Source organism: Liolophura sinensis, chromosome 2, assembly GCF_032854445.1.
Source record: "Liolophura sinensis isolate JHLJ2023 chromosome 2, CUHK_Ljap_v2, whole genome shotgun sequence".
In the NCBI taxonomy this organism is placed as follows: Eukaryota; Metazoa; Mollusca; class Polyplacophora; order Chitonida; family Chitonidae; genus Liolophura; species Liolophura sinensis.
The window spans coordinates 26,935,482-27,003,179 of NC_088296.1; the positions used below are offsets into that span (position 1 = coordinate 26,935,482).

A 67,698-nucleotide genomic window follows, 5' to 3' on the forward strand; every position below is an offset into this window, starting at 1 on the left:
CCTACTAATGATAATTTAAAACAGATCCGCCTTATTAAACCTAAAAGCTTGCCGATTACCAGGGGACAATCTTACTGACAGAACGTTGTTTCAGACATGACGTTAAACGGTCTGGAACATGGTCATCACATAGAATACACAAGGACAATATTAAAGGCTTTCGATATTAAGGGATCTGATTTTTTTACTAACATTATATCGATCTTTGGTGAAGTCTAAACTGGGAGCCACCGTCTATTTCGTGATATGTTTGTTGTAAACATTGTCACTCCAGGCAATTGGCAGCGAAATCGGAGGTTTAGCCTAGCACACGGACGACATAGGCTTCGTGTCACAGACTCGAATCTCGTCAGATTCCTCCTCCAGGCTGAGTTGACTTTAAACATAAATGAAACTTGTGTTGTGTTCGTATCACGAAACTGTGTAAAATTTGTGTGAGAGACATTTATTGATGAGAGCCGTACATGCTGCTGTTGAAATCGAAATTGACTGTGTTCTAGTCTAATTTGTTATTTGGTTTTCTCCGTAATATGCACCAGTTTACCTAAATAACGTTTTAAGGCGTGTGTAATTGTAATCTGTATACATCTGATCATGATATATCAGGGTATTTTGCTAAGTTAGATAAAAATCGCATGAGTTCCATAAACACTTGTTTCGTCATCCACCTTCCTTAATTATTACCTCCGCCGGCACGCGGTAATACACTACTGTCCAGCTATTGTTAGCAGGCGGCTACATGACTGGAGGATACAAAGTTGTCCGCCATTTCATGTCAACGATAATTTTGTTAATTCTTAATGCTGTTAAAATTGATCAAACTTCGAATGTGATAATTTTCACGAGCTATTTTGATGTGTTTTTATACACATACATCTACCGCCAGGCGCGATATATTTATTTGACGTCATGCTTTAATTCTTAATATCTTGATGCATGACTTCTAAATGTGTAACATAAATACTTATCGAGCTTTCTTCTTGCTAATTTTGTAGCCGTTACGTCAACATCTCGCGCTCATCATGTGGCTTCACAGCTTCATTCCAGCAATAAATCATATCATCATTCACAAGGCACAAGGCGCGGCTAAACTACACAAGAAGCTGATAGGGTGACCAGGAATTAGACAGAGAAAAAGTACACCCGAGAAGATACAACCCATGTGACATGAGGGCCCGGAATCAGAAAGAAACAAAACTGTCAACACCTGAGGAAATACAAATCAGGTTGCCTAACATCTTGACCAGGTGTCAGACAGAGAGGAAACGCACCATAGCACAGAAGATGGACACATGTGTCATGTAATGTGTGAATCAGGTGTCAGAGGAAACCCAGCACACATGTGAGGACCCAGTATTACATGTAGAAAGAGAGGAAAATCATCTCTTCTGAGAAGTTACACATCAGGTAATGTGTGGACCCGGTATTAGAGAGAGAGGAAAACCAGCCCTCTCGAGAAGTTGCGCATCATGTAATGTGTGGACCCCGTATAATAGCGAAAAGGGAAACCAGCTCTCCTGAAAAGTTACACATTATGTATTAAGTGTGGATCCCGTATTAGACAGAGGGGAAAACCAGCTCTCCTGAGAAGTTACTCATCAGGTACTGTCTGGAACCGGTATTAGAGAGAGAGGAAAACTATCTCTTCTGAGAAGTTACACATCATGTAATGTGTGGACCCAGTATAAAAGAGAGGGGAAAACCAGCCCTCCTGAGAAGTTACACATCATGTAATGTGTAGACTCGGTATTAGAGATATTGGAAGACATGCCCTCCTGAGAAGTTATACATCAGGTAATGTGTATTAGAGAGAGGGGAAAACCAGCTCTCCTAAGAAGTTACACATCATGTTATGTTATTAGAGAGAGAGGAAAACCAGCTCTTCTGAGAAGTTACACATTATGTATAAGGCGTGGACCCGTTATTAGAGAGGAAAACCAGCTCTTCTGAGAAGTTACACATCATGTATAATGTGTGCACCCTTTTTACAGAGAGAGGAAAACCAGCTATCCTGGGAAGTTACACATCAGGTAATGTGTGGACCCGTTATTCGAGAGAGAGGAAACCAGGACTCCTGAGAAGATACACATCAGGTAACGTGTGGACCCGTTATTCGGGAGAGAGGAAACCAAGCACTAATGAGAGGAAACCAGGACTCCCGAGAAGATACGCATCAGGTAATGTGTGGACCCGTTATTAGAGACAAAACCCAGCACTAATGAGAGGAAACCAGCCCTCCTGAGAAGATACACATCAGGTAATGTGTGGACCCGTTATTAGAGACGAAACCCAGCACTAATGATAGGAAACCAGTCCTCCTGAGAAGATACACATCAGGTAACGTGTGGACCCGTTATTAGAGAGAGAGGAAAACCAGCTCTCATGAGAAGTTACACATCAGGTAATGTGTGGACCCGTTATTAGAGAGAGAGGAAACCAGCCCTCCTGAGAAGATACACCTCAGGTAACGTGTGGACCCCATATTAGAGACGAAACCCAGCACTAATGAGAGGAAACCAGCACTACTGATAAGATACACATCAGGTAACTTGAGAATGTTGAACATGAAGTTCGTATACGTAAAAATTGTGTAACCTTACTACATATGGTTCATAATTTTAAGTGTGTATTCCTACATTTCAGTAGCTCAATCATTCAAACTAGAATTACATAATTCACTATCATTCATTTTTATTTCCAATATTTCTCAGTATTTGAAACACAAAGGACAGACAATGCCAAAATATCACTAAATCATACATATAGATGAATATAAATACAACTGACATCAAAATAACAGCACGCAGTTGAAATGGCACAATGCGCTAATAGATGACCTCATAATCTTGCCCACAGGTTGTCATAGCCACAGTACTAGTGATGACGGCGCTTCTTAAAGTACATCAGGTACAATATAATTAAAAGACGGACAGCACAGAGAGTGAAAAGCAGAGCAGCGACAACCGTGTGATGGCTGGCAAATGGTCACAGGTAACTGGCCAAATACGGCCTCTGGTCAATTCACCTCCTTCGGGGTTTTATTCTAACTCTTCATGTAAATGCATAAACAGTAGCAATTTACACATCCCCTAGCACCATGGCCTTAGCAATTTACGTGAAAAAAAAAAATCCAGTGATGTTAACTGCAATTCATTAGACGTCACTGGTCTAGAATAACTCAAAGTCAGACTTTCACATTTGGAAATCAAAGATGATTTTCCAGCTGATTTTAGATGGACACTTTGTTGTGTGTTTAAACATACATGTATGGAGATTTTGAAGCAAAAACAATCTGACAAAGTCACACCTGGCAACATATTAAGCGGTTGGATACATGAGCTACACATCAAGTTGGAGACGAATCGTAGTCTTTGAGGTTAAACTTAAAATGTAACTATCTACCCATTCTGTAGAACACACATAGTGATAAGTGGCATTACAAGCTGGCTGTGAGTCTCTTACATACAGATAATGTCAGGGTGTATGTTATACATGTCAATTTACTTTAAGCACATGTAGGCCTACAGATCTGGGTGAAGTTAATTTAACATAAGAAAAAGACAACCCATGTTGTTCTTATTCATACATGTATGCAATAAAAGAGAATTAGCGCTCAGCTGATGTACAACTAAAACTGATCAGGTTTTTGAAAGAAAAATTGTGGACAGGATTGTTTACATCAAATTTGAAAAAGAAAATCAAAGAGAAACGGTGCAACAGCTATACACCTATGAGTTCACTGGACTAAGCACATCCAAGCCAAACACTATCTATATTCTGAACAAAATCCATGAACAACTGACACACACCATACATATAATCAAGGTATACACGTGTATTAAGACAACCATATAATACAGCCAAAACATAGGATTTCCACAGGGTGAAATTATCACAATGTCATCATATATAATCACCAGATATGGTGTAATACGTACAGGATAGGGATCTACCTGGACAGTGAATACAATGTCCAGTAATGCATATTATTTAACATCACAGCAATTACATGGAAATCTCGTTTAAAGGAAACGACGTAGCACCTCAGCCACTTTTTTAAAGTTTTAAAAAAAGAGATCAGATTCAGCCATTTAACTTCAAACAAAATGATGACTACAAAATAACAAATGTTTTGTCCCACAAAAATGTTTACAAAATAAATATAAGCCTTTGTCTCACCCAGTACACACTTGCATAAAGAGAAGCACTAAATTTTGTTCAAGCACCTCATGTAAATGTAAATCACTTTTGTTGTTGTAAATCAGCTGCAAATTACAGATACTGTAAACAAAGAACTACATGCACTTACAAACTTACAACTTAACTTTATCTATAATTTATACAGCCATTTGCTTAGTGTTTTGAGATTGTTTTCTGCTAAAATAAAAATGAAAACAGTGTGCTAAATGTTACACTCAGGTACATCCACCTTGCCAATAGCATATACCTGAGCTATACCTCCACCTATACCTCAGATACACCTCAGGCATCATCTTTTTACCAACCACAGTACCTCAGATTCACCTTCAATAAACCTCATATACATGTAGGCCTACATCCCCAAGTACATGTATACCTCAGACACACCATCAGATATATGCTACACCGCAGATGTACCTCAAGTATACCTCCAGGACACCTTATTGGTTACACATGCCCGATACGGGCAATTGGGTCCAAGATTTCTTCCGAACTGAAGTGTAAATGAGCACTCAAAAACACTGGATAAAGCTACCACAAAGACACACTATAAATTTCTGCCCTGCTATTCTGGACCCAGTTAAAGTATGTCAGAGTTTTATTTGTTTTGCATAGAACTAAAAACCTTCTACCCAGTATTAGTACCTACCCCATGAAGGTTACTGAGGTAACAACATGTTATGACTTCACTTCCAGCAACCACAGCTCAAACAAATGGCTGTAATGCTAGGTTGATTTTTTCATATGTTGTAGAGAAAAGTGCAAACTGCATATACAGGTATGGTATGGTACCAAATGAAAGTTTAGTAGGAGATTTTAATTTTTGAGGTTGAATCTGACAAATTTCCTGCATAAATAGTAAAGGAAAATCAAAGAAAAAAAATCAAAAAACCCAATTTTGCCTCATCACCTTTATTGTGATAAGGTCAAGTTGTGAGTGTCTTAACTTAACTGGACTACATTTTGGGTATTTTCCATGGGTTATGCCCAACCCTTACAACCCCAAACCTGTTTACATGTACGTACCTCACACCCTATCCCCCTTCCTGCTATTTAAGCAAAATTTCTCCCTCACACTTATAAGGCTTGTATTTCCAAATTTCTCTTACACAGGTGAGTGTAAGATTGCATTTATTTGACCAGAACTGTTTCAGCATGAATATATTTAGATGTAGCAAATTATTTTCATCACATATTCTGAAACACCTACATACATGTATGACACTTAGTATAGCAATGCACAATTATGTATTACAATTTTGTTGTATGCAAAGTGACTTTACAACATTAAATATGCTAATGTTGTGTTTCAAAATAGGTCTGAAAGTTGATATGCTTCTTATTATTGATGAAATCTGGTTAAATGTGCTGTCGGTGCAACAATAATTATAAAAATTTGTTTAGTTTTGTAACTCATTTTTACAGGTACAAGTGGGGATAGGCTTAGCAATTTTTACAGAACTTCTGCACAGCCAAGAAAAAGTGGTAAAATTTTAGTATCTAAAGACAGTAAGTGTTGCATTTTAAGGAAATACAGGGTAAATGTTCATTTCTGCACATTTTCTTTATGGAACAGAAATTTAAACCCAATTCCCCACAAAACATCCTATCCCAAACACTTACATGTAGAGTATCAACCCAGGTGGGCCACTTCCCACAGCCCTGAATTCATATAAAGATATCACTAACAAGAAATCTTAAAACTTTGTCCTGTTTATAGGTTAAACATGCGCAATTTAGGAAATTGTGTCGAAGATTTTACTCCAAACTGAAGTGGGACTGAATGGAGAAACCTGACACAGACGCATTTAAGTTGTATTTAAGTCTACTTTGCAGCTAACATGTCTAAACAAAATACATCAGAATTTTATTTGTTTTGGATAGAACTGAAAACTTTCTCCCCATTGGTAGTACTCACCTCTCTAGAGGTTACCAAGGTAAGAAAATGTTTTGACTTCAGTTTCAATCACAGCAGCGAAAAAAAAAATTGTAGGTTAGACTGTTGTAAACAAAAGTGCAAGTTGCATGTGGAGATATGACAAATTACCAGGCGAAAGTTAGGGTATATATATTTTTCACGTTGAAGATTTACTACATAGATATTAAGGAAAATCAATGCTCTGGCCTAACCTAAAATATTTTATATAAAGATACTTCTCCCATTTAGTTTTTTTCTTAGGACCTAAAGTTACATAACACAACAAGAGTTACTCCATGCACCATGTTGACTATATCATGTATTGTCATGTATAAACTGTGACCTGTTTTGCTCAGTGACACTCTTGATTATGTTGATTTACAAGTCTCCATTACTAAAAATAAAACTACCCAGTCATTATCTACATGTATTTTGTCTGAAAGAAAACTGACATTGATGTTCAGGACAAGTCAGACAGACTGTGTATAACTACACCAAGTTGTAAGCTTGTGACAGATCACTGACCACTTTGCAGAAGAAGCTATACATACTGAATTAGCCACACTGCTGACATTAACTAAAACATCTACAAACTGGTCATTTATTTTTTTAAAAAAGAGTCTATTCAACAACATGTAATACTATGGAAAAGATGTACTGAATAATTACCCGATGGTCAGGAAGTGCTTATCATATCACGGAGAACTTGAGGCAGAGTTGCACAGTCACCCGTTACCAGACGAGCAGACACAGATCCAGACGCGACACCAAACTCAACCCATGGCACGAGAGGCTCTGTGACGATAACACCACTGACTGTGCCTATTACCTGGTTGTTGTCACAGCCCAGGACTGTCAGTGTGTGTTCATCACAGTCCAGGTACACACCCAGGTGATGAGGTCGTGTGTAACGTCTGCACTGTCGATAGCCAGGTTTGATCTCACCACCACTGTGACTATAACACTCGACCTCATCACCACGGTACATCATCCCAATGTACCAGGTGTTACGGCCACCGTCTGTCTCCTCACTCACACCACGGCTCTCCTGTGTCACTCCTACACCACAGTAACAGTCATGTGAACAGGTGATGTGTATCTCCCAGTAGTACCTGCCCGTGTGGTGACGCCCGTCTGTCACAGCTCTCCACCACCACTCGGACAAGCCCTTACCCTTTATCACACAGCCGCTGTCAGTGATTCTCAGCTTCCTGTCGTCTGTCTCTGTGAATCTCAGCGTCGGCTCTGCAAAAACACAACAGAAGCAGCATGAACAACAGAAAATCATCAACACACGCTGTGAGACTGAGGTGTAAATACCTGTACACATACCGTAGTTTTACCTTCTCAACACAATCTCTTGGACTAAAATGACACATATCGCTGGTATGAATGTAATTTATACACGGATCTCTGTCATTTTCAGCCAGTTTAAGAGTTGAGTTTCGACAAGAACTGGATCCATCACTAAATGACGGGTACGACACAGACCAAGTACTGGGTTAAAATACAGACTTTTAACGCTCTAATTTGTTTGAAGCTTATCACTTACAACAAGAACAATACCTTCCTCTATCCGACACAGGGTTTTAGTTGTCAGTTATAGCACATATGAGCACACAATTCACTATGAAGCTGTAGTAGGCCTGTTGGTGTAACGAGCTACCGAAGCCGTCCGTGTAGTAGGGGAGGTAACTCGCCACACATAACCTCCCAAGTAACATTGCCCCAAAGACTATTTAATCCATCAGAATAATTAGTAGTAAAAAAGTATTGCATTCAGTTTTCGTCAATAGATTTTTTAAAAGAGAGTTAATATATTTAAATATTAAAAACAAACTTTTATCAAGCGAGGAAATACATCTAGGTCAACAATTTTTTCTATATACATAATGGAATCTTTTACCCTTTATTATTGATAATGAAACAAATATGAGGGTTGTTTTCTCTCTGAAATAAGTGTTTGACTACATTTGAATCTAGCAAATAATGGTGAGTTTTTACTTGGATACTTGTTTAATAATTAAGAGACATGACATATATTCTGTTATCAGATATATGTGTTAAATATTCCAGGTCTAGACACTGAGGGATTGGTTACAATACGTTATCTGTTCTGTACACCTGGTAGTTTGTCCATATGGTTTAAATATCACTCAGACACTCAGGGGTACAATATGTTACCTGTTCTGTTCTAACAGTACATCTACTGGTTTGTCCACATAGGGTAAATATCACTCAGACACTCAGGGGTACAATATGTTACCTGTTCTGTTCTAACAGTACATCTACTGGTTTGTCTACATGGGGTAAATATCACTCAGACACTCAGGGGTACAGTATCTTATTTATTCTGTCCTAACAGTACACCTGCTGGTTTGTACACCTGGAAGGCATGCTGGCTTCCTCTCCGGCCGTAAGTAGGAAGGTTATCTTTCTTGCCAACCATTTGCTTGCCTGACATTAGTTTGTATCTTTCTTGCTCATCATTTGCATGCCTGACATTAGTTTGTATCTGCTTTTGCCCACACTATTGCATGCCTCACATTAGTTTGTATCTTTCTTGCCCTCCATTTGCATGCCTCACATTAGTTTGTATCTTTCTTGCCTATCATTTGCATGCCTCACATTAGTTTGTATCTGTTTTTGCCCACACTAATGCATGCCTCACATTAGTTTGTATCTGTTTTTGGCAAACACTATTGCATGCCTCACATTAGTTTGTATCTGTTTTTGCCAACACTAATGCATGCCTCACATTAGTTTGTATCTGTTTTTGCCCACACTATTGCATGCCTCACATTAGTTTGTATCTGTTTTTGCCCACACTATTGCATGCCTCACATTAGTTTGTATCTGTTTTTGCCCACACTATTGCATGCCTCACATTAGTTTGTATCTGTTTTGCCCACATTATTGCATGCCTCACATTAGTTTGTATCTGTTTTTGCCCACACTATTGCATGCCTCACATTAGTTTGTGTCTTTCTTACCCTCCATTTGCATGCCTCACATTAGTTTGTATCTTTCTTGCCCTCCATTTGCATGCCTCACATTAGGTTGTATCTTTTTTGGCCACCTTATTGCATGCCTCACATTAGTTTGTGTCTTCCTTGCCCAATATTTGCATGCCTCACATTAGTTTGTATCTTTTTCACCACACTATTACATGTCACACATTAGTTTGTATATTTGTTGCCCACCCTATTGCATGCCTCACATTAGTTTGTATCTGTTTTGCCCACCTTATTGCTTGCATCACATTAGTTTGTATCATTTTTGCCCACACTATTGCATGCCTCACATTAGTTTGTATCTGTTTTGCCCACCTTATTGCTTGCATCACATTAGTTTGTATCTGTTTTGCCCACCTTATTGCTTGCATCACATTAGTTTGTATCATTTTTGCACACGCTATTGCATGCATCACATTAGTTTGTATCTGTTTTTGCCCACCCTGTTGCATGCCTCACACTAGTTTGTATCATTTTGCCCACGCTACTGCATGTCTCTCATGAGTTAGTATCTGTTTTGCCCACCTTATTGCATGCCTCACATTAGTTTGTATCGGGTTTGCCCACCTCATTGCATGCCTCACATTAGTTTGTATCGGGTTTGCCCACCTCATTGCATGCCTCACATTAGTTTGTATCGGGTTTGCCCACCTCATTGCATGCCTCACATTAGTTTGTGTCTGTCTTGCCTGATATTTGCATGCCTCACATTAATTTGTATGATTTTGCCCACACTATCGCATGCCACACATTAGTTTGTATCTGTTTTGCCCACCCTTTTGCATGCCTCACATTAGTTTATATCTATTTTTGCCTACCCTATTGCATGCCACACCTTAGTTTGTATCTGTTTTGCTCACGCTGTTGCATGCCTCACATTAGTTTGTATCTGTTTTGCCCACTCTATTGCATGCCTCACAGTAGTTTGTATCTGTTTTGCCCACCCTTTTGCACGCCTCACATTTTAGTTTATATCTGTTTTTGCCCACCTTATTGCATGCTACACGTTAGTTTGTATCTGTTTTGCCCACCATTTTGCATACCTCACATTATTTTGTATCTGTTTTGCCCACCCTATTGCATGCCTCACATTAGTTTGTATCTTTTTTTGCCCACCTTATTGCATGCCACACGTTAGTGTGCACTTTTTTTCCCTACCCTAATGCATGATTCATATCATTTTGTATCTTTTGTGAACACCCTAATACATGCCTCATCTTAGTTTGTATCTGTTGTGGACACCTCAATGGATGACTGACATCAGTTTATATTTTGTACACACTCTAATACATGCCTCATCTTAGTTTGTATCTGTTGTGGACACCTCAATGGATGACTGACATCAGTTTATATTTTGTACACACTCTAATACATGCCTTACCTTAGTTTGTGTGTTCTGTGCACACCCTACAGTATAACTCAAATTTGTTTGTGTCTTCTAGGCACATCCTACTGTATACCTCACATGAGTTCGTGTCTTCTGGTCACTGTGAGATATACAGTAGGGTGCACTGTACACCTTGTATTACCCTGTGTCTTTTGCTTCTCTTCTCACTTTCGTGTCTCTTTGAATACTGTTCATTTTCTTGGTGCACCCTGCTGTATTACAGCTCATATGGGTTTGTTTCCTTAACACAATGTATCGTGTGTTTTTCGCACACACACAGCTGTGCGCCTTGTCCATTTTATGTTTGTGTCTTTGATGAACATACTAATGTAAACCCTACAGTCGTTTATGTCCTCTGAGCACACTCTACTGTATACCTTTTATACATATAAGAACCTACTTGTGACACGTAGGCGTGACATTTGTCCACCGACTGCTGCTTTTAAGTCCTGACTTCCTTGCATTGTCTCTTTGACTGTCACGTGTCTAGGGAAGACAATGTCACGTTGTACAAAATCTAGAAGTTTCTGTTGGTTGACTTCATGTTTCTCCAGATCAGCTCTTATCTCATTCAGCTGGTCATCGATTCTGTCAGAAGAGGAGAGAAAACAAGAAGACTCAGTCGTGTGGTAATCTTGTGTACCACGCAGTTATGAGAATGTCATGATGTACTCTTCCCAGTAGATTAGATCTGATTTGCCTGGACAAACGTATGTTTGAAAATGATATATATTTTAAACTTGGATCATGTTTTGGACAACTACAGTGCTGGTAGTGAGTGTTACAGAAACATATCTGCCGGCAATGGTCACGTGCACATGTATAACAAACCTAGCGAGATACAACTCATATATACATACGTTTTGGTGAAGCCCGTAGAACCCTGTCAAAAAACAGAATTGAAAACACATATACAATGATGTAGAGATGATTACCGAAACGGAGATACTGTAACCATACTTTGACCTCAACACGTAACAATAACACGGTTGGAACTGAAATGTCTTACCTGTCAAAGTACACAGGTACCTCAACTTGAGGCTTTTACCTCAAACATTTAGACCATTCCCTGATCTATTACACAGTCCACATCAGCTCTCAATTCCGCTTAATAAATTCCATGGTGTTTCATACAAAGCAATTTTTCCGCAAAGATCTGTTTACATACAAACCTTGTTAATGAAAAACATTATAGTTTGACATTACATACAACTACTTTACTGCTTTAATGGGACAGTGACTCTGTTGTGGGTAGAAAAGTGGACAGCAGCCGGAGGGTAACACTGAGAAAAATAAAGCTTTAATAGATCTGGCAGCATGAAATCCATTTGAACACATGATAACAGTATCTAAAGGTGACTGGATCATCTGGAGTTGAGGCAGCTGAACCAGTACTAGAGATTGTGCAGGTCTGACTTACCTTTAAAAACTCGACGTCCATTGACGCTAATAAATCTTTGGAATCTTGTACCATCCTCTCAATTTCCTGGGCCTGTAGCTGGAAATGTTTGAGTATAGCACTACACTCCACACTCCACTGTGAATAGCGGGTTTTTATGCCATCTAAAGAGTGCTGTCTCCAGGCTTGTAAAGATTCCAAGGCTGCACAATAAGCCTTTTCTACCGCCTGAGTGTGAAGTTCCTGGTTTTCCTGCCAGACAGAAATTCGTTTATTCCAACATCCGGACCTTCTTGTGTTCAATAAGTTATATATGTAAGCGTGACAGGGTGAAGTATAAGCGCTACTCAACTGTGTCTACAATGCACCTCCGGGATAGAGGGGATTTCCCTTTAGACCAGTGATGTACATGCAAGTGTCGAATCAAAACCCAAAGGTACGTGGTTCAATCGTGCGATCACAACTGATGCTCCGAGCAGGGCGAGATGGTGAAGCCTTAGATCCTTCGGACAGTATCTCAGATACCTGGGACTGGTTCAAACCCGGAGGTTGTTGCCCCACTACATCTATATATATTATAGATTTTATTATGACAGTGTATGATAGGCGATGATATATCAAATGCAGCCTTTGGTCTTAGGTGGGCATATCGCGTGTGTGGGCATATCGCGTGTGTGTCAATGAGAAGAAAGTCATATTAATAATACGGTAGTCTGATTGGATAAACCAGAAATGGGTAAAATAGACTCGTCCTTCACGCAAATAAATCCCCGCCTCAGTCCATGCATTACCCTGTTCACGTCCTTATAAAAAGTCGTAACGGTTATGGTTTAACTCTTTGATTGTAATTGACATATATATCATATGACAGAAGACAGCTTTATCAAGATGATTGACAGCTGTATGTTACCTAGATTTGTGAATGATAGCAATACTCTACATAGTCCAAATTTATTCACCAGGGTGTGCGGTACAATGCAGGCTGAAGAAGTGCCCTGAAAAATACTAACCTGTATCTTCTTGCGCAGCCTCATAACTCCTGACAGTGATTCTTTAGATTCTTGTAAGACTTTCTCCAGTTCACTAGTCTTGTGTAAAACAGCTGACTGTAATGGGAAAAACGCTACAGTAACAAATCCGCCTTTCAAACGACAAACTAGAGTGCAGGACAAAAACTCCATTCTTCTCTAAATATCACAAACTTTGGGTGAATATATAGTTCCAAATCATGCCATACCTATTTTGAGTATCGACATATATACTAGCATGGTACACGATTTAGACAGTGGTTTAAGTTATTCTACTGGAACATTCCTTGCGTCTTTTTAACATCATTGAAAACTGTTTACTACTTTTCTTAGCATAGTTCCAAAGTAATTTTGAACTGACGCAGTTTCTTAATTTTTTTCCGTGGTTCGTGTTAATCGTTGCTTTGGGAATTGACGTTGCAGTTATTGACTCTGAACATCTATTTTGGTTGATGGCTGATATACGAATGTCTTTTTCCCCATTACCTTGTCATTCGCAACTGCAGATGGTATATCCCGCATAGCATGTTCCGGGTGGTCAACCACACACCCCATACAGATCACCATCCGACACGGTACACAGTACAAGCCGAAAGGCTGACCGTGCCTAACACAGGACGGCTGCTGAGTTGATTGGTGGTCCCTGCTAACTTGACCCTGTGAGGTTTCCTGGGAGAGGTATTTCAGGGAGGAAATCAGCCGATGCCGTTTTAGAGGACCCCTCGTTGGATGGTAATTTGTAAGACATTCCTGACAGTACAACACATTGCAGTTGGTACAAAACTTGACAGCTTTAGCATGGTTGTCCTCACACATAGAACAATACGGGATGTCATCCTTAGCCTTTACAGCAGAGAACTTCTCCACAATTTCCGCCAGGTGAAAGTTGGGAGGCAGACCAGCCACACCTTTTCTCCCCAGACTAGTCGGTGCCCGACACACAGGGCATGCTATCTGCTGATCAACGTTCTCATTCCCCGTGCTGCCGGAGGTCTTATCTGTCTGTACAGGTTTGGACTTGTCAACATACAAACCAATGCATTCTCTACAAAAACTGTGCTGACAGGGTAGCATTACTGGTTCCCGGAATGTTGCCATACATATCGAACATGTGAGAACATCATCTCGATTCTGCTTGCTTTCGGCCATTATTCTCTTGGGGTATTTTTTCTGAAATCAAAACGGCAAATCGCTCAGACTGGCAGCTATGAGGTTGTCCCTACTTACAAAAGTATTAACGTTCAAGACAGCACACTGCCTCCGTCTGTTCTCGTGGTCCAACAACATATTGGGTACGGTAGTGTTAGTCGTTATTTCCCAATTCTCATTTAAGAAGCATTAAAGCGCATATACATGTTCGAGGAGGGTATGTGCATGTCGCTTTCCCGGAAAGGAATTCATTCTGGTCAGTTAGAAAATTAGCTATTCTACCTTTCATTACGCACGAGAGACTTTTTTTACAAAGGTATGGTCAAGACGGTTTGGGCAGATGTGTTCGATAGTATATAGCTTCCACCCAGAATTAGCAGATTTGTGTGGTTACGAAGGTAACTTGACCCTAAATACTGTACGATAATAGGCCCAAACCTTTGGAACATCTCTATCTGCCGAATTTTAGAAATATAATAAATATCACATTACTAATAGTGACCAGTAACACGAACATTTCTTACTGAGATTTAAACGTATATAAATTTAGGTCAAAGTCTTCCAGCTCCCAGTGTTTTATTATGTTATTGTCAGAAACCACAAAAGTACAGACTACAACAGAGCTGCTATACCCTCCAATCAACACTGATCAAACAAAATGTTTAAAGCGTAAATGCTGACTTCGCTCCACCCTAAAAGTGTGAAGTATATGTCCAATTAGATACAGTATTATGACAGGGACAGTTTAAAGGGAACCCAAAAGCCTGGATTGAAGATATGTAACCTCAGGTAGACTGCAGAAGTAGGTCAGCGTCTGTTATATCTCCATACACTGTGTCAGGCTACACACCCCATTATTGGTGATCAGCGGGCTAGGTTGTTATGTCTGCTGAGTTAATAATGCATGTACCCTTTTAGTTCTGTAACGCGGAAAATCCTGCGTGCAATTCAGTACATAATTTTAAGAATCGATTTACTTATACAGTGTAATACGTTCCTTATGTTGGAGTCCGCATCGAAGTCGGGAGACCAGAGATCAAACTCGAGTCGGGTCAAACCAAAAACTTTCTAAATGGTGTTTGTTTCTGCCTCGCTTGATATATGAGAACATCCATATGCTAACTAAACAATTTTTGACTATGACAGTTTTTATATGTGGAGCAGAGCGGCGAACAATGTAAGTAAACAAACGGCGATCCTTACATGCCGGTTGTTCTGGTTGTTTACGTGTATTTAGGCCTAATCCCACACAACACGTCACCGGCAACCAACAACCTTCAGCAAAACCATACATTATGCCTTTCAAGGTCAAAGCTTCAGACAAATACATTAATAACGTACTATCGTCCTGGATATAGTGAGAAGATCGACATAATTAGACAGTGTGAACTTCACCCCAATTAAACCAGTCGTTTTTGTTGAGACGAACATATTCCGTCTGTTTATAGACAGTGTCAGAGGCTCACACACAAACTGAGAGCGGATTCTATACAAAGAGACACCCCCACTCGTACGTCCACTTCGTGTCCATTTAAGGACGACCAGACCAATTAAGTACTGTCTGAGAGTCGGTCACACGACCCCGAAGTGAAGACAACTCACACTTTAATATTTGGACCACATGGGCGAACGTTGTAAGTAAACAAAAATAGGCAAGATATTCGGACTTTGTGTGCCATAGGCGGCACGTCACCGTCGGTAATCGACCTTCAGCATAACTGCATAATGCCTTTCAAGGTCAAAGCTTCAGGACCTCGCATTAATAACGTACTATCGCCCTGTATGTATAATGACAAGATTGACATAGTTAAACAGTATGAACTTGAACAAAAATCAGTCGTTTTCCTTAATACGCAAATATCTACTGTTAGAGGTTCACACACAGGCTGACATGGCAAAGGTTAAAGTTTCTAGAAGGTAACGCCCCATTCGTACATCTACGTTGTTTCGATTTGAGGACGACCAGACCAATTAAGCTGTGTCTGACAGTCAGTGATACGATCAAGTAAAGACAACTCCTTAATCTGAGTGATCGTTTTCCAGCCAAACTACATATAACCATCTTACAGTACTTACCTGTCGACACAAAGCCCACTTCTCAACTTGGTGAAACTTAGCAGAGTGAAATAGAACATGCGTAGTTCAGAGAAATGCACGTGATCTGTGCAGGGGAGGTAAATCCCTCAGTATGCTTGTACACATTTATACTCTGTGTCATCTCAACAATGGTTTCCGCAGTTTGCTATAGCGCGTTTAGGCTATAACTACAATAGGTGAAAAGAATAGAATGTCAGTCTACTTGGCAAGCTTATCGTACCCTAGAGCTCTGCCGTGTGCCCTCGGTTAAACATAATGGACTCACATCTCCGATATTTGTATGAGAGGCCGTAGAGAAGTAGGTCTATTTGTGTTTGCCCTGGTTTGCGACCCTTCATTAAAGAGAACGGTCTTTTTGAGATGTTCAAGCCCAACACCACACTTCAGCTCTTACTTATTTAGAGACTAAATATCGGATTGGCCCAGTTTGACCAATCGGTTGGAGCAGATATGCTCCGAACTAAAATCGCAAGGAGTTGTAAATGTAAAGCGATTCACAACATAAAAGTGACAGTGACAGCAAACTCAATACGTACTTATCGACATTTAATAACCTCTCGTTTCCTCAGTCGATCTCAATTTGCCGGTATTGTGACCAAGTAGACCTATACATATCTAATCCGTCCAGGTGCTTTACATGCCAAAAGTCGGGCATGGTTATGCCCAAGGTAGAAATAAATTGTTTCGCGTCCGATGTGCAGGAGAAGTCCACGGGGGTTTGCTTCAACCTAGACAATGATGTTAAAATTGCGACGGAGCCTTCACCTGGAAAGCTGAGAGCCATACAACTTTTCCAGAAGCACATTGCCTCTCCTCGAGCACTGTCCTGAAAACTTCATTCACCAATGTAGTCAAGAGAGTATCAACATTTAATGACACTCAAATATCACTGACCTGTCGATGACTGGTGACGGTAAACCTAAAACAATATCTGTGAAGGAATTAACTAACCTGTCAATAAAGCTACGTTTTCATCTGGCTCGGCGCTGATTGAAGGCATCACTGGACCTAAGTTTCTTAACATCTCGGGGCGTCCGTGGCCGAGGTGTTAATGTGCCAGCACGACGCAATATCACAATGCGGTTTCTGTGAATTCAAGTCCAGCCCATGCTGTCTTCCTCTTGTACGTAGGGAGGTCTTCCAGCAGTCTGCGGATGGTCATGGGTTCTCCGGGCTTTGCCTGGTTTCCTTTCACTACAATGTTGTCCGCCCTCGTATAAATCAAATATCCTTCTGTACGGTGTCAAAACGCTGATCAAATAAATAAATACATTAAATCAACAGATTTGCCTAGAGCAATAGCATTGTTTTGCTGCAGGACGTCCTGAATCTTTAGTTGTCAGCACTAAAAATGGTGATCTGTGGTCTTAACAACTTACAGTACTTGTAGTCATAGTAACATTTTTTGTAAGTTTCTCATCACATTTGTCATCTGAGCCGCTGGAGACTCTCTTAGGCTTGTTTAATCATGATATTTAGATTACTGGTCATTTTTCCATCGTCGTGGAGGGAGGTGTGTATTATCCTGGTTCCAAAACCGGGCAAAGATCATTCTGATCCACTAATTATCGTCACATAGCTCTTACCAACGTTGTCAAGAGTGTGGAACGAAAAAAAAATGATAGACTTGTTTGGTATTTAGAAACCAATAATTTACTGTCTAATATTAAATGTGGTTTTTCTCAAAGTTGATTTAATGTTTGTCGTATTGAAACTTTTATTCGTAATGATATAATAAATAATGAACATGTGGTGTCAATATTGTTCGACCTTGAAAAGTCCACGGACCTACGACACCGCATGCAAATACGGTGTTTTAAAAGACCTCTCAGATATGGGACTTATCGCTTATCGTTATTTATGCATGTAGCAGAACTTTTATCTGATCGTCAGTTTAGGGTACGAGTAGAGACAATCTTTCTGACTCTTATGCGCAAAAGTGAGTGTACTCCAGGGCAGTATACTATCACAAACACTGTTTAGCTTCAAACTTAATAGCTTGTCAAAAACTGAAACGTCTGGTACAGAGGGTTTTTCATATGTTGATGATTTCCTAATAGACTACCGTGCTAAAATGTGAATAACATCGAAAGGCAGCTGCGGTTTTGTCCCAGTAAGACCAAGAAATTGGCAGTTGAAAATGGTTTTACATTTTCTTCATCTAAAACGATACATATTTTGTTGTAAAGGGAACTTCATCTCCACACTAAGTTTTATGGTGAAGCAGTAAGAATTGAGAACTGAAAACAGATTTTCAGGAGTCACACTTAATAGCAAATTACGCTTTTTGACCCGTGTTAAGAATCTTAAAGCTAAATGTACAAATTTTGGCGTCCAAACAGACATTCGTATACCAGCCGTCAACTAAGATGGACGTTCGAGGTCAACAATTGCAATGCCAATTCCCAAAACGACGCTTAAGTAAGGATCTCGATATAATAAAGATCGTATATAGCACAGCCCAGCACTGACTCGGGATCGGAGCGGTCAATTTTATTCAGTTTATATATCGATCTTCTGTCAGGTGTGAATTGGACCTCGGGTTCATCAGTTACAATTCCGCCAGGAAACCCTATCTAAACATGGTTTGTCCTGCCTACGATTTGAGGCTCAGCCTTGATGCCTTTAGAACTTCGCCTGTGGGGAGTTTATGCGTTGTGGCTAACCAATCTTTAGTGTACAACAGGTGTATATCGCATACAGTCAATATGCTACTAAGCTTAAAGCACATGCAACATGGCTTGCCTACGACTGTGATGTGTAAGATATATGTAGAGAGATGGTTTGATATTCGTGTTCAGTAATTTATTTTGGAGCTAACGTCAAACAAGAGGTCATGGCTCGTGTGTATTTTTTTACGGAGTTTCCTCTCTAGCTTCTTCCAGATCCTAAATATGTATGTGTTTCTCTTCGAGTTATACTTATTCTAGGCAGTTTGGTGATAAATTTCATGAGAAAATGTGAAATGATTCATCCACGAAACTTCAGTATCTTTTAGGAATGTATCTGAAGTTAAGCCTTTTGGCTTTTGGTGACATTTGGTGGCCATAAAGGATTTATGCCAAGCTAAACAAATCTTCTTCTCCAGAGCTGCTGATGCGATTGAGCTAAAAAAAGAAAACTACATTTGCACAAAGCCTAGTACATTAATGGTGATAACGAAAACTTTCTACTTTGAAACGTGTACAAACTCGCTATTGAGTGAAAATGTCATATGACCCAAAAACCAAAGAGAACGCAAACTGAATCAGACGTTCAGGAAACCCACAAAGATCTCAAAAATATATTAGATGTATGCACAAGAAACTAACAGCGAACACAAAATACATCCGACACATATGTACAAGAAACTCAACGGCAATATAAGATGAATGCCATTGTTTCTTGTTTTACTGCTTACTAATATTGTAACAAACAAAAGAGGCACATAGTCAGTTGTGTTGAAGTGATCATGATATATCTGTAACAACTTAAGAGCTTTACTTGTTCAGTAACTCTCTTTCTCCAGAACAGGTTTCAACCCGTCGTCGTAATTTAGTACTCAGTATTATGAGGTAATCACCAAAAGTCCTCAAATATGAAGTAGCAATCACTGGCTAACCAGAAAAGATGTATTCCTTTCTAAAGTTCATGTGTTTTGTTCACCCATATAATGCACGATTCGTGTGATGTTAGTTTGTAGGCCTAGGAGGTTAAATATAAAATCATTAACTCTCAGTTACTTAATGACATTTTCCAAATTATGCATGTTCTACCAACGACATACATTCTTTAGCAATCCGTTAAAGGTAGTGCCAATTTTTCAAAGTGAGTTATCTACCAATTTTCCAACCATAGATGGGGGGTAACATATAATACTTGTCACTATTGCAATTTTCATTCAAAAAGCATTGTAAGACCTATATCTTTATGTGCGCCTCGCTTGCCTTGGAGGTCATCTCTTCTGCTCAGTTAGAAATATGGCCAGTCTCGGATATAAAAGTGTCGAAGGTGAGAGGGGGGGATGATGAGGAGTGGCGGCGTCCAGAAGCAGTGTTGGAACTTGGCCATTTTGATAATAGAGTCAAACATATGGTCTATAGAGTTGTTACGGTGACATTTTAAAGACACCCCAAAATCCTGCTTTGAGATGTATAACCTCAGGTAGGCTGTAGAACTAGGTCAGCGTTCGTTATATCTTCACAAAGATAACCCTAGGTAATCTATAAGCAAGCCTACATGGAGATATTTGGCTGCTCTGATTGGCTGAGCTGTGTCAGCAGACATTATCACCTGACCCAGTGCTCACGGATAATGGAGGGTGTAGCAGGTTGGACAGTCAGGACGACAGTATACATACATGTAGGCCTTCCTATAGATGAGCTAGAGTTGTCTGTGTGAAGAGTGGGGAGCTAATAATACATGTAGCCTCTTAGTTGTGGATACATATACATCTGAGTCTTAAAATTGTAAAACAGACAGCCTAACCGGGACGGTATCTGTATACATTATAGTAAAATAGCTGATCTGTGCAAATATGTACATACTTTTAAGATTCGATTTACTTTTAGCACCATTTACGTATACAAACATTTCTTAGCTTTGACGTCATGAGCAATTGATATAGGCTATCATATAACACATGGGCTGGCGTACATGGAAAAGGGGAACTGTATACCCTAATCATCAATGTTTGACTACCACAGATTTATATTTGGAGCGGACAGCCGAGCGTTGTTAATACAATAAACAGCGATACATGATCAAGGCAATACGTGCGGGCTTTGTGCACCACCGGTGACAGGTCAGCGCTAGTAATAGACCTTTAGCATACCTCTGCATAAGGCCTTTCAAGTTCAAAGCTTCAGACGCTCAATAACGTAGAGGTCTCCCATCGCCCTGTATACATACATGTAGTGACAAGATCGGCATAGTTAAACAGCATGAACCTGAACCCAATCCAGGCGTTTTCTTTGACGTAAATATTCAGACTGGTTATAGACAGTGTTACACGTTTACACACAGGCTGAAGGTAGCCTATACAAAGACATGTCCCAATCGTCAATCTGCAAGTAACATCACTGACCTTTTTAGCTAATTCTGTTTAAACCATGGCGCTAGGGGGCGTGTGAGTTGCTACTACACGCGCATTCACATGAACAGTTAGAAGGAAACCTTGACTGAGGTAAATGGACAGGGTGTGGTATTTCACAGGTTACCTGTGACCACTTGTCAGCTATCACACTGTCCTCGCTGTTCTATTTTGTTTCTCTCTATAGTGTACGTCTTATTTATATCATGAAGATGTAAGGACGACTCGACCAACTAAGCAGTACCTGACAGTGGATAACGCGATCAAGTAAAGACAACTCCCTATCTTGACAAATATTTTCACATCAGATACACTAACTCCGACTTAAATGACTTAACTGTCGACACAAATACCACCGTGCTTCACACGTTGATAAAACTGATCAGATTGAAATAGAAAATACTTAGTTCTGAGAACTGGACGTGATCTATGCAGGGGAGGTAAATCACTCATGGAGTTTGTACACATTTATCCTTTGTGACAGCTCAACAGTGGCTTGCACAGCTGGTCTTCAACATTATATGCGAATGTCAAATTTCAACAAACAATCAATTTTCTACACATTTACCTCAGCAGATGTTATCACTTTCGGTTCCAAACACAATATGTTGAAAATATAGATGAGAACTGTCGAATGGATTTTCTGAAAGCAGTATAATGATATTAGGCCACAGCTAAAACACTTGCTCGTGGAATTCAAGCGGCATTACTCCCGTGGAGTCTCCGGGGTAAAATGAGGCCCCTGGACAACCATGTCGTACAAGGCGACTAACCTAGATCTCAACCTATTGCTCAACCCGCGACAGACCATTCGAACATATCAATCATATGACCTGTCGAAAAACACCGTAGCCCGTATCAGTCAATGGGCGATCAAAGCGAGAAGAATGGCCTAAAGTATTTTTCCTAACTGGAAGGCGAGCACAAATTTCCATTGGGCGAAGCAGAGGCGTGGTCTTCATTAATATTCACATAGCTTACACAGAGGCAGCGTGTCAGCTATACGGAGTCTCGCATTCCCAACCAAATACAAACTATACCTGAGCGACATACCGGCGGCACCGATCGCTCAGAAGTGAGCCATAAATAGTCTCCATACATAAAACCCAATCTCCATCAACGATTTTGATCATATTTGGCGGTTGATCATATTAACCACCCTGCTTCGTTTAAATCACAGTATTTATTTATTTGAATGGTGTTTTACGCCGTATTTAGATTACTTCACTTATACCACAGCGGCCAGCATTATGGTGCCTGGGAGAAAAGCGAGCAGAGGCAGGGGGAAATCCACGAACTTGAACTCACAGCGATCGCATTGACAAAAGGCTCCTGGGTAATTCCACTGCGCTAGTACAGTAATCAGCCGGCCACACAGGCTCTGCTTAGTTACAGTAGGCCAAACTTTTTTCAACAATATGTTACGGCTTACAATGATAGGGTCGTTTACACGGGTCATTCTCGATTATGTAAATGAACCATTATCTGTATTAGATTTCTGAACTCTGTCAACAGAGACACGTGTATAGTACTAGTGACCTCTGCTTGAGGGCAGTATCTATAACTGTAAGCCGGCTACACATACACGCCTTACACTCTTTATTCTCAGATTTTTAAATAGAGCTATGGAGATAAACAGTAATAAGTACAATTTAACACTTAACAGTTGTTCAGTGATATAACGACGAGGACTCAAACACTAACATGAAACAAAATATAAACAAACGGATGATACCAAGTTTTACGTTTGAATGTCATCGTTCTGCAGTGATACAACAGTAACGTCCTACTCCGAACTGGGAAGTTTGTCTTCACCGCGAGACATGTCTGGGAAAAGGCCTGGCTTATACTGGCCGGGATTTCCAGGCAGAGCTGTTTACGCTTCATACGTTCATGTTGGGTTTATCATCCCAAAACGGGGGAGAACATTTAATAGGCCAAGATTTCTACATAGCTGAATTACCCTTACCAGATCATATACGTGAGCACAGTCATCCTACCCCCTACACCCCCCCCCCCCCCACACACACACAGTTAGTTTCAGTTTCTTTTGAAATCACTCATGCGTTCGCCTAGCAATCTAACAGTCGTTTAACTTATGCGTTAGCCTGCCCGTCTAACAGTTGTTTAACGAAACCAAGAATTCGAATCAGGCACTTGCTTCCATTCTTGCAGTTTAAAAAGCAAAGCAAACGCTAAAACGAACTAAATATCAGATTGAAGACCACTAAAAACTGTCCTAGCTTTTAGTTCGTATTCCAATTTATTGGAATTTTTCAACCGGGTAAAGTGGTTTAAAAACATTAGAATCTTCGGTGGTTAGAAGCGAACAAGAAGGTGACGTCACACCCATGTTTTTTGCTTCAAATAGCTCGTTTCAATGTCTTTTCGGCAAATGTAATCATAAATATACACGTGTATGGATTATTACTGTTGGAATCTAGAAGTCTGTGTTTGTGGCAAAATCCTGACGTGACATCAACTGGTCCCAATACTGTCAGAAAAGCCCAGCGTAGAATCTTAACTTTCAAATGTTTTGAGACAATTCTAAAAAAAAAAAGAGGAAAAAAAAAATTCAAAGTATTTTGGTGCACATTGTGTACTGGTCCTTCATTTGGTAGATAGTTCACGTTAGTCTTTGCCTTTAATTTAGGAGTTTTGTCAGATATATGTACCTGGCTACTTTCCTCTATCACCTTTGTAAATGACCATCAAGTGTGGAAAGTGCTGCTTAGTGCGCAGTGAAACACCAACACACCCAGGTGATCACATGTTCACGTTGGTTACTTCCCTTTCAATAGAATCGCCCACACGCGCCCTATATTATATTATATGTTGATATTAAGTAAGAAGGTTCGAACAGTCAGGGGCTGTTTTTTCTTCTTTTTGGGTTTGTTTTTTTTTTTTTTTTCGTTTTTTCTCCGCCACGTATCACGGCATCATATAAATGGAAAATGGTATTTAATACACCAATCAAATAAACAAATCATTACAGAAATTACATTAATATTATAGCTAAGAATCACACTGGCTCATTCGTTTGAATCACTACCCATCAGCTAGAAGTCGCCAGGTCGAATCAAGCTGATGCAGGTTCTGTTATCTATGAAAGCTGGATGAGGACATCTCGACCCGCGGCCTGCGAGTCGCAGCCACCGACTCTTGGACGGCGCAAATCGCCTGCCGTTCGCGGGCGATTTGCTCCGTTCTCATGACGCTTCCACAGTTATGTCTTAAGTCATGCGATTTGTCAACGAACTCGTTAAAGAAGGTGCCTATCCCGAGCACTGTTTATCTACTTGTATCCACCAATGTAGGTCCACGACACACTCACAAACCTGTAAAGGGAAACAGGGGAATTTTGAGTTTAGTCGTTAAGGTGAAAAACAGCCATAAGGCATGATGTGACTTGTGAAAAACGTCAGTCAACCCCTGTTGACGTTAAGTGATCACATTTCTCGCCGTGTTCCAGAGGTACAAAGGATATCTCTTTCCTCAAGGAATTTCTCAAGTTCACAAACGTTCAGCTTCTCGATTTTCTCCATCGTTCGTCTACTTTACATTAGCCCTTGTTAAACCTTTTTCACATCCCTATGTGATCAGAAATAGTTCCGTAACATTTTTGACACGTAACATGATACATTACAGGAATTAAGCGATACGCATGCTCGAACTCGAAACTACCCTAATAAAAAATCGTCAAGTACAAATCGTCAAATAGCAGTACGAAGCTGATAAGTAAATACATTAATGTTACCATGTATGTGCACGTATACACAGGAGCTGGCCATGGTCTTGCCTTTTCATTGGCCCTGTCACACGAAATGGGTGACCTTATGCCCAATCTTACGTTACACTTTGACCATTTTTCCTCATACCAAAATGGTGTGCATATGTGTGCCTCTAAAGTTGGAATGATTGTGAGGTATTTCGGGTACACTCGTTCTCTCCGCCCATTGTACTGTTTGCTATCATATAACTCAATGTTCCTGTGTTTGGTTTTAAACAATAATAACATTTACTTATTTGACTGGTGTTTTACGCCGTACTCAAGAATATTTCACTTATTAGTATACGGCGGCGGCCAGCATTATGGTGGGGGGAATAATAAAATAAATAGCAAAGATTGGTAAAGTGTGTGTCTTTGCGTAATATCGACCTCCTGCCGTGTTTCGGTACTAACGTTCTGGTCGGAACACGGAAGTGATTTTATTTCCCCACCAAGAAATCCCTGTTTTACTGCCGGGATTTCCATGCTGCGCTGACCTACATAGCTCGCATATGATACGGCAATGTTTGCTTTACTGACTCTGAACAATCCCAGAACAATATTAGGCCCCATAATATGTTTGTCTACATTGTAGAACTATATAAGCCAGCAAACTGTTTACATGCTGATAATTTGGATAGCCTGGTAGATAACTTCCTGTTTCCCACACACGACATTTCATTCTGTTTTAAGTGAACATTTTGTCGGGATTTTACTTCGGTGAGAACAGTTACCATCTGCTCTCAGTATGTGGAAACTCGCGTACAACATATGAAACGCCAAACTCGTATTTTGTCTTGGCGAGTAAGTGGCAAAGAAAGGCATTTAACATCAAGCTAAAGCCGTTACACAAACGTTTGGAAGGCATGAGTATGGAAATGAAAATCTTACCACCAGACTTACGTGTACATGTACACGTACCTAATCAGTTGTGGACTTTTTCGAACCAAAAAAGACCATTTGTAATTCGTTCATTTCCACCTGAGTAACCTTTGCACTGCTGTCAGAACGTTTTAACACATGGGAAAACCATTTCGCCCTGTTGAGAATTGTTTCTACGTGGGTGAGAAAAGTTTACAAAGAGAAAGGAATGAAAAATAATCAAACTTTAAAGAGCTACGTTAAAATGCGGAGCGATGATGACCCAGAAGCCTCACGCCATAGTGGTTCCTGTAAGTTAAGTCCAGCTCATGCTGGCTTCCTATGCGTACATTGGAAAGGTTTTGCAGCAACTTGAAGATGGTCGTGAGTTCCCGCCGGGATCTGTCCGGTTTCCTCGCACCATAATGCTGGCCGTCGTCGTATAAATGAAATACTCTTAAATACAGAGTAAAACACCAACCAAATAAATAAATAAACAAATAAACTTCGGTTCCAGTTGAGTTACGTCGTTATTTCTGGTACACAAGGACTTATAACCCAAAACAGCGATCAGGTCAAGTGGAATTCCGTCTTAAGTTCCTGTGTATACCACTCTTAAAGGTGATCATGACCTTACAAAACGACGCTACCGCCGGATTGTGATTAGTTTTGTCTTAATATCTCGTGTACCAGCTCATGCTGGCTTCCTCTTCGGTCGTCAGTAGGAAGGTCTTTCAGCAACCTGCGGATGGTCGTGGGTTTCCCCCGGGCTCTGCCCGGTTTCCTCCCGCCATAATGCTGGCCGTCGTTGTATAAGTGAAATATTCTTGAGTACGGCGTCAAACACCAATCAAATAAATAAATAAATAAGGAAATAAGTAATACCTCGTGTAATACCGCGATCAACGAGAAAACTTATCCCTATGTTAAGTCACCATTCTCATTTGTGACTGGTCTCTTGAACTGATCAAAACTGCAATTTGCATGCATTGCTGCCAGCTCTAATCATATATCAAGTAGGGTATAACACAAGATTGCAGGTATTAGTAATTTAGAGAACTTTTGTGGTCTTCAAAAGGTAAAGGGGACTAACATTTCCGTCTGCATGAGAATAATTGTTTGAGTTATCTCCCTTGATATTTAGGCCGTGCATCTTTGTTGACATCACCATGGAGTTGTTCATTTCGGCTTTTTACACGTTACACGGGCGTTTTGGTTTCACTTACTATTTATGCTGTAAATTTGTCAACTTCATCCTCAGAAATATACGCCCCTATCTTTCGCCTGGTACAATATACGCACACGCTGCTTACACGTTTGCCCACAACACATCAAAAAATCAAGTTGAACCTAGCATGACCACTATTTTTTGAGCTGTGGTTGCTGGAAGTGAAGTCATAGCATTTTGTTACCTTGGTAACCTTCAGGCGGGAGCACTGTCAAAAGTTTTTCAGCCCTATCCAGAACAAACGAAATTCTAATATATTTTAACTAGGTGCAAACTAACAGTGTAGAAATTTATCAACAACATAAAATGTCGCCAAGTGTCAGTATCAACCAATCAGTGGTCCTTCCCTCCTCGGTCTGGAGGCAATTCGTCCACCCAATTTCCTCAATGGTGCGTATGTAACCTATAGTGGCTACATGTCGTGACAGGATACCGCTGTTTGATAACGGTGTATGCTCATTTGGCTCACTGTTATAACTGTTCACCCAGAGTTCAAATCCCGATGCGTCCTCTTCCATTCCGAGCTATCTTAACACTTTGCGAAACAGCGCTGTACAAATCTTCACATCCACAATTCCGTTTTTCAGCGTCTCATTTACATACGTGTTATTTTGGATGTGTTACGCAAGGTCTTGGTATCATAAAGGGGATATAGTGCAACGACTGGTTGACCCTCATCAGTACAATTGCTCGGGGAAGGGAGGGGGCGTGGTTGTTACTTAGCCATCTCAGTGAAGCAGCACTAGATGAAACAGCGTTTGAAATCCGTCCTGCAACAAGGAGGCACACCACACGTACATGTGCTCTAAGGACTCCTTTGTCGTCATATGGCTTAAAGTTGTTAAGTACGATGTTAATCCCCAAGCACTCACTCACTCAATCACTCACTCATAAGCTCTTGGTACACAAACATTATGTGGAATCCTATCAGGAAATGTATACAAAATCACAAAAGAAAAATAAACTTAAGAGTTTAACTTTTATAAAATTTTATTGATACAAAAAATCTCTAAAACAGAATATTCAATTTTAAAATCGTATCGAAAACATTTAAGTCTATATTAAAAAGAAGCAAAACGTTAATAATAAATATCATCTCATGAAGGTACGGTAACAGGATTTCGCTTGGATAAACATTAATATCAATATTTGTGGACAAGTTCCAAAATATTTGTGTTTATGGTCAAGCTCTGCACATATCAGCACTCTAAAACTGATGTGTTCAATTCAGCCTAATGACCTGTTTTCTGAGTGATACTATAATAGGTCATGTTACTGTAACATCATATTGTAAATGTCATGGGAAACACAACACCCTGTAACACGAACTGAAGTTTTCTGTTGGAATAACTGGGGACGAACTGAAGTTTTCTGTTGGAATAACAGGGGACGAACTGAAGTTTTCTGTTGGAATAACTGGGGACGAACTGAAGTTTTCTGTTGGAATAACTGGGGACGAACTGAAGTTTTCTGTTGGAATAAAAGTTGACGAACTGAAGATTTCTGTTGGAGCAACAGGGGACGAACTGAAGTTTTCTGTTGGAATAACAGGGGACGAACTGAAGTTTTCTGTTGGAATAACAATGGACGAACTGAAGCTTTCTGTGTAGTAACTGGAGACGAACTGAAGTTTTCTGTTAGAATAACAGGGGACGAACTGAAGTTTTCTGTTTGAATAACAGTACAAAACAAGTCCTACAGAACATATGGGTGTGTCGCAGTAAGAGAATCTATTCGCTATCCCTCAGAAAATATACGAAGTAGTTTTAAATCAGTTTAAGGGATTAGTACATCTACAGTGAAGTTTCCAAAATAGAAATAGAAAGCTGGCATAGCTTCATTACAAACAAGGGGTGTTTAACAGTAAACTTCTGTAAAATACATACATACATGCATATATGTATACAAGATCGGTTAATAAGCTGACTTGGACTCCGGACAAATGATCAAATTACTCGATAACGCCCCCCCGATTCCCTGATTTGCACCTTCCTTCACGTTAGTCCTCGTCAGTCACTCGTCTGGTAATTCCAATACCAGGCATATGACGCAGCCATTAACATGGACACAGAAGGGAGCAATGATATAAAAGTATAATGTATAAATTTACACATATGTGTTATTTAGTTGAATATGTAACATAGTATAATACAATGTAGAAATATAAATATAGAACATAAATATATAATGGTAGCTACCAACCCAACACCCAGATATATCAGTGGATCCTAAAAACAGGAATTGTGAACACGACCGAAAACACCCGCTTTTTCTCCTGATCATCAGAAGTCGGAGATTCTACAAAATGAAGCACCGACGACAGCAGAAAATAACCCAAAGACCGAATAAATTGTCATACTTTTCACATATTCAAAGTCTGGATGTGTAAGGCCGTTAATTAACACTGGACTGAGAAAGGAAATTTGTTTTTGTCAATAGTAGAGTCAATATTACTGTCAATTTTAGTTTCAATGATACAAGAAATGCTTTGATTTTAATTATATGGGCCATTCATGAGTGACTAAAACTTTCAAAACGTCCGATTGTCTCCATGGTGCAATGCACAAAAACTTCCAAATTTAAAAAGATCACACGGCTCTTGTATATACTAATATTTGGGGTACAAAAATAATATATCTCAGACGGACAAAAACAATGTGGATCAAACAATATACATTTTTTTTCTTTTCTTTTTATATAGTCGTGTGTCAGCATTCTTGTGATGGAGGTAAAATGCTGTTTGTAGTAATAAACAAATAAGGGTAAAGTCACGTGAATCACGTGGCCGACGTGTTCAGACAGCCCAAAACTATAATTGTTTTTCCAAAACGAGGCTGCATGTTAAATGGTGGCTCTTACCACATGCTCACGGTGGTCAAGAGCTTAGATGTACACAAACACAGTAAGGCTAACTTAGACAGGTACACGTTTATGTTATGTAAACGTATGTTCCGCTCATAGTTTTTGATGCCATCAACAAAATGGTGACGCCTTAAAATTTTAGCCACCACAACCTCCACCGCAACCACCGCCACCTCCACAACCACCGCCACCTCCGCAACCACCGCCACCTCCACAACCACCGCCACCTCCGCAACCACCGCCACCTCCACCATCTCCACCGCCTCCAACGCATCCACCTCCCCCACCTGCATCTCCACCGCCCCCACAACCTCCTGTGCCTCCCGATCCGCCACATCCTCCACCACCACAACCGCCACAGCCACCACAACCCCCACAGCCGGCGTCGCCGGCGTCACCTCCATCACCATCGCCGCCAAAATCGCCGTCGCCGTACGCCGCTTCGTAGTCCATATCGCATACTGAGTAGTTGTCGCCCAAGATGTTGTTGTCGCTGGCATCAATCAAGCCGCCATCGCCAACCACTCCCACGCAACCAGCACACGAGTCGTGAGCCTGGTGCGATGAGTACAGAAAATGGTTTGTGGGGGCACAGGCGATGTAACCTGCGGCCAGAATCAGCACCATGTCCTCTGACGGGATACTCCGCACGCTCCTGTTTCCGCGCGATGTCGAGGTGGGTGTGTATCCAGGCTTCCAGTTCTTGGGTCGAGGCTGACACAGGACGTGAAGTAACCCAATGCTAAACGCCACAGCTAAATTCTCCGCGATGTCTTTATCCTGCGACTTCAGCGTAATAAAACCTTGCTTCAGGTTGACCTCCATTTTATTAATCTCGACGTCGTAGTCAGAATCATCGTACTTCGTCTCAACAGTCTGCCAACTTTTGTCGGACATCTTGTATAGCTTCACCCTCAGTCGACCAGGACTGCCAGGTGTACCCCGCCGACCGGCCTGGTATCGAGTGCCTAAAACAATTAGCATAATGACACTGAGAAGGACGTAGGAAGCGAGCCAATGAGCACAATCTACATTGTGGCATTGACAAGGATGTAGGTAGTAAAAAACCATTAAACACAACCAAATACAGATTTTACAAACCGAATCTTGACTTACATCAGGTTCAAAATTTAATGTTCTAAGCACACGTACTCCCAGTGTAAAACAAGCCTTTAAACTACATTTCTAAAAGGGACTTAACTCAAAACTAGCAATCTAGAATATGCTCCTGCGCTGTGGTATAGACAAGGATGTAGGACGCGGCACACTGCACTGTGGTATAGGCAAGGATGTAGGACGCAGCCCACTGCACTGTGGTACAGACAAGGATGTAGGACGCGGAACACTGCACTATGCTAAAGACAAGGATGTAGGACGCGGCCCGCTACACTGTGATACAGACAAGGATGTACGACGCAGCCCAATGCACTGTGGTATAGACAAGGATGTAGGACGGGGTACATTGCACTGTGGTATAGATCAGGATGTAGGACGGGCCCACTGCACTGTAGTATAGATAAGGACGTAGACGGGGCCAACTCCATTGTGGTATAGACAATGATGTAGGACGCGGCACACTGCACTGTGGTATATACAAGGATGTAGGACGCGGCCCAGTGGTATATACAAGGATGTAGGACACGTCCCACTGCACTGTGGTATAGACAAGTATGTAGGACGCGGCCCACTGCACTGTGGAATATTCAAGGATGTAGGACACCACGCACTGCACTGTGGTATATACAAGGATGTAGGACGCGGCCCACCGCACTGTGGTATACACAAGGATGTAGGACGCGGCCCACTTGATCAAAAATCACATTATACATACACAGTCCAATGCTACTGGTAAAATCCTAATAAAAAATTGTACATTTTGTGATAAAGAGAGAAGCTTTCATCAAAATGATGTTGTACAAAAGGCATTGTGGGATAGAAACTTTCGCCAAAATAATGCTGTACAAAGATACCGTTGTACTTTCATTAAAGTACGAAATGTTATTTTCATACGTCTTATTATGCCGGAAAATTTAACCATTTATCAAATCTGTAATGGAGGACGCGATCTGATAAAGGATTTGAAAAACACATTGTTAAAAGAATCTAATCGAAAAAGTAACTTTTTTGCCCCACAATAAAAATTTCCTTCGTGGACGCTTTACTGACTTGTCATAGGAAGGACATAAACTCAGAGATTTGGACCTTTATGCAACGTTCCTTTTCAGCGAGGTCAACACACAAACCACAACCAACAATGTGAGTTTGACTAAACATCAGCAAGACAGCTTTGCCCTCCTGTCATTTTGTACATGATTTTCACGCAGTGAAATTGCATGGTTTCGTGATTTTGGCTGACTGTCTGATTGACTGACTGATTGTCTGACTGACTGGCTGACTGACAGGACCAAATAGCGCCATACCGACATGGAGATGTATTGAAATGGGGCGAGAGTTCGTATCCAATCCCTATCCAAACCGTTGTGATTTTAATATTGCGAATTTTTTGGCGACATTTCTGGCGAGATGCGGTAATTTATGACTGGTTATAAACAGGTTCCCTAAAGGGGGCGCCGCCTGTGTGTCAGGATAACTATGAAGTTTACCTTTTGTCCCAGGGACGCCTTTCCTCATCCCTACCCATCTTCCCAGAAGAATCCCCCAGTCCTCAGTGTTGTTCTTGATGAGAATAGCTCTCTGTCCTACCCCTGGGGTCAAGGAGACACATTTCTCTGGAATATTTGACACCTGTAAAATAAAACAAAAACATTCAGAGAATTTATATCGCACCGAACCTATTTTATTTAACTATTTGGGTGGTGTTTCGATTTCACTAATACGACGCCAGCCACAGTAATGTGGGAAGGAAGCCAGCAGGCGGGAGGCTTATGGGTCACAGCGCTGCGCTAGCACGTTAACCGCTCGGCCACGGAGGCACATGTCCACAGAAGTTAGTTTTCAAACTTCAGCCTGAGAGGCAACGAAACGAATCTGAGCACAACTTGTATCCAAATCGGACAATATTTACAGAACGGAAATCAACGATTAGACAGAACCGTGGAAGTCACTTAACATATAAAATGCTTGGGCGGATTTGGGCTGGTTTTCAAACGTGATCTGAGCTGAGCTTGGACACAAATTTTATAAAAGACGGACAATATTATGAGCATTTATTGCACAATAGCCGAAGTGTGACACATTAAAAGACAGACAGACAGACTAGTCTTCAGACAGACTAGTCTTCAGACAGACTAGTCTTCAGACAGACGTACGGACAGACCGATCTACTAAATGGGATTCAGGCAGGTGAAATGTTCAGACAGAAAGACAGGAATTCAGACAAACTGACAGACAGATAGACAGGCAGGGATCCAGACCGACTGACAGACAGACAGACAGACACTGAACCAGGCAAACTTATAGAGATTCAGACAGACTGGCAGTAATTGAGAATGACTGACAGAGAGACAGACAGGCAGGGGTTCAAGCAGACTAAACAGACAAACAGACAGACAGACAGACAGGCAGGCAGACAGGCAGACAGATAGACAGGCAGACAGACAGACATGCATGGATTCAGACAAACTAACAGAGAGACATACAGGGATTGAGACAGACTGACTGACAGACAAACAGGGATTGAGACAGACAGACTGATAGACATACAGGGATTGAGACAGACCGACTGACAGACATGCATGGATTCAGACAGACGGAGTGACAGACATGCAGGGATTCAGACAAACTAACAGACAGACATACTAGGATTGAGACAGACGGATTGACAGACAAACAGGGATTGAGACAGACAGACTGATAGACATACAGGGATTGAGACAGACCGACTGACAGACATGCATGGATTCAGACAAACGGAGTGACAGACATGCAGGGATTTAGACAAACTAACAGACAGACATACTAGGATTGAGACAAACTGACTGACAGACAAACAAGGATTGAGACAGACAGACTGACAGACATACAGGGATTGAGACAGACCGACTGACAGACATGCAGGGATTCAAACAAACTAACAGACAGACATACAGGGATTGAGACAGACCGACTGACAGACATGCAAGGATTCGGAAAGACAGACACGCATTATGGTGGGAGGAAACCGGTCAGTCTGGGGGAAACCCCAAACCATTATTTGATTGCAGTTTTACGCCGTACTCAAGAATATTTCACTTATACGACGGCGGCCAGCATTATGGTGGGAGAAAACCGGGAAGAGCCCGGGGGAAGCCCATGACCATCCGCAGGTTGCTTGACAGACTTCCCACGTACGGCCGGAGAGGAAGCCAGCATGAGCTGGACCTGAACTCACAGCGACCGCATTGGTGAAAGACTTTCTGGGGTTATCACGCTGCGCTAGCGCGCTAACCAACTGAGCCACGGAGTCCCCCCCCCCCCCCCTCAAAAAAAAAACAAACATCGACAAGCCTTCCCACATACGACCGGAGAGGAAGCCTGCATGCGCATATGTTGAAGTGCGAGACAAAAGCAATTATAATAATGGGGAAGTCCAGTGGGTCGATTCTGTGATAAACAGAGCGATAGACGGTTATGCAGCTTTTGGTTGTCGTTAATACTGTACTTATTACTTCAGTTTGTTCCAAAACAAGTCACCTGTCACTACGGAAATCCATGTGTAGTACACGTGTTCACCCCTCAACACGGCAGCGTCATGACCCAGAAGCCTCTCACCAATGCGGTCGCTGTGAGTTCAAGTCCAGCTCATGCTGGCTTCCTCTCCTGCCGCACGTGGGAAGGTCTTCCAGCAACATGCGGGTGGTCGTGGGTTTCCCCCCACCATAATCGCATAAGTGAGATATTCTTGAGTACGGCGTAAAACACCAATCAAATAAATAAATAAACATAACCTGGAAACTCTTCTGATGTTTTTGTCTTCAGTGCTATGCATTATGTATCGGAGCGAATGGTCGTGTGTTTCCCCCGAGCTCTGCCCGGTTTCCTTCCACCATGATGCTAGCAGCCTCGGCCTTAGTTTCTGTGAGATATTCTTGACTGCGGTGTAAAACACCATGAAATAAGTAAATGTATTTAAGAAACTCCGGCTTCTTGTGATAACCATACACACGCAACACGGGCATCCCGCAGCAAATCAACATAGAGATCAACCTTCCGAGATGAGCTGATCTTGACTGACAGTGGGCGGAGTTAGTGTACTCGATCCCGCGGGAGATTCTTTCGATCTCGCGAGAGATTTGCTCGATCTGGCGGGAGATCAGCAATGTTCATTGTATTAAGCAGGAAGAATTTAGCGTTATACTAAAGGGCTAGAACTATATGAGTTAAGTAGTTATTTTTTTCCGTATAAAACTTAAATGGGGATTACGGTTAATTAGAAATTCCAGCACATTGTACATGTCGTAATATTACCATGAGTTGCAAACCAACTTTCAATACGTTTTCATACCAAAAATCTGTGACAATCGGTGACTGAAATTTGACTTTTGTAAGCAATCGTCAACAACGCATACCTTTATCAAAAATAACACCACAAAGGTCATTTCATTTTCCTAAACATTAAAATGTGAGACATGCATGAAAGATATTGAAAGACACAAAGTTCAATATCCAACTGTACGTCTCGTCTCGTCTCGCCTCGTACGTTAGGTGTAATCTTATCCCTCAGTCGACGTGAATGTTCTTTAGAATAATCAAATTGTTACGGCTTGAGAACTCGATAGGTAAAAATACTCAGTACAGTCGGGCAACAACGATTACATTTGCAAGGTAACGTCAGTCAGTCTGATATAAATAAGATAAGATGTCCACAAATTATCCCCATACTACTTACCTGTGACGACAGCGGAAGCTGATCTGTGCCGATCAGGTGAGCTACGACGGCCATCTTGTCTTGGTAGAACACCTGTATGGCGGACATCATCAAAGGGAGACTGTGTATTGTCCGGCAGGTAAACTCTACCTTACCCAAGTGGCTAATCAATCTGTAAGAAACAAGACTGGCGTCCGAAATGTCAGGTGCAAAACAAACATGTTAATCACCGTGGGGTTAAGTATAACGAAATAGCCAGTTAGGGTGGTGCGTGAATTTATACGTCGTCGTGAGGTAACATTTCGTCACATGTCTAAATATCGCACGCTGACTATCCAACCATGCCAGATCGTGAAAACTTGTCATTCCGTTCTTGGTGGGAGTAATACTGGGAATTTCGATTTTTGGCGTTACTACATTATGGCGGGATCCATACGTGGCATGACGTTGTCACATCATGAAGTGGTAAAGCATTGCAGTTCAGCATGGGTGGGTACAGGCAATAAGAAAAGATTATCCACTAAACAGTGCTTTTATTACTTGACTTGATCATAATTTCAGGCAATATAAGTCATCGTTCGCGATCAATGTTCCTTCACTGTTTATACCCGCCCATGTTAAAATACACATAATTTCCCAAAAGTCTTGTAAATAGACAACGTCATATCATCAGGGGACGTCACTATAATGTCTTAACATCGAAACCCGAAAATCGCCCAAAAAAGTTGACACAAGTAAATACACACACACACACACACACACACACACACACACACACACACACACACGTGTGTGTATATATATATATATATATATATATATATATATATATATATATATATATATATATATATATATATATATATATATATATATATATAATATTTGGGCTATTTATAACAACAGCAAAAATTCGATTGTATTGGGCACTGATCGATTTTATATATAGCAAAATAGCTATACCTTAGACGAAAATCACTATATTTGATATTTGATAAGACCGGTGTTCGTGGTAAATACAAAGAAAATCAAAGAAAATTTGATTTGATTCGCGAACATGGATTTTTGGTCAAAAATCTCTGGTACAGCCTCTTTACGCTGTGTTACTACATGTACCTGTGTGATGCCACTTCGCAGGTATTGTCTGTGCCCTGTGGAAGACGGGCTAGCGGGATCGGACCCCACATCTGCTCAATCATCTCGGGCATGATGCAGCTCTCGTATGTCCCCGCCGTTACCGTTAATGCAAGAGGTCCCAGCTTCGGAGGTCCAATTTTCAACAGGTACTTAAGTTTCACGCCGTCGGATGAATTCAAGCTGAGAGCTCTTGTGGTCTCCGCTCCGTCCGGAAAACAGCTTTCCACGTCAGAGGCGATGTTGTCAAACGCATAACCTACTTCCTCTTTCGAAAGAAAGCAGAAGTTTCCGAACTTTTCGGACAGCGAAAAGTGCAAGCCGACATCGTCCATTGTCTGGAAGACGGTACTGACTAAGTTCTCTCCTCTCCAGGAACTGCCGTGTTCCTTCAGACTGGAAATTTGAACATGTGGCCGAATTGTGGGGTCTTTGGCTTTAGCAGCCTCGCTGGCGACTTTTGCGATGTTTAGCCTTAGACGAGGATCAGGTGAGGCCAAACCCTCAACGTCGATATTCTTTATGGTCAGGCGGCATTTCTTCGTCGCCATCGCTGTCAGGTTTTCAGGAGGAATATCGGCGAGCTTCCCAGCCGGCGAGAACCCCCTGTACATTGCTCCGTACATGGTAAAGTTCTCCTCAAACGTGTCTTTCCACAAGTTCCTTGTTTCTGCATCCGCAATGCTAAGTTTGGAGCCAGGGCTTCTGTCATTTACAGAGTCGTCATGGTTGAAGATACGACCGAGAAGTTGTAAAGTGTCTGTGTGGTAGTGTTTGGGATGAAGTTGATGTGTGTGCCACATCAGGTCAATGTCGTAAGACGGCACCAGAAACACCGATGGAAACTGCTGACGAAGATACAGAAAACGTCTGTACCGGTCCAGAGCAGTGGCCAGGAACTTCACGTCCTTGAAATGTGCCAATGATACTTCGTAGTAGAAGTCTTTCTGTCTGAAAATGGCACCCCTTATATTGTAGGTGATCTTTGATCCAACGATATCCGCTGCGGCTTGTTTCTCATTCAATCCATCGGATTCAAGATAATCGAAGGCTTCACCTGGATATTTGCTTTCCCACATGGTCTTTGATTTCAACAGACCGGTTTTTCTTTCCTCCTGAGTCAACAGCTTGTGGTCCACTAACCTCCCAACTACCGCTAAGCAATCCCTCTCGTAAGCAAGGGGAGACAATAAGTGACAGTGCCACACCCATTCCACGTCAATGGGAGCCGGTAACAGTTCGCCGGTGTCCTGTGATTCAGCCGCTAGGGGGAGCCACAGGTGCTCGTACCGCCATATTGCTCTTTCTAGCACAGCTTCCGAAGACAGAGCCGGAGTCTTGTAGACAGATTCCAGAAAACTCAGCTGGTACACAGCGGTCTTTTCCAAATCGACTCCCAGACGGAAGTTGTCGGGAGAATACGGAGGCCTTTTCTCTTCTTCCATTTTAAAATTTCACTGTGTCTGTAACATTAGAAGTAAATAAAATTACGTCAAATAAGTATTTTATCCAAGTCCATAACTTTGCACTATCTCTGATCGTTTGAATGGAACTAAAGGGTACAGAGATTCCTTTCTTGTACCATTGATAAAACGTGTATACACATGTAAACATTTTTTGTGGATGGAACACTTCATGTGAATGGAACGTTATACACGTGTAAACACTTCATGTAGATGGCACGTGCAAACACTTTCACTTTTGGTATCACGGGCAGGAAAAGGGTTAGCATTTGATGATCGTATTTACAACACACCAACATTTAACGGCGGTGTCTACCTATAGACATGGGAATCCATTTTCCCTAGGTCCACCGTTCTGACTAACAGAGAGAATACACAAGAGCTGAGGAACCCACAAATTCCATGCTCAACAGTGGACCAGCACCTCTTGTGTCCTCTTGTCAAAGACAAGCGTCCTGACCCCTCCGCCATGTCCCGGATATTTCCATATACATATGGAACAAGCCTAAATAGGACTAGTACTTGCTTCCCACGCACTGTCCTTACCAATATCACACCGGCACAACATTCAAACGTCAAATTTTCAATTTATGTTGATGAAATCCGTTAGACCATTCCAGTCGAGTATATCAATAAAAATTTCTAATTCAATATGATCCAAATGATTTGAAAACTAAACCTTACAAGATTCAAAAAACACACACAATCAACATCGTCCTCCCCCTAGTTCATCGAGGATCTTGAAACTTAAGTCCTCTAGACCCAAATCACAGACACTGCCACCATGACACACATTCAGATTCAAATCATAGACAACCGTAAGAAGGACATAGAAAGATACAGCAGTAATTCGTACTGACCTGCCATTTAAACCACACAGTCCACAAGGCTTTCCGCAAAATGTACGGCTTTAGGCCCTTCTTTTGTACACGGTATAGGGAATATAACCTGACAGGTCAGGTACGAGGAAGGCTCGTTGTTACATGCTCCAATAAATCACAACGGACCACATGTTCAAACTCCTATCAATTAGTTTTGGTCATCATTAAAAAATTCGTTGCTGGTCGTAAGACGACCACGTTACAGACAATGTTACAGACCAGGTTACAGACCGCGTTACAGACCACGTAACAGACTATGTTACAGACCACGTTACAGACCATGTTACAGACCGCGTTACAAACCACGTTACAGACTACGTTACAAACCACGTTACAGATTATGTTACAGACAATGTTACAGACCGCGTTACAGACCACGTAACAGACCATGTTACAGACCACGTTACAGACCATGTTACAGACCGCGTTACAAACCACGTTATAGACCACGTTACAAACCACGTTACCGACAATGTTACAGACAATGTTACAGACAATGTTACAGACAAGGTTACAGACCGCGTTACAGACCACGTTGCAGACCATGTTGCAGACTATGTTCCAGACTATGTTAAAGATCACGTTACAGACCACGTTACAGACCATGTCAAAATCTGATATAGGTCGGCAAAGAGCTCGTTTTTCTGTCTTTCTTTTCAACTTCGCTAACGCAAAAAGATAAGGATTTTACACAAATTATCATTAAGAGGAAAACTCAAATATATAAATATCTCAAAAAAAAAGAAAAAACTCAGATCATATAGCTCATTTTTTGCTGCCTTGTCGATGGGGTTACGTCAAAAGGACATATTGTTAGTAAAAGTCTTGTAGGTGGTTTTAACCGCGCCATCAATGACCGGCATTTAACCATGAACCACGCTGACCGGAAGTTGCCCCCTCTTCGGTCACTCGACAGAGCGGCCACAGGTTGATGACCTAGAGCGCTGACAATAACTAGGGCGAGTAAGACTAGATCTGTATTATCGGCCCACGCTGTGAATAAAATTTATGGTTGAGCCAGTTTTAAAGGTGACCACTGAACTATATATACTTATATTCTTCGGGCAGCTCCCACAAATAAAACATGACCCAAATACGTCCATATCCCGGGCTTCTACACATACTTTGTGTCAATCTTTTCCCCTGTTCGGATATATAGTACGGTAGTTCATGCTTACCACTGGTTTATGTATTCCAGACAAATTTCTTGTTGATACAAACGGTTTTAACAAACATTTTATCATTTATTTATTTATCTCTGCATTTTACACATCTTTCAAAATGCTATACACAGACAAAAATGTACACTGTAGCGTATATGCCTCAGCGATGAAACAAACATCCTGCAGAAAACTTAACCTTTTCCAAGCTGAAATTCATATGTGCAAGAGCAGATATGAGCAGACGTCGTTATACAGGCCGTATATAGGCCGTACACAGGCCGTATACAGGCCGTAAATAAACCGTATACAGGCCGTATATAGCACGTACACAGGCCGTATACAGGCCGTAAATAAACCGTATACAGGCCGTGTATACAGACAGTATACAGGCCTTAAACAAGCCATGTACAGGACATATACAGGCCATACACAGGACGTATACAGGCCGTACACAGGCTTATTTCGGACATATCTAGCATGTATTTGAAGAAAATAAACTGCCATTATCTTCATAGTCGGATCCCGCTCCACGTCGTGACCACTTTTTTACTTTGGTTCAAACCTACCTCCATACTACATGAGCGTGGGCAGCAAAGTGTGTATGTTGGTATATGTACGGACAGTACTCGTATGTACACGCACAAAATGCCTAACATAACTCCTTCCCGGATACTATCGTCTCCCCACACCAGTTCATGTGTCCTCGATTAAAAACGTCAAACAGTATAGAGACGTACAACTTTTGTAGAAACACAGATCCGTAATGAGTGTTCCAGGTCAGTCATCGCAAGATCAATTTCCAAACGCAAAGTAACAATGAACAAAGAAAAGATGTGAAGTCAGAAATTAGGACGGAGTATACGTCTCCACGATTTGTATGAGTATATATTGTTGGTATTTTGGAAAACAACTGAAACTTGGTTTTCAGCATCTACGCTGAACTATGGGTACCGGGTACTATATTCACCTACATATTTTACGTACATTAATAGGTAAGGTGTATGTGGTAGAGAACATCTGGTACATGGTAAATATACGCAGATACATGCACATGTCGAACTGACCTTCCCACCATAAGGCTGGCCTATATTTGTAATACCGTTAATGATGATATTTGCCTGAAAAAATATACGTTTGGAGCTATCAAAGGAACACATTGAGTACGGCGTAAAACATCAATCAAATAAATAAATAAACCATGATAGTCCCAGGTTGAAATCATTCCGGGTTCTGTCCTTAATGTGCCTATTTACAAATGCTGAAGTAGCAGGAAAGTCGGCCCTCCCCTCACCCACCATGGTTAGCTCAGAATTAGATGTCCATGTAGGTAAAAGGAAATGCGTTTGTTTTTTTGTTTTGTTTTTGTTTTTTTTTTCTTTTTGGCGAGATTATAAGCCTACTGTAACTAGCATAGTCTACATTATGAAAAGTCTGGCAGACTTATAAAAAAAAACTGTTGATATTAATATACTCCTGTCCGGTCTAAGACAAGTACAAGTTGTATGACATATCAACACACGCTGTGCTCACACACACTCGGAGTACTAGGCAGTATGCAAGTGGGCGTCAGCCGAGGGTGAATTTAACACATACAACCTTAACTGCGCGGAGAATGACAGTCTATGTGAAGACGACTACCAGCGTAAACAACTTTCATCACGGAGTAATAATAGATTTACTATACAACTTGTACAGGTATTATACAACCCCGTGAATTGAACTCTACTTACTTCTCTCGTTCTCCAGGTAATTCATTCTACAAACAGCGGCTGGTCCATATGATCTCGGGAACGTAGGCCCGTCTCACCTATTTCGTAACGACAGTGATTCCGCGGTCAACCGATAGGGAGCGCTGGCGATGCAGCTAGAAAATAAACTCTGCCGCCCCGCTGTGCCAGTGTATGTAATGCGTTGACGCGGTAATTGTCGAGGTGGCATACAGGCTTACTGGTGCGGGACTGCGTGTTGTCCTGACTCGATCGACCTTACATATACAACATGTGATGGTGTATGTAGGATACATTATAGAATATGACATAATGGAAAATTTTTTCTCTTCAATAATCAATTCTGTTAAGCAATATCCTCATGCACCTCTACATGAATACACGCCGAGGGGGATTGTGAAATATCAACAATTTGGAAAACTACCGTGACACATCCCAGCTACACCTGCACGCACGCGCGTGCGAACTCTTATATGCGACAGTCGAAAGTGCGAACTTTACCAACCTGGATAAACAAAGGTGTGATCGTGCTGTCTACGTGAGTAATGTGCATGTAGGTCAATTGTAATCCTGGTGGACAAGATAACAGAGGTCATTCTGAAGTGATCATCGGTTGGTGTCAAATCAATATTTCCATATTTACAGGTGAGTATTCTGTTTAGTTCCAATGTCTATCTCACACTTAATATCTTCCGTTGTCCCATATAATGGGACGTACGAGGGATGGTCGTGGATTTTCCCCGGGCTCTGTCCGGTTTCCTCCCACCATAATGCTGGTTGCCCTCGTACAAGTGAAATGTTCTTCAGTTCGGCATAAAACATCAACCAAAAAATAAATAAATCAAAAAGCACCTGTATATTTCATATTCATGTCTGACACAATCAGTTGAATTAGACCATACAATAATGTATAAACAGATGACGCTTTGTCAGTCGGCATATTTATTGAGATTCTTCATCTGATTGCCGTTTAACGCCACAAGCCAGGAATTTATCACTTGTATGATGGCGGTAAAGTAGCTAAAACTCTTTGTAACTAGATGGGAAATCGTCCCGTGTCGCTCAGGTCGGTTGCCAACCTGCTCATGGTGAGAGATCGTCTACGAAATGACACAAAGGCTTCCTCGGGATGCGGTTTAAATTGTAATGTAACAGGTGTAGCCAATTTAATTGCCAAGTTAAAATATTCGTTGTTAACCACCAGCCGACTTTATGCCGTTAAATTAATGAGATAATGTCTTTTTCCGACTAATTTTGGCACTTGAAACAAGTTTTGTCTTACGAATTATATTATTACGAAGCTAAACCGATAAAGAGGTGCTCCGCCCGTTTCTCAATGTTACCGTACGACATACTGTTAGCTGAAGTAAATAGTGAGTACTGAAGGTTTAACGTCGTACAATTTTCAAGACATATGACAACGAAGGAGTCCTTAGAGTGCATGTAATGTGCCTCCTTGTTTCAGTACGGATTTCCACCGCTCTTTTATCTAGTGCTGCCTCACTGGTACGACTTACCGAAGGCAAGTAATCTGCCCCACCCGAGCCATTATACTGATACGTGTCAACCAGTCGTTGGACTGCCACCAAGCCAAGAAGCTGCAATTTCCTCTTTTCCGATCTTAGGTGTGACACGACCCAGGATTGACCCTGGGTCTAGCGTCCCTGAATAGGACGCTCTACCAACTGAGCCATCCGGCCGGTCTGAAATAAAAATTGTTGGGTTGATAGATTTACAATGATATATTTAAACTCTTGTGACATGTGCAAATAAAAACAAAAATGAATTCGTTGAGTGGTTCAAATTACCCCCACCAATATCTCACTTTGTTAAACATTAAGAAAATCATGTAATTATATGAATCGAACTGGATGTCCCATTGGGCACAACGGTTTCAAGGTACGCATGTTGCCAGTGGACCAATGCATTAGAAGCCATGAAATATTATAGTCAATGTAGAGTTCCTCTGAACTCCCAAATTATTTCTTTCTTTTTTATTTTTTCCATTTATTAAAATATGATGGCGTGGACCAACACGATGTTTCGTCATTCTCCGTATTAAGCAAGACACCAGATGTGTGGATTTGATTCACGTAATCATATTTTTATTTTGAAGGGAATTCTCACAGGAAACGCCTTAAAATAGCGAAATCTGCTATAACTGTTCCTTAGTAACAGTACTTCAGGTTGAAGCAGGTTTTACTTGTTTTTCTGCATAAGAAGTGGGACGATTTCCTATCTAGTTACAATGGGTCCTTTCATGGGTTGAGAAAGACGATCTTTGGTAGGGATAAACCACAGACCTTCGGTGATCAAGGTATAGGCTTAAACGAGGCCAAAGAAAAGACCTCCTTGAGACCTTGGCGACAAGAAGTTGTCGACGAGGCTCCTTTGTCCGTTTGCACAGTCTAAGGTTCACCGAAGATTACTGGTGTTCACATGTGCGAAACTTCGTTAGTAACTTGTCCAAGGTCGGAGCCTTTATGTACCTGCATGTACATGTGTACTGATTACAGCTGGCTATTACATGGTACTACCACATATACCCTGACAGAAAACGCCTTTATATTTCATGGAGGGGGTCCAGTGGCCCAGTTAGCATACTAGCACAGTATATTGACCAAAAAGCCTTTCACCTCTGCGGTCCATGTACGTTCACATCAGGCTCACACTGGCTCCCTCTCCGCTCGTACATAAAGAATGCTTGCCGGAAATCTGACAATGCTGGTCTGTTTCCCCCTCCCTCTGTTCGGTGTAACCTCACCGTAATGCTTGCCATCGTCTTATAGGTAAAAAAACCCTAGCCATGAAACAACACATAGAGTTTACGCGAGCTGCACTGTATTGAGAATTACAGGGGCTATCTGTAAATTTACACGCAGATGGAGCAGATGTAGCAGATGTAGCTGATGGAGCAGATGTAGCAGATGTAGCTGAGGGAGAAGATGGAGCTGATGAAGCAGATGGAGCAATGTAGCAGATAGAGCTGACGTAGCAGATGGAGCTGATGAAGCAGATGTAGCAGATGTAGCAGATGTAGCTAATGGAGCAGATGGAGCTGATGGAACAGATGTAGCAGATGGAGTTGATGAAGCAGATGGAGCAATGTAGCAGATGGAGCTGATGTAGCAGATGGAGCTGATGAAGCAGATGTAGCTGATGGAGCAGATGTAGCAGATGGAGCAGATGTAGCAGATGAAACAGATGTAGCAGATGGAGCTGATGGAGCAGATGTAGCAGATGGAGCTGATGGGACAGATGGAGCTGATGGAGCAGATGTAGTTGAAATCACCACAGTTTCTGATCTACCATGTCGTAAGCCGATATCACTAACTTGATGTAAGACTCATTAAGAAATTGCTATTTTCATCATTAACGTTAATGTTTGCCATGCTGCAGATATACCAGTGTTGTAACATGGTAGAAAGTAAAAGATAACCGTATTCGGACAGAAATTTAAACTTTTTATTGATCTGGAGGAGTCATCAGTATTCCAGCTGGAATTCTTGGAAAATATTTCCACAAAAACCGATCTGTCCTCTGCGGATGTGCTAGAAAAAGCAATATGGCGGTAAGAACACTAACCCCCTGTCGGCTGAATTACAAGATGCTATGGGAATGCAACCATCCCCGTTAGACGTGGAATATGTGTGACATTGTCATTTGCTGTCTCCCTACATAAAATACTTTCATAATTTTCCTTTTGAATTCCCGTTCTCCAGACTGGTGAATCACGTGGATAAGGCAGAGTGTACTTGTCGAGTCATACACAGCCTGCCCCAAATGATGTCCGCCATACAGGCGTTCTGTCACGACAAGATGGCCGCTGTGGCTCACGTGATCGGTACAGATCAACTCCCTCTCCTGACTCAGGTATTACATCCCTTTTGAACAGTTCCGATGTCAGGGTTCAAATTAGGGATTCAGGCCGTTCTTCGGGTAAAGTATCTCCAAACGTTCAAAAAAAAAACCTATGTCATTACTAAATATAGCTGAGAAAACAGCGTTGCCGGGGTTCAAGCCAGTGTTTCCGACCTATGCGGCGACACTTCCGTTTATGAATGGGGATAAAAACAGCTTTGTTAGAAAGCCTGCATTCTTCTTACGCATCCATACATTGTGTGTACCATATAGCATGTACATGTGTATGTGCCATCATAGCCAACATGGCCGCCAGGTCATGTGATTGAGCGCACCCAAGTATCTGCTCGCTAAAGTTTATCTCCCGGTCTACTGCATACTAATGTTTGCACATTTCTGCCTTGCCATTTTAACTTTAGCTAACATATTTTTACCAAATAGCGAGTTTCTACAGTTTTCAACTCAGATAATTCTCACGAACAAATCGATCTTACCTAGGCTTTGTGCAACTACAGTTTTAATTCCAGCTCAATCGCATCAGCCGTTCTGCAGAGCAACCGAACATGGCCGCTGAATGACGTCATCAAAACTTCATGTCTTTGCGTGAAACATTCTGACGTTTCATAGATGTCTCAAAATAAAACTCCACAATTTTACTGAGAATGATAATATTCCGAGCAGATACAATAGGGATATAAACATGTATATGTGTGTGTCTTAATAGAACACTCGATGATTTTCTACGATATATACATGTACGTACTTATTAACAGAAACGCATGGTGAGGTTGGGCGATGTTCTGAGTACGTGTATCTCCGTATACAATGGTCGGTGAAGTTGTAAGAATTGCATGCCCTGTAAGCAGAATGTTGGGTGGGATAAAATTTTCTCGGCTCTTCATCCTGGCCGAGGTTAAAAAAAATTCCAAACATGGGAGACGTTGATTTGAGTTGTCCAGTTCGAAAGTTGAAACGGCTGAATCACTCTTGAAAGATGGTTTATCAATGCTGGATTTGACATATTATATTTGGGGGGTTTAGGGAATGGGTGGTTAGCAAAAGTAGAGTAAGGATCGAGCCGTTTTTTTTTGTTGTGTTTTTATGTGACCAAAGCTGATCGTTACGGTAGGAACGCTAAGCTTTGGGCTACTGTACGACAGTAGTCAGCATCGTTGTGGAAGGTTATGGTATCTTTTTCTTTTCTGGAAAAAAGGCTCTAATATTAAGGTACATATTTTACTATTTTTAAGGATCATTGATATGAACAATTCGCGAACACTTTCTGCTGTCCAAATCTTTTTCTCGGCATTTTCATATGCATTAATGTACATGTACTTCCATATCCAGCCCCCAAAATGACACGTGACTCCGGGTGCAAAACCAGCGAGCTAATGTAAGTTTGGTGTCCAAAAACATGAAAAAAAAAAAAAAAAATGTAAGAAGGAAATAATTTACACCCTAAACAGAAGTGTACAACAGCCTTGCTCTTGAAAATTTCCACATACTGGCGGTCCATCCCGTGTATAGAGCTTATGACAGAGAATCTACTGTTGACGGCGTCTTACAGCATTATGAATAATACACGTTTCCGGAACAAACAGGTTTGTTTGTTTTTTTCTTTTTTTCGTGTAGGCCTGGGGCCGGTTTCATGAAGCACACTTAGCCTAGTAAACCCTCAACTACCATGACAACGTATAGAGGGCACTTTGCTGAGGGGTTCAGGTCATGCTAAGATAGGCCACTTCGGTGTTCTAAAGCTTAGCGCATCCGCCTGGAGAAACACTGAGAGAGAGAGACACTAAAATCAGGTATAACACAACTAGATGTCCAAGATTCCGTTATACTTTGGGACTGTCTTAGTGTGAGCATACCCCTAACAAATTTTGTTACATGCAGATGGCATGTTAGATTTGAACTTAGAGATTGCATTAATGAAAGGCTCTGGGTCATTGTGCGGCGATGGTGCGCTAACCACCTCCGTCACCTAAATTTCCCTTGACTTTGGGACTGCTTTACATTAAACATACCTTTAACAAATTTTGTTACCTGCGGATGGCATGAGCTGGACTTGAGACCGCATTGGTGAAAGGCTTGTGGGCCATTGAACTGCCCTGGTGCGCTAACCACCTTGGCGACCCAGACTTCTACAGACTTGACAGAAAACTTATAAGTGGCCCCATAACGTGGATGGATAAATCAAACCAAATGCGTCACTTAAAACAGACACTAAACTTTACGTGAAATGCTGTACGTAAAGCCTCACCAAGATAATGATCAACAACAAAAACCTGTATATAATAAAACTTTTGTTTATAACATTATAATTTCTGAACACTATGGGGTAAGACAGCACTTACAGTGTGGCTTAAAATAGTTTGCCACAGTCCTGTCATTTACCACGCGACTAAAAATCATCTTTGTTTTTTTTCATATACATACATTTACATATGTACAAACACAATCACATACGTAAGGTAAAATACGGGAGGCTGGGTTTTCTAAAAGACCACACGTAAGCTGACGACCAAGACACTGGCTGTGAAATGTTATGTGTCATTATCTGCTACCGTATTTCCCCTAAAGTTTAGCATGTTAAAATGCACTTTCAGAAGCATCTGATGGCCTTAAGTGCTTTTACATAAGATTTTCTGATAACAAAAGAATCGAAACTTCACACAAAATCTTAAGTGACTCTATACGGTAAATGAACACACCAGGATCAAGCAAAATGTGTTATCTTAAAATGCCAAACTCTAGGGAAAATACGGCATCACACGTACTTAGGTCACTACTGTCATTTCACAGGGTAGTATCAAGCGTAACAAGTGTTCACCCTATACTCAATTCACTGACCAAATTTCACCCAGTAGTACCAAGCGTAATAACCGTTCACCCTATACTTAATTCACTGACCAAATTTCACCCAGTAGTATCAAGCGTAATAAGCGTTCACCCTATACTCAATTCACTGACCAATCTTTCAATATTTACCATGTTGTCCTAATAAGCCAAACGGCAGTTTCAGTTTATGCATCAGTGCACATGACAAAAATGGGTCATACGTGGGATAAACAAGGGTCATTCATGCTTTTTTTCCCCAGCATTCCAGACTTGGACAAATGCCAAATATTCAGCCCACGCCTAATTTGTATGTGTATTTTTGTCTGATTTCAACTTGAAAATATGTTTGAGCCCATTTAAAGTCTCGGGGCTCCCATAAAACGCACAAAGCTTGCTGAAATGTGTGACTGATGATGGTTAAAATGCTTTAACCTAGCAACGTGGACTTGTTTGTCCCACAGAGAAGATATCTCAGTCATGCGCTCTGAAAACAGCTATCTAGCTTATACTTCGCATTAAAACTCCTGCAGGACGAATGGGTCAATCCCCCTAATACTGGCTAGGCCTGCTAATATCAACATGTACAGTACAAGAAAAATGTGGAATTTGATTTTCAACTCCTCGTTTAAACACAACTGAACACTGTGTTCACAAGGAAACATCTTAAGAGCTGCACTGGGTAAAAGAGAACATTCCATGTGGGTGTGTGTGACACACACCGGAGGTAGCATACCTACGACCTTTAACCATTCCATGTGGGTGTGTGTGACACACACCGGAGGTAGCATACCTACGACCTTTAACCTGAAAGGCACTGGCCACGACATTTGTACTGTTATGTACACGTGTGTGGAAATGGTATAGAAATGGCTGACAGGAATCTGGGTTGATATTTGGTGAAAATTTCCCAGGTATCATAGACATATGGTGGGGCAGGGTGGAGTTTCTCCAACACTTACCATTGAACATTCACGAAAAGATATGGCCCTTTTCATGAAAAAAATCTTACACGCAAATTAATTTTGGTTTTTAAATATGTCCAGTTACTTGTGCAATGCAGGCTGTATATCTTATTTATAAAATGTATTTAATTTCTCTGGAAATCACTTGTGGGTTCAAGAGGTTAGGCTCCTGGGAGCATATTTTACAAAGCCAGAGTGGACAAAAGTCAAAATTTGAAATCTGATTTATACACTTATTTTTGGAACCCATACGTTAAAATTTGTTGTTTTTTTTTTTTCCATTTTATTGTGAGTTTTATGCCGTACTCAAGAATATTCCAGCGGCAGCCAGCATTATGGCAGAAGGAGGCCCATCACCCTCCACAGGTTGCTGTCAGACCTTCCCACGTACAACCGGAAAGGAATCCAACATGAGCAATCGCACGGGTGTTGGGTGACTATGCTGCGCTAGAATGCTAACCACTAGGCCACGGAGGTCTTATAAGTTAAAACATACTGGAGGTTTAAAGTTTTGACTCATTTCAAAACTGGTTTGAGTAATTGGCCCCTAAATCCTCTCTTATGCTGGGATATCCGAAACTGCAACACACCACCCTGCCCTGCCCTGCCCCGCCCCCCTGGGCCCGGACTCAATTTATAAAACTTGATTCACTACAAAATAGATTTCTCCCACATTAGTTCATTAGTTGACAGAGGTAAGACGGCTGTCTTCAGGCTTCAAATCCGTGAATACATTTTATTTTCTTTCACCCTGCAGAGGGGAGATAATTCCAGGGGCAGATAACTCCACACAGCCTCACCATCGTATGTCTCTTCACAAGGGTTTGCGCACAACAAAGAATACGGAGTTGTACTGATAGGTCAGCATGGAGTGAACGTTCTGAGTGTAGGTGGACTTGACAGACAGCTCCTCTTTCTGAAAACAAACATTTAATCATTTATCTGACGGCTGTTTACGCCAAATTTAAGAAATCTTCACCTGATGCAAGATGGTTTGAACCCGTACTCATAGTACATATGCCCCCCTTTATGCCCCCCTTTAACCCCCCCCCCCATTTACGCCCCCTTCACGCCACTGCCACCACACTAGACAGGCATGAAACACGTAGGCCTGTTTAGATTTACTCGCATCACTGTAGTTCAATTAAATTAAAATGTTGAGGTCTATTTTCAACGATTTCTAATTTTCTACTTGCCTCATAGGCAGGTAAATATTAAAAATTGTTGAAAATAGACCTAAACATTTAATTTAATTGAATGAACATCACTGGTGTCCTTGTCCAGAACTATCTGATCAGCATTCATCAATAAATTGGTTCCAGAGATTGGACAGAATCACCCCGTGCATACATTACATGTACTTTAGGTAAAATCAATGCATTTCTATAGGCCTACAGTATCAATAGAACCAAAGGTTGAGGTAGATTTTTCTGTTGCCTTAAATCACTTCCTGCCTCATCGCCATGACACCAGTGACCTTGGCATAGTTCCAAATTTCTGTACAAAATTTGCTAGAGATGGCAGTGATGTAAAACGAACATAGAAAGAGGCGCATGCGCCTTATTGGGTATGGTGTGAACCACCGACCTTTGACCTTATCATCGAACGGTGATGAGGTTTGTAGGTAATGTATGATCAAGTAACCAATAGAGAGTGCGGAGGAATCTAAAATTTCTCTGTTCAAAACAAAACAAAACAAAATAATAACAATATCATATCATAAAAAATGAAGAGAAATCCGGCAAAACTGTTTCAATCTTCACTATCAGTGTTACAATAAGGGCATATCAAGGGAAAACTTGCCGGGGAAGACAGTAACCAGTTATTTTACATCAAAATCGGAGGCACACCAAGAGCAAGTAAGAAGATGGAGATATAATTCAACAAAAATACAATTAGAGAAATTAATCAGATAGTATTGCTAGTCAAATAAGGAAAGTACTACCATTTGTCTATTTACAGGCAAATTTACCATATAAACAATACAGCCAAACCAGCATGACCACATGATGAAGTCTACCTCTTCAAACACGTCCTACACATTACGATTATTAGAGATTATTCATTGGTAACGAGTTTTTCTTGAGTATTTAGGGGTTCTATTTTTCAATACTACTAGTTTTTTGCAATCAGTATTTATATTACCATAAGCATATCCAAATGTCATTTTTATTCATTTTTTATTTATCCGACTGTTTGTTAAATCTTTACTCAACAATTTTCCATTTACACACTTGTCAAGGGCCTGACAGTGGCCACTTGACAAGAGCCTGACAGTGGCCACTTGTCAAGGACCTGACAGTGGCCGCTTTCCAAGGGCCTGACAGTGGCCGCTTGTCAAGGGCCTGACTGGCCGCCTGTCAAGGGCCTGACAGTGGCCGCCTGTCAAGGGCCTGGCAGTGGCCGCCTGTCAAGGGCCTGGCACTGGACGCCTGTCAAGGGCCTGGCACTGGCCGCCTGTCAAGGGCCTGGCAGTGGCCGCCTGTCAAGGGCCTGGCAATGGCTGCTTGTCAGCGCTTTATTAAACAAAACAACAACACCAGATTAAATGAATAAATGCATCAATAAATGACGCCATACAAAGTTTAAAAAGCACAATTTTTGTTTTCGTAACATGGCATGAAAGAGATATGGCAGTACGCAAAATCACACATGCTGAGAAAGTTGAAAGCCATTTTGATTAAAGACGCATGAGTTATTTCTATAACCTGAGAACACACCTGTTTCAGCTAATACACACTGTACATATAACACCCGACCCCATATGCCTTTTACAAAACTTATGTACCTGGGGTACGAGTGGCACGACATCATGTCTCTGATTGTTTTAAGATGGCACATCCCATGGCCTCATGAGAATTTCAGGCTGAACTTTTTTAACTGAGTTAGATGTCAGATAAAAATCACTATAGCTGTTTAGGCCCTGTTCCAGCCCTCTTCCTCATAACTCAGGCTATGATTGTTTATTGTCTTTTCTGTTAGACCGTCTGAACCAGCCACTTTCCAATCAGCATCTTAAAAACAGATTATACTCACCTCAAACTCGAAACCAAACTTAAGGATAATAGACCGGACTTCCTCGTAACTCAGTTCTATAGAGTGCTCATTTGGCACTTCTGCAAAATGGTACAACAGAGGACCTGGAGAGAAAACAGAAACTGTATTCAATTAAACCATCTGAGACATTGCTTTTCCTGTCTCCTGCCAACTCAACTTTACCCCCTTCTGCTTACATTTTAAAACCCAGGGGGCTTCCATGGCTCAGTTGGTTAGCATGCTAGCGCAGAGTGATGACCCAGGAGTCTCTCACCAATGCGGTCGCTGTGAGTTCAAGTTCAGCTCATACTGGCTTCCTCTTTGGCTATACATGGGAAGGTCTGCCAGCACCCTGTGGATGATTATGGGTTTCCCCTGAGCTGTGACTGGTTTTCTCCCACCATAATGCTGGCCTCTGACCTGACTTATTCTTGAGTATGGTGTAAACCACCAATCAAATAAATAAATACACTTTAAAGCCACTTTCAGAATTATTTTGGTCATATGACAACGGCACCTTTTTATATAGGCTGGTCACATTGAACACATGTACATGTATATTTATAGGTATGGTGCTGATTCATTGAAACACTAGGTGAATGACACCAGACATGTCAGCAAACCTAGTGTACCTGGACACCAGATGTATACCCAGACACCAGATATGACACTTCACCCAGTCACAGCACACGGACACCTGACATGACACCACATGCAGTCATAGTATACTGACAACAGACACGACAACCTCCATCCGCTCCATTCAGTCTGCACAGTATACATACACCAGACATAACAGCCCATTCTGCCACAGTATACTGACATCAGATATGACACCCCGTTCTGCTACAGTAAACTGACACCAGATATAACAGCCCATTCTGCCATAGTATACGGACACCAGACATCACAGCCCATTCTGCCACAGTATACTGACACCAGACATAGCCCCCCGTCCTGCTACAGTATACTGACACCAGACATGATACCCCATTCTGCCACATCATATTGACACTAAATAGCACCCCATTCTGCCACAGTATACTGACACCACAAGACACCCCATTCTGCCACAGTATACTGACACCACACATGAAACCCTATTCTGTTACAGTTTACCAACACCACACATGACACCCCATTCTGCCACAATATACTGACACTAGACATGACAGCCCATTCTGCCACAGTACACTGACACCAGACATGACAGCCCATTCTGCCACAGTATACTGACACCAGATATTACAACCCATTCTGCCACAGTATACTGACACCACACATGACACCCCATTCTGCCACAGTATACTGACACCACACATGACACCCCATTCTGCCTCAGTATAAGGCACCACATAACACCCTGTTCTGCCACAGTATACTGACTCTAAATGACAGCCCATTCTGCCCCAGTATACTGACACCAGATGACAGCCGATTCTGCCACAGTATACTGACACCACATAACACCCAATTCTGCCACAGTATACTGACACCACATGACACCCTGTTCTGCCACAGTATACTGACTCTAAATGACAGCCCATTCTGCCCCAGTATACTGACACCAGATGACACCCCATTCTGCCACAGTATACTGACACCACATAACACCCAATTCTGCCACAGTATACTGACACCACATGGCACCCAATTCTGCCACATAAAACTGACACCAGACATGACAACCCATTCTGTCGCAGTATACTAACACCATATAACACTCCATTCTGCCACAGTAGACTGACACCACATATGACACCCCATTCTGCCACAGTATACTGACAGCACATGACACACCATTCTGCCTCAGTATAAGGCACCACATAACACCCTATTCTGCCACAGTATACTGACACCACATAACACCCCATTCTGACACAGTATACTGACACCCCATAACACCCCATTCTGACACAGTATACTGACACTCGACATGACGCCCCATTCTCCCACAGTATACTGACACCAGACATGACACCCTTTCTGTCACAGTATACTGACACCAGACATGACACCCCATTCTGCCACAGTATACTGACACCACATATTACACACCATTCTGCCACAGTATACTGACACCACATGACACCCCATTCTGCCACAGTATACTGACATCTCACATGAAACCCTTTCTGCCACAGTATACTGACACCACATGACACCCCATTCTGCCACAGTATACTGACACCACATGACACCCCATTCTGCCACTGTATACTGACACCAGACATGACACCCCGTTCTGCCACAGTACACACACCAGACACCAGTGCATGTAGGTACCATTTTGTAGTCACATAATACACTTGTAGGTATGATTTTGAAGTCATACAATGAACATGTAGGTACGATTTTCTGTGGCTTAGTGAGGTCTTCCTCGGCTCTGTAGTTCACATGCAACTTTCAACATATCCTCAGCATCATTCACACTAACATGGAGTAGCAATGTACGTTAGTCGTTGAGGGCTATCTATGCATACTCACCCATATTTACCCAGTATCCACCAGGCTTTAGAATCTTCCATATTGTTTCTATGTATGATATAATGTTGTGAGCTGTGTCGATGAAAAACACAGTGGCAACACAGTGCCAAGATTCTGAAAATACAGACAGAAAAGTAGGTGGCAGATGAAGTCAGCAAAACCCAGTGGCCACACACTGCCAGGATTCTGAAAAATACGGGCGGAAGAATACAGGGAAGACGTACAGTAGTTGGGCCCAAATCTTCACTTGGTCTACCCGGTCCACTCATTCACTCAATATGGTTCATTCGTTCACCAGTAGCTGGTTCATTCATTCACCAGTAGCTGGTTCATTCATTCACTCGTAGCTGGTTCATTCATTCACCAGTAGCTGGTTCATTCATTCACTCGTAGCTGGTTCATTCAATCACCAGTAGCTGGTTCATTCATTCACCAGTAGCTGGTTCATTCATTCACTCGTAGCTGGTTCATTCAATCACTCGTAGCTGGTTCATTCAATCACCAGTAGCTGGTTCATTCATTCACCAGTAGCTGGTTCATTCATTCACTCGTAGCTGGTTCATTCAATCACCAGTAGCTGGTTCATTCATTCACTCGTAGCTGGCTCATTCATCATTCACCAGTAGCTGGGTCATTCATTTACCAGTAGCTGGTTCATTCACTCTATATGGTTCATTCATTCACTCGTAGCTGGTTCATTCAATCACCAGTAGCTGGTTCATTCAATCACCAGTAGCTGGTTCATTCAGTCACCAGTAGCTGGTTCATTCATTCACTCTATATGGTTCATTCATTCACTAGTAGCTGGTTCATTCAAACACCAGTAGCTGGTTCATTAATTCACTCGTAGCTGGTTCATTCATTCACTCGTAGCTGGTTCATTCAATCACCAGTAGCTGGTTCATTCAATCACCAGTAGCTGGTTCATTCATTCACCCGTAGCTGGTTCATTCAATCACCAGTAGCTGGTTCATTCATTCACCAGTAGCTGGTTCATTCAATCACCAGTAGCTGGTTCATTCAATCACCAGTAGCTGGTTCATTCATTCACCAGTAGCTGGTTCATTCATTCATTCAATCACTAGTAGCTGGTTCATTAATTCACTTGTAGCTGGTTCATTCATTCACCAGTAGCTGGTTCATTCATTCACCAGTAGCTGGTTCATTCATTCACCAGTAGCTGGTTCATTCATTCACCAATAGCTGGTTCATTCATTCACTCTATATGGTTCATTCATTCACCAGTAGCTGGTTCATTCATTCACCAGTAGCTGGTTCATTCATTCACTCTATATAGCTCATTCATTCACTCTATATGGTTCATTCGTTCACCAGTAGCTGGTTCATTCATTCACTCTATATGGTTCATTCGTTCACCAGTAGCTGGTTCATTAGTTGACTGTATGTAGTTCTTTTGTTCTCTGTACATGCACCTGGTTTATTCAATCACCATGTTTGATTTCATTGTTCTTATCCATACAATCTTTGTTCACCTTTTCTGGTTCATTCCTTCACCTGATCTGGTTCATTTGTTTACAAAACCTGGTTCATTCCTTCACATGACCTGGTTCATTCCATCACCGGACCTGGTTCATTCCTTCACCATACCTAGTTCATTTATTCACCATACCTGGTTGATTTGTTCACCATACCTAGTTCATTTATTCACCATACCTGGCTCTGTGTAGACATCGAGAAAGTCCCCAGCAGCCATGGAAAAGTTTGCGCTGGCAGGGAGATCTGCAGGGTTCACGTCGGGGAAGGTCACAGCCTCGATCTGGTGACTAAACGACCTCAAGTTGATCCAGCTATGAACCCAGGGATACAGCGTGAACGCATTGACTTCTCGGCATCTGAAAATGCGCATACCAAGTTTGAAAAAATGCATGTTTCAAATGATTTATTTATTTATTTATTGGTGGTTGTTTATTTGATGAGCTGGACTTGAACCCACACCGACCGCATTGGTGAGAGGCTGCTGGGTCATTGCCCCGTGCTTGCGTGCAAGCCACCTCAACCATGGAGGCCCCTGCTCCAAATGAAGATGTACAGTGTGAAATGACTGACATACACCTGTGTGTAAGATATTTAAACTAATACGTATTCAGATACAATCGTTTCAACGCCATACAATCGTTTCAACGCAATACAATCAACTGTTTTAATGCCATACAATCAATTGTTTCAATGCCATACAATCATTTGTTTCAATGCCACACAATCAATTGTTTCAACACCATACAATCAATTGTTTCAACGCCATACAATCAATTGTTTCAACGCGATACAATCAATTGTTTCAATGCCACACAATTATTTGTTTCAACGCGATACAATTAATTGTTTCAACGCGATACAATCCATTGTTTCAATGCTACACAATTGTTTCAATGCCACACAACTGTTTCAATGCCACACAATTGTTTCAACACCATACAACTGTTTCAACGCCACACAAATGTTTCAACGCCACACAACTGTTTCAACGCCATACAAAAATCGTTGAACAGGCGTGAGACTGATTGGTAAAATAAAAAGGTATAAACATGACAGGCGCTTATGTCTGACCCCGAGAGCCTTAACATGCAAGTGGTCGAGTGGTACCCCTTTCTGTCGCAAAATTTTTTTTTTTAAATGATAGTTAAATTTGGTGCTCAAAGAGGATAGGAAAATATGATTTTACTGAATCTCACTTGATTATTCAATACATAAAACAAATCAGTTTTTTTACAACAATTTTGACACTGCTATCAATAGCCTTCACCTCCTGCTTTCCCCTTTCCCCGATCAACAGACATGATAAATGCCAAAACTTTCTAACTAATTACCTGAAAAGTAAATAAATGTTGCTAAGACGCAAAAATGAATTTCTCCAGTGTTCATTAGTTTTTACTAAAGAATCCCAGAATGTGACAAAAAACTCATCAACCAACCTGATGGACATGAAATCAGCTGTTTGTAATTGTAACAAAATTTCATACTGGTTTAGAATTACCACAGAACAATGTAAAAATCTCACTCCCTTGATCGCTCTCATCATTACATGAATGACACTGTTGTACCGTCTTGTAAATCGATACAAGTTAATCCACTAAAGGGGAACAACTTTGCAAAACCTCTCCAGCAAGGAAACATTGTCTGCATCTGGTGGAATAATAGCATACTGGTATAACTTCACACCACCAGCACGGTGGAGTCAGTGAAACGATGCTTTAGACATAATCTGACTTAACTGATTTGACAAAAACAAAATCCAAACACATCATCCACTGTTTGGCCCAGAATTGATTAATACTGTTCCTGAAACCCGATGCTTCCTGACTATCGAAAACCGAAATACTCTTGTTCACACAGTCTCCTATACACGTGGAAAGAGTACACAGTTGTGCCTCGTATAGTCTTGCATTGGACAAGTTACCTCCAATCGCGACAACAATATTACCGGTTTACCGCACTACAGAATTTTCAACACGAAGACTGGTTGAAGAGACGGACACCCAACGCGAGTAAATACACGTACATCAAATCAATTATTAAATGGCGGCCCTTACGCCAAATCGGGACTCCCTGCCTCAAAATTTCATCCAAAACAAAAAAGACAGAATTTCGTCTAAAGACGGGAAATTCTCATGCCTGTTTGATTTATACGACAGCTGTCAGCTTCATGGGAGGAGGCAACCAAAGTAACAGGTGTAAACAACTAACTTTATGGTTCTGTGTTGAAACAGACATTAATATACCAGCCGTCAACCAATAGGGCTGTTCCAGGTGACAAATCCCAAAGCCAAATCCCTATCCCGCATGTGACGCATCTGATATGCCCGTCTTATCCATGCACGACTTACCGGCACCAAAGACCCACAAGCAGTGAGAGCAAGTGAATCATCTCGAATGAAAGCCTCTATTTATGTATCTGATTGGTGCTTTATGCTGTACACAAGTGTGATTCACTTATACGATGGCAGCCAGCATTATGGTGGGAGGAAACCAACCAAAGCTGGGAAAAACCCACGACCATCCGCAGGTTGCTGCAGACCTTCTTACTTTTGGCCAAAGGATTGGTGCTTTAGGCTGTACACAAAAGTGTAATTCATTTATACGACGGCAGCCAGCATTATGGTGGGAGGAAACCAAGCAGTAAGCCTCAACCATCCGCAGGTTGTTGCCACACTTAAAACTGCTGACCAACTGACACCTGGAAATTGTACCAAAGTTCCAACTAAAATGTATGTACCTGTACAATAGAAGATGGAAGTAGGAGTACATGTCACTGATATTTACATCTCCAAGTGTTAGAACATGAGAGTGTACTTAAAATACAGGTGTACATGGGGAGGTGTACATGGGAAGGTGTACATGGGGAGGTACACACAGGACATGATGGACGGCGTTGACCAAGGAGCTTATAAATTATTACTTTTCGTGCTAAAGCTTACATTTATTCTGTAGAATATCATCATTTATCCTGTAGAATGTCATCATTTATCCTGTAGAATGTCATCATTTATCACGTAGAATGTCATCATTTATTCTGTAGAATATCATCATTTATCCTGTAGAATGTCATCATTTATCCTGTAGAATGTCATCATTTATCACGTAGAATGTCATCATTTATCCTAGAGAATGTCATCATTTATCCTTCAAAGCCACTCTGAATAAAACCCTTTCTATTAAGATGAGCAGAACCCTCACAATGAGACAAAGTTTAGTATATTTACAGTCCTGGACAACAATTTTAGGTCAAATTCAGTGACTGTAAATCTTTTGAACCAGTACAGCACTGCTTTTAGTGGAATTTATGCATACAATTATGAAATTGACACTAATAACTATTAGTTTGTGTCAGTAAAGATGCAAGCCTCATAAAACTGTGGAGATTATTTCTCTACGTACTCTACGGAATTCACTCCGAATGTTCACTCGAAGTACTGGCTGTAGAGGCTGTTGACAAGGGGAAGAATAAGAATAGGTTAACACAATGTACTGTATAATACGCTCAAATCTCAAACTCACTTGTTCAACACGAAATTGGACCCGAATAGCATGAACAAACTCCACTCATTGCCCTGGCAGCAATATCCTTGTTTTGCCAGCTCGAAAGCGAGCCTCCCCAGGCCAGCTCCCGGCACTAAAACGTAAACGGTCGAAGGGTCACTGCAGGTGGGGAAGAACAAATTCTAGTAAGGGAATAAAATGGCATAATGTGACACCCATTATACTGGGTACTGGGACTGGGTACTGCAATTTAATGACAAAACGCAATGATTTTAAAAGGGAATAAAAAGGCATATTGTGATGTTAATGTATGGGAATACAATCATAAAATGCGACCCTTTCAACGGGGAATAAAATGACAGAATGCTACAATGTGGTGAGTGAAAGGAATAATAAAAAGAAATGTGACAAACTAGCAAAAAGGAAGGTGACAAACTAGCATAGATGAAGGTGACAGACTAGTATAAAGAAAGGTGACAGACTAGTATAAAGGCACATGACAAATTAGTATAAAGGCATGCGACAGGCTAGTGTAAAGGAAGGTGACAGACGAGTATAAAGGAATGTCACAAACTAGTATAAAGGAATGTGACAAGCCAGCATAAAAGAATATGACAGGCTAATATAAAAGAATGTGACAGACTAGTATAAAATAAAATGGCAATGTATGACATTCTGGGAGTGACAGTCAAACTGCTGTATTTATTTATTTCTTTATTTGATTGGTGGTTTTACTCAAGAATACATGTACTTTAGTTATATGCATTGTCATTATGATCATAGAAAGCCACGCAGAGCCCTGGGTAACCCATGAGAGGAGCGGCCACATGAGAGGAGCGGCCACAGGAGAGAAGCGGCCACAGGAGAGGAGCGGCCACAGAAGAGGAGCGGCAACAGGAGAGAAGCAGTCACAGGAGAGGAGCGGCCACAGGAGAGGAGCGGCCACAGGAGAGGAGCGGCCACAGGAGAGGAGCGGCCACATGAGAGGAGCGGCCACAGGAGAGAAGCGGCCACAGGAGAGGAGCGGCCACAGAAGAGGAGCGGCAACAGGAGAGAAGCAGTCACAGGAGAGGAGCGGCCACAGGAGAGGAGCGGCCACAGGAGAGGAAGCCAGCATGGGATTAACTTGAACCCACAATGACAGAATGGTGAGAGGATTCTGAGACATGGTGCTGCGATAGCACAAAGGCTTACCAGTGAAAACTAGTCAAGGAGTAATAGGATGGCATGCTGCTCTCAAATAGTTCAGGAATAGGTAAAGTGAAAGGAATAAGTGAATGGAAAATGCTACTAAGGGAATCAAATGAGACATCTCACTAATCTAATGAAGAAGATGACGAAATGACAAGGGAGTCACATCAGACAGTGTGTGATGTTGTCAGAGAATAGCCTTAGCACAATCAATCACAATCAAAAGTAAAAATTAAATGACAGATTCAACTACAAAAGTGTTAATTCATAAACAAGGAGAGGACTAGTATAAAAAACAAGCTTTCTAACCAAGCTATTCCTTAAGTAAGTTAGGGGAGGAGAGAATGACAAACATATATTTGATTGGTTCATAGTAAAGAGTTTGTTCTCTTAATATTCTGGTTCCAGAGCCAGTTATCTCCCCTGAATGTGGTCCAGCAAAATCCTCTGCAAATGCCTGAGACATATGTACATAAAAATTTCGGGGGAAGGAAATAATGGCATTTAGCAGAAACTGTAAACATTAATGAGTTGAATGCAGTACGGTTGCTGAACATTTTACAGACGCATCTTACTGAAACCAGGCATCTGAAATATTCATCATTTACCTCTCCTCCACACAACACTACAGCACTACTCACACACATTAACACATCCACAATCATCAGCCCCATCAAAATCATCAGCCCCACAAACCAATCATCACCCCTATCCCCACCTCCCAATTATCAGCCCCCTCCCCATCCCATCAATCATCAGCCCTGCTCCCCAATTATTAGTCCCATCCCCCAATCACCAGCAAAGGTCTCCCAATAATCAGCCCCCCCACCCTAATCATCAGCTTCATCCCCAATAACTATCCCCATCCTCTAATCATCAGCCCAGTCACTCATACCTCAGTCCCTCTCTCCATTCATCAGCCCAGTCACCCATACCTCAGTCCCTCTCCCCAATCATCAGCCCAGCCACCCATACCTCAGTCCCTCTCTCCAATCATCAGCCCAGCCACCCATACCTCAGTCCCTCTCTCCAATCATCAGCCCAGTCACCCATACCTCAGTCCCTCTCTCCAATCATCAGCCCAGTCACCCATACCTCAGTCCCTCTCTCCAATCATCAGCCCAGTCACCCATACCTCAGTCCCTCTCTCCAATCATCAGCCCATTCACCCATACCTCAATCCTTCTCTCCAATCATCAGCCCAGTCATCGCTACCTCAGTCCCTCTCTCCAACCATCAGCCCAGTCACCCATACCTCACTCCCTCTCTCCAATCATCAGCCCAGTCATCGCTACCTCAGTCCCTCTCTCCAATCATCAGCCCATTCACCCATACCTCAGTCCCTCTCTCCAATCATCAGCCCATTCACCCATACCTCAGTCCCTCTCTCCAATCATCAGCCCAGTCACCCATACCTCAGTCCCTCTCTCCACTCATCAGCCCAGCCACCCATACCTCAGTCCCTCTCTCCAATCATCAGCCCAGTCATCGCTACCTCAGTCCCTTTCTCCAATCATCAGCCCAGTCACCCACACCTCAATCCCTGTCTCTAATCATCAGCCCAGCCACCCACACCTTAGTCCCTCTCTCCAATCATCAGCCCATTCACCCATACCTCAGTCCCTCTCTCCAATCATCAGCCCAGTCACCCACACCTCAGTTCCTCTCTCCAATCATCAGCCCAGTCCCCCATACCTCAGTCCCTCTCTCCACTCATCAGCCCAGTCACCCACACCTCAGCCCCTCTCTCCAATCATCAGCCCAGTCACCCATACCTCACTCCATCTCTCCAATCATCAGCCCAGTCACCCATACCTCAGTCCCTTTCTCCAATCATCAGCCCAGTCACCCACACCTCAGTCCCTCTCTCCAATCATCAGCCCAGCCACCCATACCTCAGTCCCTTTCTCCAATTATCAGCCCAGTCACACATACCTTAGTCCCTCTCTCCAATCATCAGCCCAGCCACTCACACCTCAGTCCCTCTCTCCAATCATCAGCCCAGTCACCCATACCTCAGTCCCTCTCTCCAATCATCAGCCCAGCCACCCACACCTCAGTCCCTCTCTCCAATCATCAGCCCAGTCACCCATACCTCAGCCCCTCTCTCCAATCATCAGCCCAGTCACCCACACCTCAGTCCCTTTCTCCAATCATCAGCCCAGTCACACATACCTTAGTCCCTCTCTCCAATCATCAGCCCAGCCACCCACACCTCAGTCCCTCTCTCCAATCATCAGCCCAGTCACCCATACCTCAGTCCCTCTCTCCAATCATCAGCCCAGTCACCCACACCTCAGTCCTCCTCTCCAATCATCAGCCCAGCCACCCATACCTCAGTCCCTCTCTCCAATCATTAGCCCAGTCACCCACACCTCAGTCCCTCTCTCCAATCATCAGGCCAGTCACCCATACCTCAGTCCCTCTCTCCAATCATCAGCCCAGTCACCCATACCTCAGTCCCTCTCTCCAACCATCAGCCCAGTCACCCATACCTCAGTCCCTTTCTCCAATCATTAGCCCAGTCACCCACACCTCAGTCCCTCTCTCCAATCATCAGGCCAGTCACCCATACCTCAGTCAGTCTCTCCAATCATCAGCCCAGTCATCCATACCTCAGTCCCTCTCTCCAATCATCAGCCCAGTTATCCATACCTCAGTCCCTCTCTCCAATCATCAGCCCAGTCACCCACACCTCAGTCCCTCTCTCCAATCATCAGCCCAGTCACCCATACCTCAGTCCCTCTCTCCAATCATCAGCCCAGTCACCCATACCTCAGTCCCTCTCTCCAATCATCAGCCCAGCCACCCATACCTCAGTCCCTCTCTCCAATCATCAGCCCAGTCACCCATACCTCAGTCCCTCTCTCCAATCATCAGCCCAGTCACCCATACCTCAGTCCCTCTCCCCAATCATCAGCCCAGTCACCCATACCTCAGTCCCTCTCTCCAACCATCAGCCCAGTCACCCATACCTCAGTCCCTCTCTCCAATCATCAGCCCAGTCACCCATACCTCACTCCCTCTCTCCAATCATCAGCCCAGTCACCCATACCTCAGTCCCTCTCTCCAATCATCAGCCCAGTCACCCATACCTCAGTCCCTCTCTCCAATCATCAGCCCATTCACCCATACCTCAGTCCCTCTCTCCAATCATCAGCCCAGTCACCCATACCTCAGTCCCTCTCTCCAATCATCAGCCCATTCACCCATACCTCAGTCCCTCTCTCCAATCATCAGCCCAGCCATCCATACCTCAATCCTTCTCTCCAATCATTAGCCCAGTCACCCATACCTCAGTCCCTCTCTCCAACCATCAGCCCAGTCACCCACACCTCAGTCCCTCTCTCCAATCATCAGCCCAGTCACCCATACCTCAGTCCCTCTCTCCAACCATCAGCCCAGTCACCCATACCTCAGTCCCTCTCTCCAACCATCAGCCCAGTCACCCATACCTCAGTCCCTCTCTCCAATCATCAGCCCAGTCACCCATACCTCACTCCCTCTCTCCAATCATCAGCCCATTCACCCATACCTCAGTCCCTCTCTCCAACCATCAGCCCAGTCACCCATACCTCAGTCCCTCTCTCCAATCATCAGCCCAGTCACCCATACCTCACTCCCACTCTCCAATCATCAGCCCAGTCACCCATACCTCAGTCCCTCTCTCCAATCATCAGCCCAGTCACCCATACCTCAATCCTTCTCTCCAATCATTAGCCCAGTCACCCATACCTCAGTCCCTCTCTCCAATCATCAGCCCAGCCATCCATACCTCAATCCTTCTCTCCAATCATCAGCCCAGTCACCCATACCTCAGTCCCTCTCTCCAATCATCAGCCCAGCCATCCATACCTCAGTCCCTCTCTCCAATCATCAGCCCAGTCACCCACACCTCAGTCCCTCTCTCCAATCATCAGCCCAGTCACCCATACCTCAGTTCCTCTCTCCAATCATCAGCCCAGTCACCCATACCTCAGTCCTTCTCTCCAATCATCAGCCCAGTCACCCATACCTCAGTCCCTCTCCTCCAATCATCAGCCCAGTCACCCATACCTCAGTCCCTCTCTCCAATCATTAGCCCAGTCACCCATACCTCAGTCCCTCTCTCCAATCATCAGCCCATTCACCCATACCTCAGTCCCTCTCTCCGATCATCAGCCCAGTCACCCACACCTCAGTCCCTCTCTCCAATCATCAGCCCAGCCACCCATACCTCAATCCTTCTCTCCAATCATTAGCCCAGTCACCCACACCTCAGTCTCTCTCTCCAATCATCAGCCCAGCCACCCATACCTCAGTCCCTCTCTCCAACCATCAGCCCAGTCACCCATACCTCAGTCCCTCTCTCCAATCATCAGCCCAGTCACCCACACCTCAGTCCCTCTCTCCAATCATCAGCCCAGTCACCCATACCTCAGTCCCTCTCTCCAATCATCAGCCCAGTCACCCATACCTCAGTCCCTCTCTCCAATCATCAGCCCAGCCATCCATACCTCAATCCTTCTCTCCAATCATCAGCCCAGTCCCCCATACCTCAGTCCCTCTCTCCAATCATCAGCCCAGCCACCCATACCTCAGTCCCTATCTCCAACCATCAGCCCAGTCACCCACACCTCAGTCCCTCTCTCCAATCATCAGCCCAGCCATCCATACCTCAATCCTTCTCTCCAATCATCAGCCCAGTCACCCACACCTCAGTCCCTCTCTCCAATCATCAGCCCAGTCACCCATACCTCACTCCCTCTCTCCAATCATCAGCCCAGCCCATCCATACCTCAGTTCTTCTCTCCAATCATCAGCCCAGTTATCCACACCTCAGTCCCTCTCTCCAATCATCAGCCCAGTCACCCATACCTCAGTCCCTCTCTCCAATCATCAGCCCATTCACCCATACCTCAGTCCTTCTCTCCAATCATCAGCCCAGTCATCCATACCTCAGTCCCTCTCTCCAATCATCAGCCCATTCACCCATAACCTCAGTCCCTCTCTCCAACCATCAGCCCAGTCACCCATACCTCAGTCCCTCTCTCCAATCATCAGCCCAGTCACCCATACCTCAGTCCCTCTCTCCAATCATCAGCCCAGTCACCCATACCTCAGTCCCTCTCTCCAATCATCAGCCCAGCCACCCATACCTCAATCCTTCTCTCCAATCATTAGCCCAGTCACCCACACCTCAGTCTCTCTCTCCAATCATCAGCCCAGCCACCCATACCTCAGTCCCTCTCTCCAACCATCAGCCCAGTCACCCATACCTCAGTCCCTCTCTCCAATCATCAGCCCAGTCACCCACACCTCAGTCCCTCTCTCCAATCATCAGCCAGTCACCCATACCTCAGTCCCTCTCTCCAATCATCAGCCCAGTCACCCATACCTCAGTCCCTCTCTCCAATCATCAGCCCAGCCATCCATACCTCAATCCTTCTCTCCAATCATCAGCCCAGTCCCCCCATACCTCAGTCCCTCTCTCCAATCATCAGCCCAGCCACCCATACCTCAGTCCCTCTCTCCAACCATCAGCCCAGTCACCCACACCTCAGTCCCTCTCTCCAATCATCAGCCCAGCCATCCATACCTCAATCCTTCTCTCCAATCATCAGCCCAGTCACCCACACCTCAGTCCCTCTCTCCAATCATCAGCCCAGTCACCCATACCTCACTCCCTCTCTCCAATCATCAGCCCAGCCATCCATACCTCAGTTCTTCTCTCCAATCATCAGCCCAGTTATCCACACCTCAGTCCCTCTCTCCAATCATCAGCCCAGTCACCCATACCTCAGTCCCTCTCTCCAATCATCAGCCCATTCACCCATACCTCAGTCCCTCTCTCCAATCATCAGCCCAGTTATCCATACCTCAGTCCCTCTCTCCAATCATCAGCCCATTCACCCATACCTCAGTCCCTCTCTCCAACCATCAGCCCAGTCACCCATACCTCAGTCCCTCTCTCCAATCATCAGCCCAGTCACCCATACCTCAGTCCCTCTCTCCAATCATCAGCCCAGTCACCCATACCTCAGTCCCTCTCTCCAATCATCAGCCCAGTCACCCACACCTCAGTCCTCCTCTCCAATCATCAGCCCAGCCACCCATACCTCAGTCCCTCTCTCCAATCATTAGCCCAGTCACCCACACCTCAGTCCCTCTCTCCAATCATTAGCC

The 67,698-nt window shown here is 42.5% G+C and overlaps 3 protein-coding genes across 4 annotated transcripts; all 3 read right to left on the bottom strand.

Annotated features, from left to right (window-relative positions):
- Positions 1-6,794: 6,794 nt before the first annotated feature.
- On the bottom strand, positions 6,795-14,095 carry LOC135462628 (E3 ubiquitin-protein ligase Trim36-like). The gene is made up of 6 exons (XM_064739851.1): positions 13,433-14,095; positions 12,929-13,024; positions 11,940-12,170; positions 11,380-11,402; positions 10,920-11,107; positions 6,795-7,363 (listed from the first exon to the last, which is right to left on the bottom strand). Exons 1-6 carry the CDS (start codon positions 14,093-14,095, stop codon positions 6,795-6,797), a joined length of 1,770 nt encoding a protein of 589 aa, XP_064595921.1.
- A 16,026-nt stretch (positions 14,096-30,121) lies between these two features.
- Positions 30,122-42,477, bottom strand: LOC135462629 (uncharacterized). Its single transcript, XM_064739853.1, has 5 exons — positions 42,161-42,477; positions 36,906-38,386; positions 35,811-35,961; positions 32,587-32,728; positions 30,122-30,951 (listed from the first exon to the last, which is right to left on the bottom strand). The coding sequence occupies exons 2-5, from the start codon at positions 38,366-38,368 to the stop codon at positions 30,122-30,124; spliced, it is 2,586 nt and encodes an 861-aa protein (XP_064595923.1). The 5' UTR covers positions 38,369-38,386; positions 42,161-42,477.
- Positions 42,478-48,736: 6,259 nt separating this feature from the next.
- Positions 48,737-60,470, bottom strand: LOC135462909 (carnosine N-methyltransferase-like). 2 transcript variants are annotated; one of them, XM_064740215.1, is made up of 5 exons: positions 60,361-60,470; positions 57,019-57,197; positions 55,345-55,458; positions 52,858-52,961; positions 48,737-50,737 (listed from the first exon to the last, which is right to left on the bottom strand). In XM_064740215.1, exons 1-5 carry the CDS (start codon positions 60,390-60,392, stop codon positions 50,636-50,638), a joined length of 531 nt encoding a protein of 176 aa, XP_064596285.1. In that variant the 5' UTR covers positions 60,393-60,470; the 3' UTR covers positions 48,737-50,635. The 2 variants fall into 2 exon arrangements, with proteins under 2 accessions (XP_064596285.1, XP_064596284.1); XM_064740214.1 differs by lacking the exon at positions 60,361-60,470 and having other exon boundaries at positions 57,019-57,261.
- Between the last annotated feature and the right edge of the window lie 7,228 nt (positions 60,471-67,698).

Coding starts and splice junctions, on each gene's coding strand:
- LOC135462628 (XM_064739851.1), bottom strand. CDS start 14,095: ATGGCCGAAAGCAAGCAGAATCGAGATGATGTTCTCACATGTTCGATA. Junction 13,025..13,432: donor CTGCAGTTGCGAATGACAAG/GTAATGGGGAAA, acceptor TTCCCATTACAG/TCAGCTGTTTTACACAAGAC. Junction 11,403..11,939: donor TGGACGTCGAGTTTTTAAAG/GTAAGTCAGACC, acceptor GTTTTTTGACAG/GGTTCTACGGGCTTCACCAA.
- LOC135462629 (XM_064739853.1), bottom strand. CDS start 38,368: ATGGAAGAAGAGAAAAGGCCTCCGTATTCTCCCGACAACTTCCGTCTG. Junction 35,962..36,905: donor TGCGAAGTGGCATCACACAG/GTACATGTAGTA, acceptor TGTTTCTTACAG/ATTGATTAGCCACTTGGGTA. Junction 30,952..32,586: donor AGGCGTCCCTGGGACAAAAG/GTAAACTTCATA, acceptor TAATTGTTTTAG/GCACTCGATACCAGGCCGGT.
- LOC135462909 (XM_064740214.1), bottom strand. CDS start 57,232: ATGCATTTTTTCAAACTTGGTATGCGCATTTTCAGATGCCGAGAAGTC. Junction 52,962..55,344: donor TGGATACTGGGTAAATATGG/GTGAGTATGCAT, acceptor TTTTCTCTCCAG/GTCCTCTGTTGTACCATTTT. Junction 50,738..52,857: donor AGTTTGGTTTCGAGTTTGAG/GTGAGTATAATC, acceptor GTTTGTTTTCAG/AAAGAGGAGCTGTCTGTCAA.